The 69,291-nt window shown below is 53.2% G+C and overlaps 3 protein-coding genes across 3 annotated transcripts; 2 read left to right on the forward strand and 1 right to left on the reverse strand.

Moving 5' to 3' along the window:
- Positions 1-9,166: 9,166 nt before the first annotated feature.
- On the forward strand, positions 9,167-22,359 carry RLIM (ring finger protein, LIM domain interacting). Its single transcript, XM_084294024.1, has 4 exons — positions 9,167-9,341; positions 17,904-18,092; positions 18,948-19,031; positions 19,854-22,359. Exons 2-4 carry the CDS (start codon positions 17,924-17,926, stop codon positions 21,383-21,385), a joined length of 1,785 nt encoding a protein of 594 aa, XP_084150150.1. The 5' UTR covers positions 9,167-9,341; positions 17,904-17,923; the 3' UTR covers positions 21,386-22,359.
- A 10,833-nt stretch (positions 22,360-33,192) lies between these two features.
- Positions 33,193-55,146, reverse strand: SLC16A2 (solute carrier family 16 member 2). The gene is made up of 6 exons (XM_084294358.1): positions 54,807-55,146; positions 38,906-39,050; positions 36,019-36,481; positions 35,685-35,828; positions 34,861-35,089; positions 33,193-34,374 (listed from the first exon to the last, which is right to left on the reverse strand). The coding sequence occupies exons 1-6, from the start codon at positions 55,135-55,137 to the stop codon at positions 34,154-34,156; spliced, it is 1,533 nt and encodes a 510-aa protein (XP_084150484.1). The 5' UTR covers positions 55,138-55,146; the 3' UTR covers positions 33,193-34,153.
- Positions 55,147-62,595: 7,449 nt separating this feature from the next.
- Positions 62,596-67,116, forward strand: LOC311213738 (actin-binding protein WASF3-like; the record flags this gene model as incomplete). Its single annotated transcript, XM_084293944.1, has 8 exons — positions 62,596-62,728; positions 63,431-63,565; positions 63,685-63,838; positions 64,730-64,847; positions 64,964-65,139; positions 65,580-65,837; positions 65,917-66,302; positions 66,959-67,116. The coding sequence occupies 8 exons, from the start codon at positions 62,596-62,598 to the stop codon at positions 67,114-67,116; spliced, it is 1,518 nt and encodes a 505-aa protein (XP_084150070.1).
- Positions 67,117-69,291: the final 2,175 nt, after the last annotated feature.

The following is a 69,291-nucleotide window of genomic DNA, read 5'->3' on the forward strand; positions in this document are numbered from 1 at the left end:
AGCCTGGAGCTGGCATTTCCTAAAGACAACCCCGTAAAACATGGACACGCTGCTTGTTGTATGCATCTTGTAGGCTCACGTAGGTGGCAGCACGAGTCTTTGCCTGGCAAATTCCTCTGGCAACTCCTTTCCCTGTCCTCTCTGGCCCGGGTAAAGCCACCAGCCTGTAGGACCAACGCTCGCCTCTCGTGCAGAGATCACCGAGTTACCCTGGCAGCAGGCCCTGTCACTCCACAGTGCCAAGGGCATCAGAAGCAATTAAAGAAAAATGAGAATTGATTTGAGGAATGTAATAATCATTCAACTAGCTGGGGAAAAAAAAAAAAATGTATCATTGATATACCAGGAAGAATAACATTTACTCTCTGATAAGCATTATGGAACCTGCAGAAGCAAGCCTGAGACCTCAAGGACTTGCACCATAAATGATTTAATTCTGAAGAACAAGAAAACAATATGTTGAAAATCAATCCAAGAGGCTAAGAAAGTGAGAAGTGGGCAGGGGAAGGGTTTCTGTCTCCAGTCTCGGCCCATGCTAAGAGCCAAGTATGCCTCTGGCCCCCACGCCTGCCTTTTCATATCAGTTTTCCTTCCCAGCACATCATTCTCTGCTCATTTTTGTAGCCAGTTCCACAGCTACTCTTGGAAGCAGAGGGATGCAGCTGCAGCCTGCCCATGCCACGGCTCCAGGGGCTTGTGTCCTGGTGAAGTGGAGCACCTCATTTCCAGGTGGGTTTTCCCTACCCGTCGGCATCTGGGGTGTCGGAGCTCGTAGCTTCTGGCTTCTCCTTGGACACAGGAGCTGCTCAGCGCTGCTTCATTAGGCAAGTTATTTTTAAATTCCCAGAAAGAGCAAAACACTGGGAGAGGAATTACCATTCGCCTTTGAAACAGCTGCAGAAAGGCTGAGGCACGAGCCCTCTGTGCTTCCCCCCTGCTACTCGTGTGATTAACCAGATGGCAGAGCCGAGTCACCCACTCGCAGGACACATCAGAAATTGCACCTGAATTGTGTGAGGACTGGTGAGGAACCTCCAAAAGCACGGTTTTGATGTGGATAAAAGGGGGACCATCAACACCGAATAGGAAAATGTCTGTGAAAGATTTCTTCCCCCCCTCCCTCCCCCCCTCGACCCCACCTCGTGTTTCCGCTTCTTTCTCTCTCTCATTTTTCCCTTAAGGCCTCTGACAATGAGCACTTAAGAAAACCTCCGCCCTCGTTTATCAACACAAACGAAAAGAGAAAATAAAACCTGCCCACGGTCCTCACTCCCCTGAACAACAGCAGAACCCAGCAGGCACCCCGTGCTTTCCAAACGCCAAGGGCCAGCAGTAAGCTGATGTTCTTTGGGGGTGCCCCTGCACCACAACACGCTGAAGGTTCTCGGTGGCTGATGCTGCTCTTACAGCACGGAGTTGGAGCCAAAGGCCAGCAATAAAGCTGTTGTGTTTAATTTATTTTATTTATTTATTTGTGAATGCTGATTGCCCCACAGCTCGTGCTGCTCAGAGCAGCTACAGCTCAAGAGAAAAAAGTTACACCGGTGAAAAAAGTGTTGGAAAGCTGTAGCCAGTTACAGAGACAGCCAAAATCAAAAAAAAAGGGAGGTGAGAGGACTGGAAATGACCTTTTCCTGTAGCTGGGAGCGCTCACATATCATTAAATATTTCCAGTGGTGGACACTTGTAGCAGGAAGAGGGTGGGTGGGTTGTTTCAGTGGGCAGCCTGCCCCACTGCTGAAAATACTGCAGCGTGCAGCAACCTGGCGCTGATGTCCAGCTGAGAACCCTTTAGTGTTACATCTGCCACGTAAAGTGTCATTTAACTTTTGATTTCTTAATGAACCACCGTGCTCCTTGGGTGTTTCTCACCAAGATGTGCTGTCCAGCCCTCGGGGGAGCCTTCCTCCAGCCCTCTCCACGAAGAGGTTGCAGGATCTCAGCAGCCATGCGGCACCAGAGGTAATAAAACCTCCCTCATTTTCCATGGTGTCCCCTCCTTTTGGCTTCCAGGGAAGTGTTGGCTCCTCTTGTCACAGCATCTCATTAGGAGCTCGTGCTCAGCTGATTATTTCTCTTCTGAATCACCGTTTTCTCCGGCTTTGCCTCCCGCCCTGCAGTCCAGCTGCCGCTCTATTCTTAGGCGGATGACTTTACATCTGGTGGTGCTGGAAAACATGCTGTTTGCTCAGGCTCAGCTCGTTAAGGGATTCAGATTAGGTTCTGTAGTGGCGACCTGCCCCTAACTTTGTACATCTGCAGATCACCAGTAATGGTTTTGTATTTCCTTTGAGGTCACTGATCACACGCTAAGTGCTGCGGGGTCAGGAACCGACAGAAGGGAGCCGTGCCGTGCTCTGCGACGAGTCTGCTTCCAGCTGCACTCTGAGACCCACCGGTTGGCTTGCAGTCCAATTAATATTTGTAATATTGACTTTGATCGTTCCTCTTTCTCAACCAAAACATTATGATAAAGACGAGATCGGATGTCTTACCAACTGCAGGTTTGTCGTATCAGCACTACTACTTGACAGGCCTGATATTAAGGAAGGTATCTGGTTAACCTGACAAAGCCTGGTTTTCATAACCATACAGGAGTATCTTCTTGAAACGCTTTATTAGCGAGGCCTCTTATCAGCCCTACATTATTTGGCTTGGAATTGCTATCAGTACGACAGGGATACACCGTATGTACTTAAATAAAGGCCATCCTTCCCCCCATGGGCCTCTGCTTCATTGCAAGTGTAATATTCCCCCCCCTTGTCTTTTGCAGACTTGTTCTACCTGGCTGGGAATTAAGGAGCTGGGATGTGGCAGGATGGTACCTGAGCTAACATTTAAGCTCTCCTGAGAGTGCAGCACTGCCTGATAAAGAGGTCCCTGATCTGAATTTGTTTATGTCTAGCAAATTACTGAAAACTATTAAAAACGCCTCCCTAAGGTGCAAGGTTTTCTTCCTTCAGCACTTTAATTCTCTTTGATGCCAGATCTGCCTATTTAAACATAACCAGCTTGAATATCCTCTGCGATATGGTTTGAACGGAAAATATTTTGTTGTGTGAGACGTAAACCCAGGCTTCTCCCCCCACCAGAAGGCAACTTGTCCAACGAAGAAGATGGCCTGCTGTGAGCGCTGTAAAGCAGGCAGCACTGAAGTGGAAAATAGAAAAGTTAGACTGTCAGCAATTGTTGTAACCTTAGGTTTCCTCCCTGGGTTGTTCTGGGCTGGTCGGTTAGTGTGAAGTGGCTTCATTTGCCTGCTCAGTACCTGCCCCTGCTAATACTTTGAGTATGTAAGGATTTGAGTGTGTCAGTTTGTCAGGTCTTTCTCTCTCTTTCTTTTTTTTTTTTTTTTCTTCAGTTTAGAAGCTCCCAAGAGATTCAGATTTTTCTCACCTCACTGCATTTGGATTATTACTTATCTATATTGTGAATAAATTATTTTAATACATTTCTAGGAGGAAAAAAAAAAAAAAAGCAAACATTTTTCCTCATCTATCGCTGCATACCAAATAACCAGTTTTAAGACCCAAGAGGATTTAAAGCAAATTTATTTACCCTCATTGAAGGAAACGACATTAAACTTACCACGGAAAAGTGTTGTAATTCTCCTTTGCTGTACATACGTCACCAAACTGCAGACAGGCAGTTAAGGATGAATTACACCACGCTTTTGCTATAGATTTGGGATTTTTTCCCCATATTGAAAAGTTCTCTATGCAAATACGTTCTCCCCTACACTATCTTTGAAATGCACTGCTACACTGATCCTAATTTTTTTCAAAGCTACCAAAGAGATGTGTGTGCACAGGTCATTAATTGTTATTAATGCTAACTGGACGATAAAATCTACTATGCAGTTTTGAAAAATCAGAGCTTATTCTGCATCGGATTGACCCTGTAGGGCATTTGCAAATCATCTCACTGCAGTGGGTGGGGAGGTACTTGTCCCCAATTGTTGCTAGACCTCAGCAACAAGATTTTACTGCTGAAGTAAAGTGTACTTCAGCAGTACATCGCTGGGTTTTTCATCTGCAAGCAAACTGGCAAATATCTACCCTAACAATGTGAACTCACCCACGGAAGCAAAGTATAGCATGCTTCATTTCTCTGCTGCTTTCCACTTGATGATGCTTTAGACTTTCAGTAAGGTTATTCACTCAAAAATATTCTATTGAGAGAAAAAGAAACAGACAAACAAACAAAATTGCTTGCCAGATGTCATAAAATACTCTGAGGCTGCACCAGGAGCATAAACCATCATCCTTTGGTTCAAATAAAAGAATATGCTCCGCCTCCCACTTGCTCAATAATCCTAACATTTTGCTGCTTAGGTTACTGGTGGATAACAAAGCCACTTTTATCCCGCTCTGACCTTGCCTGGCATTCAGAAAAGACAGTGAGAAATACGGGAGTCACTTGCACGTGTAAGTCACAGTTGCACCACCGTCCAGTTCTTCAGTTCTCTGAGGTCTCTCATCGGAGCACTCTGGTGGGCATCCTGCTGATTTGCTGAGTGCCAATACTCACACTCAGTGGCTGTCTTATCAGTTGTCAGCACAACGCTTTCCGTGATAAAATGGATTTTTTGTATGCTGATCATCTGCTCCTTGAATTACTGATGTTTTACAGCAGAATTTATTTTTTTTTTTACCTATTTCAAAGATGGCTGTCAGAAAAGAAAGCTTACATGCTCAGCCACGGGATCTTTCTTTCTGCAGGGGATAGTTTCTCCAAGCAGTGGAATCTAGCTACATAAAAAAAATCTGTTCCTCATGTGTCAGGAACAGTTCCAAGAGGACTTTTCCCAATGGCAAATATTTTGGCCCATTAAAACTGCAAGATTGCTTTTTTGACATTAAATTTACCCCCCACTCCCCCACTTTTCTTTTTTTTTTATTTATTATTATTATTATTATTATTATTGTTATTTAATTTTACTCACGTTGACCACTAAAAACAGATTTGCTAGGTCACGGTTTGACCGTACAGCAAATCTAACTGTAATGAAGGATCCATAATGGAGCAATGATGCAAAGCACTGATGTGATTTAACTCACTGTCCCAGCTCCCATTTGCTTTAAAAATAAACAAACAAATAACAGCTTAACCTTCTGTAAGCAAGTTTTATTCTGGGTTAGGTATCGCCTTTTTATTACGACTGTATTGGGAATCATTGTTCCACTTGCAGCTGGAATAAACTTCCACGCTTTATGCTCCGTGTAATTCAACAAAAATACAGCGGGGAATGTACATCTGATCCATGTGGAACTGGGATTGATCCTGCTCTCCTTTAATTACGCTTTTGGCATCATGGTCTTAGTATCATTTCCATTCCTGGTCCCTTTCTGTAGCAAGAGAAACTGATGAGAAAAAGTAACTGAACGCTCCGTTCTCTCTGGCCCAAACACTGTGGTTGCCTTTTGAGTTCTCAAATCTGAAGGGGAAAATTCGAACTGTGATTATTTAAGAACACTTCATTTACATCAGTAGTTGGGCTGCTCTCTTTCTACACATTTCTACACTTTCTACACATCCTGGAAGCACAACACAGCCCTGAGAAAGCAGTCTAGGAGGTTTCTGGAGAGCGTGGAAGATAGCTTCCTGACGCAGCTGGTTAGTGAACCTACCAGGGGTGGTGCCCCGCTAGACCTTCTCTTCACAAACAGAGAAGGACTGGTGGAGGACGTGATCGTCGGGAGCTGTCTTGGGCAGAGTGACCACGCAATGGTGGAGTTCACTATTCTTGGCGAGGCCAGGAAGGGGACCAGTAAAACCGCTGTATTGGACTTTCGAAGGGCTGACTTTGAGCTGCTCAGGACACTGGTTGGTGGAGTCCCTTGGGAGGTGGTTCTGAAGGGCAGAGGGGTCCAGGAAGGCTGGGCGCTCTTCAAGAGGGAAGTCTTAATGGCGCAGGAACGGTCTGTCCCCACGTGCCCAAAGACGAGCTGGCGGGGAAGAAGACCGGCCTGGCTCAACAGAGAATTGTGGCTTGATCTTAGGAGGAAAAAGAGGGTTTATAAGCTTTGGAAAAGTGGGCAGGCCACTAAGGAGGACTTTAAAGAAGTAGCGAGGCTGTGCAGGGACAAAATTAGGAAGGCCAAAGCTCATCTGGAGCTCAATCTGGCTACTGCCGTTAAAGATAACAAAAAACGTTTCTATAAATACATCAACACAAAAAGGAGGACTAAGGAGAATCTCCATCCTTTACTGGATGCGGGGGGAAACTTAGTTACAAGAGATGAGGAAAAGGCGGAGGTGCTCAATGCCTTCTTTGCCTCAGTCTTTAGCGGCAATACCGGATGTTCTCTGGATACTCAGTACCCTGAGCTGGTGGAAGGCGATGGGGAGCAGGATGTGGCCCTCATTATCCATGAAGAACTGGTTGGTGACCTGCTACGGCACTTAGATGTGCACAAGTCGATGGGGCCGGATGGGATCCACCCAAGGGTACTGAGGGAACTGGCACAAGAGCTGGCCAAGCCGCTTTCCATCATTTATCAACAGTCCTGGCTATCAGGGGAGGTTCCAATCGACTGGCGGCTAGCAAACGTGACGCCCATCTACAAGAAGGGCCGGAGGGCAGACCCGGGAAACTACAGGCCTGTCAGTTTGACCTCAGTGCCAGGAAAGCTCATGGAGCAGATCCTCCTGAGAGTCATCATGCAGCAATTGCAGGGGAAGCAGGCGATCAGGCCCAGTCAGCATGGCTTTATGAAAGGCAGGTCCTGCTTGACGAACCTGATCTCCTTCTATGACAGAGTGACGCGCTGGGTAGATGAGGGAAAGGCTGTGGATGTGGTCTACCTTGACTTCAGCAAGGCTTTTGACACCGTCTCCCACAGCATTCTCCTCAAGAAACTGGCTGCTCTTGGCTTGGACTGGCGCACGCTTCGCTGGGTTAGAAACTGGCTGGATAGCCGGGCCCAAAGAGTCGTGGTGAATGGAGCCAAGTCCAGTTGGAGGCCAGTCACTAGTGGCGTCCCCCAGGGCTCGGTGCTGGGGCCGGTCCTCTTTAATATCTTCATTGATGATCTGGACGAGGGCATTGAGTGCACCCTCAGTAAGTTTGCAGATGACACCAAGTTAGGTGCGTGTGTCGATCTGCTCGAGGGTAGGAAAGCCCTGCAGGAGGATCTGGATAGGCTGCACCGATGGGCTGAGGTCAACTGCATGAAGTTCAACAAGGCCAAGTGCCGGGTCCTGCACCTGGGGCGCAATAACCCCAAGCAGAGCTACAGACTGGGAGAGGAATGGTTGGAGAGCTGCCAGGCAGAGAAGGACCTGGGAGTGATGGTGGATAGTCAGCTGAATATGAGCCAGCAGTGTGCTCAGGTGGCCAAGAAGGCCAACGGCATCCTGGCTTGTATCAGGAACAGCGTGACCAGCAGGGCGAGGGAGGTGATCGTCCCCCTGTACTCAGCTCTGGTGAGGCCGCACCTCGAGTACTGTGTTCAGTTTTGGGCCCCTCGCTACAAGAAGGACATCGAGGTGCTTGAGCGGGTGCAGAGAAGGGCGACGAAGCTGGTGAGGGGCCTGGAGAACAAGTCCTACGAGGAGCGGCTGAGGGAGCTGGGCTTGTTCAGCCTGGAGAAGAGGAGGCTCAGGGGTGACCTTATCGCTCTCTATAGGTACCTCAAGGGAGGCTGTAGCGAGGTGGGGGTTGGCCTGTTCTCCCACGTGCCTGGTGACAGGACGAGGGGGAATGGGCTTAAGTTGAGCCAGGGGAGTTTTAGGTTAGATGTTAGGAAGAATTTCTTCACTGAAAGGGTTGTTAGACATTGGAACAGGCTGCCCAGGGAAGTGGTGGAGTCACCATCCCTGGAAGTCTTCAAAAGACGTTTAGATGTAGAGCTTAGGGATATGGTTTAGTGGAGGGCTGTTAGCGTTAGGTTGGAGGTTGGACTCGATGACCTTGAGGTCTCTTCCAACCTAGAAATTCTGTGATTCTGTGATTCTGTGATTTAAGTTTCAACAGCCTTTGTCTGCTGCCCACCCCTCAACTTGACAGCAGTCTCACTACTGTTAGCAGTGAGGTACCAAGAGGAGAACCAAAGGTCTCCCGTGGTCCTGCTGAAACCACATCAACCCTCACAAAGATGCTCTTCCTCTGTGTTCTGGTTCTTGCTCAAAAATAAAGACCACGCTCATGGAAGTTGGTTTTACTATTCCTCATGGCCTTTTCAGGAGATACTTTTGAGTCAGTAAAACGGGATCTTATCAAACTTCTGACGGAATCCCTTCTGCTCTCTGCAAAGCCTTAACCTCTCCCTTTCCTTAAACCCGTGCTAGTACTCAGAGTGACACTCCAGCCCCTTGGGTTCCAAAATGAGCTCATAGTTTGTTTTTTTCTCTCCTATTTCTTTTCAGCTACAGTTTTCTTCCTGCTGTGTCCTATCGATTTCTGATTCTGCTGCTCCGCCAGCCTCTCACGAGGGCGATGTGCTGATCCTGGAGGAATCCAGCTTCAGCAAGTGCAACTCCGGATCTATTTAACCTAGCAGCAGGCTTACGGACCACGGGAACGCGGCGTTTGATTAATTATGTTCACATTTAGCCTTTCTGTGGCATCAGGAGCGACTTTTAACGCGTGACACCAGGCCAGCCTTTGCTTCGTGTAGCGTAGCCTGAGTGAGGTGAGGGGAAACCCTGCTACACCTACAGCGTGAGGACGGCCTTTATCAGCCCTGCTGCTCATTTTTTTTTCCTCAGAGAGTAAGAAGCAGCTTGGGAACGCCGGGCACTGCCCGCCTCAAGGGCTGGCCCCTCTGCCCTGGCGCTGTGAGGGGGCGTGAAATGGCCCCCGTGCCACCAGGCTGCTGTGGGGACACTAAAAATGCCCACCACGAACGTGAACGGCTCCGCCTGGGGCTGCACCGAGCCGGGGGGCGGCGGGCAGGGGGCAGAGGGCGGCGGGCAGGGGGCAGCCATCGCCTCACCGCCCCCCCCCCCCCAGCCTTTGCCCCTCTTCAAAATGGCGGCGCCCCCCCCTCAGCACGGGGCCGCTCTACCCTCCCGGGCGGTCCTCCGAGCTCCTCTCGTTGGTGAGCGCCCCCCTTTGCCCCGTCCCGGGAGGCGCAGTGGGCGCATGCGCGGGGCGGGATGGGGTGGGGGGGGGGCGCTCCTTCACTTCCGCCGTTCGGCGGCCGCTTCCGGTCCCCCCGTTCCTTGGTAACAATGGAGCACAAAATGGCCGCCTGAGGGGAGCGGCGGGCGGCGGCCACACGGAGCTCGGCGACGGGGCTGAGCCGCGACCGAGCCCGCGGCGGCGGCGGCGGCGGAGGGGAGGGGAGCCCGGGGAGAGCCCGGGGAGAGCAGCGCAGCGAGAGCTCGGGCGGGCGGTGAGTGCGGGAGGCCGGCGGGCGGCCGCCCAAAATGGCCCGCGGCGGGGAGCGCCTCAGGAGCCCCGCAGGGCCCGTGGCCCCCCCCCCACCCCCCAACCCTTCCCCTTCAGGCCTTTAACGGCCAAAATGGGAGAGGGGGAGGGGACGGGCGGCCCCTGGCTGGGGGGGGGCGGCTGCGGGCGCTGCTCGGGGCCTCGCTGGGCAGCCCCAGCCCGGCAGCAGCGGGGCCTGGGGCTGGGGCTGGGGCTGGGCCTGGCGTGGGCTGGGGGGAGGAGGGGGACGGGGCAGGGGGCTCCTCGTGTCCCTCCTGAGGGTCTCCAGCGGTTTGGGGGCTGCTGGGGTCTGTGGTGTTGGCGGTGCCGGCCCTGTTGGCACGTTAGCCGCCTTACCTTTGCTCTGTTGCCTTGGTTTTCTGAGCAGATTCTTCCTTCTTTTTTTTTTTTTTTTTTTTTTTTTTTTTAAACGCTGTTTGTTGACGTTCAGGGTTTCTGTTTACCACGCCTCAAAACTATTGGCAAGTGCAGTTGTGTGTTTCTTCATCCTCGGTGGCCTGCCGTAATGGAGGAGCAATGTCAAGCGGGTGTAACGTGTAGATTTTAAGGTTCATTATTTGTTTTGATTCTAGCATGTGGGAGAAGGAGCTCAACAAAGGGTTTCACAGCAAAAATACTGTGTTTTTTTTTTTTTTTTTAATATTTTTGTTTGTTTCTCAATTTGTCACAACGATAATCAGGAGGGGCTTGTAAACAGGAACTCAGACTGTGCCGTGCCCAGCAGTGCAGTCACACGGCTGAGGTGTTTCCCTGCCCAGGCTGGCAGTGGTGCCTGGTTTCAGGCTGGAAGTTGTCATCGAGATGCTAAAGGAGTCCCGATACCTACTTGTCCCTGAATGCTAACTGCAGTGACTTGACCACGTTTTTTATAAAGAATAGCTGACTGCTTCTTAGGTGGTTAATTATCTTAATTAAGAGTTTGATGCTTAGTTTTGTTGTGGTGGTCAACTAGCACTTGAATTGAGTGGATTTCCTCTACAGATTGACCATTTTGGTATTAAACAAATTATGGCTTGGGATTTTGTCTCCCCTCCTGCTAACAAGTGGAAAGCATTCCACAGATTATAAAATTCAGGGGTTATTGTTATGTTGCACGACTAAAACATGACAGTTCGTGCTACAGAAACGTTTGTCACTGAAAAAGCGCACTGGAGCTTGTTGAGCACGTAGTGGCTGACATCTGTATCGTATTTATTTCCCATCTTCCTGAATACATGGACATACCAAGGTGTGCTGGAAACAGTGCTACAAGTATCTGGTCTCTATTACGTGTCTTTTTGTCTGTTTCAGTATTTTTAGGGGAATGAGTAATGTGATCCCGCGATGGAAATATTTCCTTAAACACCCGCGTGTTAATGTACCTGGCTAGTTCATCCCTTCATTCCTCATCCCTATGGAAATGTATCAAAATAAGTTCCTTGATCTTGGTAGAATGCCTCTAATTGCAGCGGAGGTGTTGTAATTTCTTTTTTTACTGCTGTAGCTCAATGTTTTGACTTAATTTACATGAGCCTAAAGGTTCCGTTTGAGTCCAGCTTAACAGGTTACTAGGCTTTTCCATTTTTTTTATAGAGCTTTCTGTTTCCGTGTACTAAAACATCTCTGAATCCAAGCAAGATTGTTGGGTATTTATCCGAGTTCTTGAGCCCTAATCTTAGTCTTGAGGAGAGCTTATCAACTCTTTAGCCTGAGAAACTTGGTCTTCAAGAGATAAAGCAAAACTCAGGATATTTTTATGATGGTCTTGTGCATCTCAAAACCAACGCCTCTGAACAGAGCAGTAGCATAAGAACTTAGAGGCAGGGTCGTTGTGTGGTGAGTAGGGGCAGCCAGAAGTGTCACGCAGCCTCAGTTCTGCTTTTCTGCAAATTCCTGGTTGCAGATCAGGTCATAAGAACCACACAAGGCTGCACCTCCCTCGCGTTGTCATTAACGAGGGCCTTGTTAGTGTCTTGCTGCTGCTCTGCAGTGCTGGAGCCCAGCTTTTTACTGAAGGAGGTCTGCGGAGTTGTGCAGCCTCATAAAACCATCTCAGGATAATTGAATATGTCGGAGAACTCAGGGCGCGCTCACTTGCTTCTAATTTAGTAACTTAAAAGCATTTCACTTAGAGCAGCCTTAATTTCAACATGCAAGATGTATGTGCACATAATCTTGTTAGAGTGCTTGAGCTTGCCTGCCTTAGTTTGTCGTCAGAAATGGAGCTACAGTCCTAGGATAGGTATTGAAATTCGCTTAGATTTTGCTGAAATTTTCCCCTTTGATATTTGTTGGGTGCCAGGCAGCAGCAATAACAAAAAGTCCTCGCATCGGAGTCGCTGGGGGGTGTATTTGCAGCGATCGGCACTGTTTTCTTGGCCTTTTAGTAGAAGCTGCGTTGGCAGCAGCTTTGTGCAGAAAGTGAGAGTAAAAACGTAGAGCTGGGCTTCTAAGTCAGTGCGACTGCCTTGGTGCTTCCCCTGACCAGAAGTTCTCCTTCCGCAGAAATCAAAGCGTGATGGCCTTCGGTTTTGTGGGCACAACTTCCTTACTTGGCAGCCCTGCTCATGCCGCTGGCTTTCCGTGGCAGCGCTGGGTACGGGCGTGCAGCATCGCTGCTTCCTTCGAGCTTTCTGCGTGCTGAGCCAGCAGGAAGCCTGCTGCTGGGGGAGAAGAGCCTCACAACTGTCTTCTCCCAGAGCTGGAAAGTCGTGGTACCTTGTGGAGGCTGAACTTTCTCTTCTGGGGTACCCTCCGAATTTGGGCCCAAAAGGAAGTGCTGTCTGAATTTTGTTTTCAACGTCTGTGCGAAAAATGCTGTGCTGATAAGTGCAGAGGATGAAGCCTGAAGCTCTTATTTTGGTGACTGTTGCCGTGTTCCATCTTCTCACTTCCGTCTTCATTCCCCATGCTCAGTGTTCTGGAATTGCTGAGTCCCACCCTTCATACCCAGAAGGTGATCTGGAAGCCTGTAATGAATTGTTTCGTTTCTGTGCCTAGATCTCTCTGAGGTGGGAATCGATACAGTAAGATGGGCAAATGTTTGCCTCTTCCTATCAGCATGTTCTGTTGAAATGTTTTCATTGTGTTTTTTTTTTTTGTTCTGTGGAATTTTCTGCAGCTGTGCTGAATGAGCATTCATTTGCTTTCTGTTAGTTAAAATGTACGTTCAGAGTGATGTCCTGCTGTATGGACTTTGCTTTGAAACCTTCTGGGGCAGTGAATTGGCTGAATCCGTGTCCAACTCTCTGTATTAAGTCAGCACTGAATTTCATTGCGGTTTACATGATATACTTCTCAGAAGACAAGCTTCTTCCCGCTTTCCACAAGTGGGGCACGCTCCATGGTATTTTTTGAGGCCAGGAGGACGCAGAGTTCTTGTGTGTTTAGGATTTGTGGTAAGTTTAATCAGAAATCTTGAAGTTGTGGAGAGCTGTTGTTCATCAGACAATCAGAAAGCAAGAGTAGCAGGAAAAGGAGTGCGTCCAAAATTCATGCTGCAGTTTTGAAAGGTAGAAAAGTTCCTTGTTACCACTTCTGAGATGTAGATTAGGTAATTGTACCTACGCTGTCATAGCCTTCAGCCTAATCACCAAGGAAGACTTGTGTAGCTACCCAGAAAGACAAAAAAAACATTGATGCAACGAAGCTCCATGTACAATGCAAATAGCTGTTTGATTTCACTGTTTCATGGTATCTCCTTTCCTTAATGATAGGATTCACTGACAGTTTTGTGCTTCTGCTTTTGAGCTCACAGTCTGGAGAGATGAAATATTTAAGATGAATATGTAGTTCCTGTTCTTTCTGCCTTTGGTTATTGAGAAGTTGTGCGCTGACAAGCATGGAAAGGATTTCTCCACTCATGAGTCTTCTAGGAAAGCCTGGTAGTCGGATCGAACACGGGCCGGGGGAATCGGTGCTGCCCGTTAGGTCGGTCCTGTTTGTGCCCGAAGAGCCCGCAGTCACACAGCTGCCTGGGGCCCGTCCTGCCCAACGGGGCGGGATGTCAGAGCTGGGGGAAAGAGCGCTGAGCAGGCAGCTCTGCAGGAGAGCCACGCAGCTAAAACATCTCTGAGGTGTGTTCGGTGAAAGAGGGGAGAGAATAGCTAACCCGAAACGAGCCCAAACCAGAAATACCAAGTGGTGCAGCTTCCACCACTGAGTCGCTGCTTTTACTCAAAGGGTTTGACAATTCCTGCAGCCTAGGAGTAGGCAAGGTGCTCTGCTGGCTGAAGTACCTAATTAAGCTGAGGTTATGAATCATAAATGAGAAATTAGCCTTTTGCTGAGCGCATCTATGAGACACTTATTCATATTGCCATCATCCTTTCTGTGTATACCAAGGTATTAATTATGTTGCTGGGCCGTGAGGTAATTCAGGAAACGTTCGAACACTCGGGGCGCTCCGCCTTCGCACGTAACGTTGAGCCGCCAGCAGCGCCTCGATGGGGGGAGTTTGAGAGACCTTGGCTGCACAGCCGGCTCGTAAGCATCTCATTTGTTTCTGCACATCAGCTAAGTGCCTTTCTCTTCTTAAAATTTAAGGCTTGCCTCGTAAATCTGATGAAGATTATAACGTTAAGGTTTCGTGTCTTCAAGAATGCCGGCTAAGTTAGTGTTCTGGTGTTAATACAGGTAACTGATGTCAGGAAATAGGAACCATTTTTGAATTTTAGCAATTTAGCACTGGGACTTCTGTTCCATCAGTACTTTTGGGGGAAGAATTCTCTAGTCTGTCAGTGCTAAGCGCTCCGGAGACGCCCAGTGTTACTGGCAAAGATAAAGGGACAACACGAGTGTTTTATTACTGCCTGCTGTCCCACTCCTTTTCTTTTAATGACTGTAAATTCCTGACTGGCTTCTGTTTACACACTCATGAATTGGCATGTGGGAAAAGGTAAGATATTTCTGGTACTGTGTACCGTAAGGAACATCTAGGATTGGTAAATCATCCCTATCCACGAGCGCATATTACATCCTCTTGAATAAAATTAAGTATTGCTACCTGCTTGGGGCTTGCTGTTCTTGCTGCCGCAGTCTGTAGCAGCGGTGGAGAGGCAGCTAGGCAGCTGTGCTCTGAGAGCTCTGAGATCGTTGGAGCATAACTGCGGGAAGATCCTTTGCTGACTCGTCAAAGGATGGGAACACCAATTAAGAATTCACTGTGGTATTCACAGGAAAATATCTGGATCTTCAGCTGCTGAAGAATATTTCCCTTCATTTATTTATTTTTTTAAGAAAAAGTAGTTTATTCTAGCTGTGATTCAGTACAATACCTTGTTTTGGGCAGCCTTCAGGTGATTTTTTTTTTCCTGTTTCCTGTAGGGAAAAAAAAAAAAGATTTTCATTACTGGATATCCCGGCTGAAGCTGGCAGTAATTGACAGATCTGAACTTCCTACTCACAGACGTGACCTTCCCCACCCTTTGTCAACTCAGTGCTGACAGGGAAGAACACTAAATAAGGAAATTCTGAATCTTTTCACATGAGTAAGAACAAAGTCTTACTTTGAGTTGAACGAAACCACTAGGAGAAAGAGAAACAGGGTTGAAGCGCACCTGCTTATTAGATAATCAAATGTTGGGTATTCTTTTGTAACTTAATAGTATACCTGTAGCTTTTCCCTCGTCAGGTTTCCCTGTGTTGCTGCAGTCAGCTTCCTTAAGCCAGTCATAATTTGCTGCAGTGTGTGAGCTGAGAGCAGAAGCCTGAATCCCCCGAATGAGGGAAGGGTTCCCAAGTTATTTGTGTGACCCTCCACCGCATCAAAAACGGAGCAGCACTGCCACCACGGGAACCCTGCAAGTGGGATTTGTGCTGAGATCCCAGATCTGAGGCTTTTTCTTAGCCATGATGTCTTCGCAGTCTTGACCAGCAGCTGACTTCACAGTTGAAAGCTGAAAGAGGAGGAGAGGGGAGCAAGCCTGGAAATAAGTAAGACTGACTTCGCTGTAGTTTCAGCATTCCTAAAGAGTCAGCTATTGAAGCGTGCATCAGTCTGTTGGTAAAGAAGAGGTTATTTTTCTCAACTTCACTTGTTTTGCCTCTGCCTTTCTTCCTGACCAAGAGCAGTGTCCTCTACATCTTCTGAAATGACGTGGGCAAAAGTCTTGCTGTCAAGTAGGTGTTAGATAGCCAAGGTGCCCGCGAGCACTGGAGTTTGCAGTCAAAAGGAAAATTTCAAAGCATAAGCAGTAACCAAATGTCAGACTTTGTATACATAATGCACTCTTTTAAAACCTGTTGTTGAATTAGCCTAGTGCCTACAAATCTGCTAATGTTGCAGTTTGTGAAGAACATGTGTTTTAAGCTCAGTAAAAATCAAGGTAGCAACCATTCTGAGGAAAATATTTTACAAACAGCTTTATGCTGCCCCCGTCCCTTAGCGTTACTGCATTCCCTGATTTTCCTAATTGTGCTGTCAACTTTGCTTCACTGTCGTCAGTCTCATGGAAAAAAAGAAAATGCTGGTTAGAGCATTTCCCAAAGCTAATGCATCTTCCTGGGCTTTATTTTGGAATCAAGTCTTGTTCTACTTGGGATATTATTCAGGTGTCTCTTGTAAAAAGCAGCAGCTTTGTCTTTCTGGTATTTTCCTTCAATTGGATATGTCTTGAAGTTAGTTGGGGGTCATAACTGTGTTGCAGAAAGCGTGTAAAAAGCTGTCAGGTTTCAAGCAGGCTCCGTTCTCGTTGGAAGTATGTGCCTGAGGTTTGAAGGGCACACTGATTTCATAACTGAGCCCAGTCCGAGTGGGACGTACCTGCTGGAACCGTTGTGCAACTTCCCCTGTGAGTGGGTTTACTTGACAGCGTGTCACATGCGAGTCTTCAGACTGGCCATGCAGTCTTCGGGTTGCACCAGAGATGTAGCAATGCAGGGACAGCTGCTGGCCTTCCGTCTGGAGCAGTGGTAACCCCGCAGATTGCTGCTGCTTGCTGATTCTCATGGAAACAAATCCCAGTAGCCTTCCACACCTGTAACACGGAGGGCCAACAGGTCATTTGTGTTTTAACATGACTAACCTAAAACAAGTTTTACTGTGTCAGAATGAGGACTGGAGTGGCTATTTCTATCATCTGCAAGCCTGCAATAGTGGGATGTCCTATCCTGTGGAATTTCCTACTGCCACACAGAGGTTGTCAGCTCACTTTAATTTTCACAACAGCAGCCGAAATAAACTCCAGTCAGAGATCATGCAGCACTGGTGTCAACTGTGGGCAGTCCTGACTTGACAGCTGTGCTGACAAACCAAAAAAAGATGCTTTTTGCACTAGACAGATGTCTGAGTGTTGGAAACTTTCCAGCAAGAAGCAAAGAGCTTTATTCTTCCATGTCACATGCAACATGGTTTAAATGAAAGGAACATTTTTTTGATGGGGAATATTATTGCAGAGCTTTTTAGCATGCAGAGGATTAGCTTGCTAATCACCTCTCTGAGTAACTAGATTCTACCAGTTATACAGGAAAATTCTTGATGTTGTGAGTAGCAAGGCATGATGATTAAGGAAACTAGTTATTTTAACTTCATTTGATATATTTGCATGGCACAACTAGTGCCAGTATGTCTCCTGCATTTGCATGTCTTTTGTTTTAATTTTGACCAAATATAGACACTGTATTAATTAATTTTCTTTTTTTTGAGATGCTGTGAAGGATCTCTTCCAAATAAAAAACAATGTGAGGAGAAGACTTTATTTTATTTATTTATTTTTTTAATATAACCACATTATAGAAAATAGTTCTCCGAAGCAGAAGTTCTGGCAGGTATACATGGTGGAGTTTTGTCCTGGAAATGTATTAGTCATCAACATCAGCAATTCACTAATTACTGAAACTTGCAAGCAAATTCTTCTCTTGACTTACAGCTACAGAGCTGATTTTACAACTGCTTTTTCATTTTGGAGGATACTAATAGCCCCATCTCTTCTTTTTTCATATATAGTGTTCTGTAGCATCTTCAGACTCATTTATTTAAATCCCTTCATTCTGTTAAAACTCACTTGGATGTTGAAGAGGGTGTTTCTCTTAATTGGCAGTAAATTAGATTGATTTCTGCTTTCTTTACCATAGTGCAGGGAAAGAAGGAGTGATGAATGTTTAATCTCTTTTAGAGTACTCTTTTAGAGTTAGTATAATCACGTATGGTTTGTGCCTCATGCTACGCTGTTGTATGGCACTGTAAGGCATGGCTTTGGGATTCATGAGGCAGTTGCAGTATTAGGAGTATTTTACGGCAAAAAGATTGTTGTGGACACTTAGTAAACTGATACTATTCCATGGTGTTTGTACTTGCTGCTTTGAATATAAGTAGTGGTGGCTCTAGACTTTGTAGTTCTGAAAGTCGCTCGTGCTTTGAGAATGGTTTTGTTGTGATCCATGTCGTTTTGCAGCCAATCTTAACTGAAAATTCATTAGCAAAGTCTTTTTCTCCTCAACTTAATGAAGAATATACTACAGGTTAAACATCTAAATATCATGCTGTGTTTCACTAAGTTGAATGAAGAGTTTCTTTTTTCTTTTTTAGATACTCTTCCATTTGTCAAGATGGAGAGCTCAGATTCTAGTGATAAAGGAAATATCGATCAATCCGAAGCACAACGTCAGAGTCAGCTAGATCGGTTAGATCGAGAAGAAGCTTTCTATCAGTTTGTAAACAACCTGAGCGAAGAGGACTACAGGCTGATGAGAGATAACAATTTGCTAGGAACACCAGGTAGGATATGCTTATGTATATACATCATACTGGAATTGCCTGTAGTTGATCTGTGTCGTTTTCTGTTCTCCTCAATCTCCTTCACCCATTTAGTTCATGTGCTGCGGTTGTGTTCCGTGGTAGGGAGTAGCTTCTTGCTACCTTGTACATACTCAAAATTGAGGGCTCCACCGTGGAGAGGTGGTTGGGACAATGTGGATTCATCAGATACTAAAGTCTGCTGTTCGCACCACTTGATGGGAACATCCAGAGTTGACCCTGTTATGGCCCCTTAGACTTCTGGGACAGAAAAGAAATTGCCCTTAAGCATGTGTGAAAACTTTATGCTGGTATTAAGAGTTTGTAACTAGGATAATTAATCTGGTGCAAGATTCTGCATGGGTGTTTTTATGTCCATTTTTAATCGACTTATTACTTTAAATTGACTCTTTATAGGATGATGCCTAATTGAAACTAGTTATAATCTAAAACATGACTTCAACTAATTTGAACTTTTTTTCGTGCTTGTGAACACATTATCATTTTTTTTCCCCACTCTGGACAGCCATTTAATTGGAATAGGCTGAAGAAAACTGCTGATGAGTTGCAGAGGTTGCAGAACCAGAAAGCACACTTGTCTTTTTTGAGTAGGTTGAAACTGTTGGATCCTTCAGCAAAACTTATTTGGAAGAGTGGTGCTGAAGTGTCTGAACTTCCCCTTAGCAACCTGCTTGGCAGTCTCATTATGGCAGGATTTAATTAGAGGAAAAAAAAAAAGACAAAACAGTGGCTTGTACCTTCTGTAGAAGCTTTTGATAATGCTTGCCATACATATGATTTGGAAATATTTTTGGAAAATTTTGCTTATTTTCTAAGGTGAAATTACTGAAGAAGAGTTGCTGAGAAGGCTACACCAAGTTAAAGAAGGTCCGCCACAGCAAAACAGTGATGAGAATAGAGGTATATACAGTATTTGTGAAAACTCTTAACTTTAGCACCCCATACGGACCTTAACTTGAGTGCAGGAGTGGAACAAGTTAAGCCTAGGCAGGTGCAAGGTGAGCTTTGTTTCAAAACTAAGTGAACGTTATGTCTGATATCTGCTGCAGAGATCAGTTTGGGACAGATTTCACCCATAACGTGTCTGTTACTTGCATCAGAATAAAGTTCCATTTAGGTTTCTTTTTCTTTATTTTGAAGATTGTTTTCCTGTCTGCTCCCTTTGGGGATGCTTTTTGGCAATTCTTCTTTTTGTTTTTATTCACCGTTCTTCCCTTCCAAAGGTGCTCTATGGGTTTTGTTATCACCCCTCTAAAGAGGTTGGTGGAGGATTCTTGGAGCTTACCACTGGGGTTCATTCCTTAGTAAGATGGGTTTGCTGCACAGCTGATCTCCAAGTGAAGGGTCAGGACAAACATAGGTCTCAATTCAGTGAGATCCCCTAATTGTTTGGAAAGGAAAACACAGAATATTGATGTGTTTTAACACATGAAGTAAGACTTTCCATTTACAATAAATAATGCGTGTTACTTAGACTTGTTTGCTGTGTGATGGCTGCAGCCGGTCTGTGCATATTAGGAAAAAGAAGTCCACTCCTGCTCCCTTAACAGAGCTCTGGTAGATAAGAACTGTGATGCTACATGTGAAACTACAGTTGCTCTTGATGGGATTAAGCGCTTCTAAACTGTCGCTTTTTTAAATTAAGCACTTATGTTTTTGGAAAAGATCACTCCAATGTTAGCTAAGTGCTCTAATTTTGGTAGTTCACTGTCTTTTTCGCAGGTGCAGAATCCGCAGAAGATGTTTCAAATGGAGATTCTATAATAGACTGGCTTAATTCAGTCCGACAGACTGGAAATACTACACGAAGTGGGCAACGAGGAAACCAATCTTGGAGAGCAGTGAGCCGGACTAACCCAAATAGTGGTGACTTCAGATTCAGTTTGGAAATAAATGTCAACCGTAATAATGGGAACACAAATCCGGAAACTGAGAATGAGCCATCTGTAGAGCCTTCCAGTGGGGAGGATTTGGAAAACAGCCAAAGTGACTCTGAAATTCCAAGGTCTGAATCACCGTCTGTAAGGCAGCCTGGATCAGAAAGGAGCACTTCAGAGGAGCTAACGACTGAGGAAGCTTCTCCTAGAGGGCAGAGGAGAGCGAGAAGTAGGAGCCCAGAACAGCGGAGGACACGGGCTAGGACTGATAGAAGTAGGTCACCTATTAATCCAGTGAGTGAGGCTCCTCGCAGGTCTCATCACAATACATCATCTCAAACGCTTGACCATTCGTCGGTGAATGAAGCTGAGGGAAGCTCTAGAACTAGGCAGCATGTGACGTTAAGGCAGCATGCAGTGGGGACTGAGGTGCCGAGTGAAAACGCAGTTCTGTTTTCAGCCCCTGAAACAAGACCTGCTCCTCAGGCGGCAGGTTCTTCAGAAACTAATGGTGCCAGTGAGTCTGCAACTCCTGGGCAGAGGCCTCCTACCATAGTGCTCGATCTTCAGGTGAGAAGAGTTCGTCCCGGGGAGTATCGGCAAAGGGACAGCATAGCCAACAGAACTCGGTCCCGGTCCCAGACCCCTAACAACACGGTCACTTACGAGAGCGAACGGGGAGGGTTTAGGCGCACGTTTTCACGTTCAGAACGGGCTGGAGTGAGAACTTACGTCAGTACCATTAGGATTCCTATTCGTAGGATCTTAAACACAGGCTTGAGCGAGACTACATCAGTTGCTATTCAGACTATGCTGAGGCAGATAATGACAGGCTTCGGAGAGCTGAGTTACTTTATGTATAGTGATAGTGATGCAGATCCTAGTGGCCCTGCTCCAAATCAGAACGTGGATGCTTCCGAGCCGCAGAACGGAGGTGGTGGTAGTTCAGGCAATGAAAGTACGGATGTTAGCTCAGGGGAGGTGTACGAAGGTGGTAATGAAGGTGGTTCAACATCTGGTGCCAGGCGGGAAGGTCGGAATACAAGAGGATCGGTCACGTTTGAAGAAAGTGGTTCTCTCCCATTCCTTAGCCTAGCACAATTTTTCCTACTAAATGAAGATGATGATGACCAACCAAGAGGACTCACCAAAGAACAAATTGACAACCTAGCCATGAGGAATTTTGGTGAGAGCGATGCTCTGAAAACCTGTAGCGTGTGTATTACGGAATACACCGAAGGCAACAAGCTTCGGAAACTGCCTTGTTCTCACGAGTATCATGTCCACTGCATCGATCGCTGGTTATCAGAAAATTCCACTTGTCCCATTTGTCGCAGAGCAGTCTTAGCGTCTGGTAACAGAGAGAGTGTTGTCTAAATGAGATCTGAATTCATGGCCGAGCAGCTAGTGTAATAGTGATGGGCAAAGAAGTCACTTCCTTTATGGCCACTTTTTGAGTGGTACCTCATTGTATAATACTGACTTGGAGTGAATCTTTCCTCATGAGAGCATTTTATCTGAATTCCAACTTGTAAAATCCTAAAATTCCTTTAATTAGGGGTTTTGACATCTAGCCAGTTTGTGTGATTAAATTTCACTTGTCCAAAGACACCTACCAATTTAAAAATACTTTTTTCTTTATGAAGAGTAAGTTCTAGCCACTTCCTTCCCCCAGCCCCATAAACATTTTGTCCTAAAGATTGTGCTTATGAGGAGTCTGAGAAGTCATCCCAGCTTAATGTACATGAGTCGTAGATGATTTTCTGCAAGAAATCCAACTGACTGAAAAAAAAAATAACACAAATTTAATTGCACACTTGAACATGTTTTAAATTTTCATACTGGGTTAATATTGGACGTGTCTGTAAATAACACTAATGTTAGCCCTTTCCCCATCACTATGGCACGCTGTAGGATGAGCTGTTAGCTTAATTGGGATATTTATCTTGTTGTGGAAATATAAGAATTGCCTATGCTTGTTTAAATAAAAAAAAAAATCTGTTTTAAAATTGTAAAGCTTTTTTGTAGAAGCTCAGTACTTTTCCAATGCACTGTTGTACTAACGCATTAAGAATTAAAATTGTACCATGCTTAGAAATTGAGAATGCTTTTCATACAAAACCCACCACACAGAGAGCAAACTAAATACAAGAGAGCTGCTTTTGTAACTGTGTGCCTGTCAAGAGCAGTGCATATCTGTACTATTTATGTGAAAAGCTACTGTAATATAAAAACAGTTGAATTAGACATCTTAATTGCATTTAAGAAATGGAAATTAAATGTTTATAATTGCAGTGTTTTGGCTCAGTAATGTCACCCAAAAAGATGATAAAAGTTAGAAACTGTTCTAATGGCTGTTTTTTTTCTTTATACGGTTCCTAATATGTAATAATATAAACTGGTGTGCACCAGGTTATTCCGTGAGGTTTATGCCCAGTTCTTGCATTTTTTACTTTAAACTTTAACGGTAACCCTGTATGATTCTTCAGCAGACAAATAGTAACCCCTACCCCCCCCCCCCCCCCAATCAGCTTCAGCAATATCAGTTCTGTTCAGTGAACATGATCTATCCAGTGTCGGTTTGAGTGCTGCAGAAAAATAAGTGTTAAATGGAAGAGAGATTAATTACTAGAATGCTACGTTAAATTTGGAGATTATAATTGATTGCTGGAATGTAGGTAATGTTATTCTTAAGATTGGCTATGCATTCCAAAACAGACTCCTTATGCTCCCATTGGAAGGTCTGAACAATTACCTTCAGAAGTGTGTTTGTGGCACACAGAAATAGAGAACCAGAAGCTGTGTTGCTGCCTCGATGTGGTCCTGAGCAACCACATGGCCCCAGAGGTCCCTGCCGACTGCAGCCAGTCTGATCCTGTACCTTAACTCAACGGTGTCAGGGGAAAGCATCCCTGCACTTCAATGAGCTGCCTTTGCTGTATTCTCTAGTGTTGTTCTTATTTTTCCCCTAGCTTATGTCTGCAACAGGGAAAGCCTTTCACCTCCGGAGTGGTAGTTGCAACGGGATATGAACTGCTCTTGCTGGCTGTAAGGGAAATGTTGCGTGCTCCTCAGATGATAAAACCAAAGCTAGCCTTTTTTTTTTTTTGCCTAATTACAAAACATTTTTGATGTTTTCTAGTGGTGGTTGCATAAAATACAGTGTCTGCTCTAAGCCATTTTTAATGTCTCATCAGTTAAGGAGTCCACCATGTCCCAAAATTCACATTTTTTTTATACGTGTACATTTTGTGGTGTTTGGTTTAGTGGGAAGCCCTGACTGGCTATTGAGCTTGCTTTCCTCCTGGTGGGACACACTGTCATGGCACAAGGATTAAGTGTTTTGGGGGGATTTTGTTTGTTTTTAACAGAGGAATAAATAAGCTCGTGCTCTTAATTTTTTCCCTCTGTGACACGCATCACTCTGAAATCGGAGGTTAGCTATTAACTTCAGGTGCTGGACTCTCATGAATGTAGGTAACGTATTTGATGCCAAAATTTCTTCAACAAAATAACACTTCTGAATTTCTTCCAGCAGCATTCACATAGCAAATACCTGCTATCGGTTGCAGTTTCCAGTAGCTCTATTGACTTACTGGAGCGTAGAATCAGAAGGAAAAAAAAAAAAAACAACTAACCTTCTCCACATGAATGCCATTTTAGATTTTGAAAACCTGACATACTTCTCTGAAGACTAAGCACAGTGACAAGCAAGAAAGGGGCCCATTAGTGCTACTTAACGCCAGGCACGGCTGTGATGCGTGTCATCCAACATAGCTTTGTTTTTTAATGTTCTGAGTTTCCAGGAACTGGACACTTCGGTAGGCTCAACTTTACGGTTTTGTTATAGCTTAATAGTGGCATGCCTTAACATTTTATCTTTCTGTAATGATAGCAACCAATAAAATGTTGGAGGTTTCCCAAATGGTACCAAGAACAAGTACTTTAAGCTCAGTTGAGAAGCCCTTGAGTGTTCTCCATTATTTTACACGCCTTTTCCAACGCTGAGTGTACTGACGGTGCTGGGGGCTAGGTGCCCAAGGTCTGGAAGGGTTAGCAGGAATTAAATTGCTGACATGATGAAGAGCTCCTTGTGTAGCTGAGTCATCTGTTGGCCCCTGCAGTAGTGCTGGGGAAGAGCAGTGTCCTGGCTGCTGGGAGCTGCAGCCAAGAGCTCAGTGGTGGCCACCGGTGCCTTCGTATCGCACCGCATCCACAAACCCCGCACTGCTGCGGGGTGGGTGTAGGGCTGGGGTCTGGCAAGAGGAATTCCTGAGTGCTGCTGCATTTTACCCTAATATCTTGGGATAATTCCATTTTTGTACTTTTAAAGTTATGTTGCAGTTAGGAAAACTCAGTGTTTCCACGTTGGTTGTTAACAGAACGTGAAATGCACTAATTTTGAAGGCTCGCCGTTAGCCAATTTTGCATTATGGTGTCATTATGGTGTTGAGATTTTGTACACATCGCTGCCCTTGGGTTGCTCTTGGTATTACAGGTGGGATGCAGCACCTTTACTCACGCTTATAGCCACATGAAAGGTTAAAATGGCCATTTTTGTCATTTTGAAATGCCTGCTTGTACGGAAACGAGAGGTACAGAGGCAGAGGCAGCCTTGCTGCGGCAGCTGCCTGGCTCGTAGTGCCACCTTGTGGGAGCCTCTCTTACCCTTGCAGAGCCGGCATAAAATCTCCAGCCCGTCGCTTGGAGCAGCCTGGTTTCTTCTTGCTCAGAAGGATTATGCTTTGTTTTTCAAGGGGATTCCCTCTTACCGCCTGCCTCCCTAGTTAGCGTGGTGTTTTTTCCAAACGGCAAACCACCCAAGCTGCTGTTGGGAGTGCTTATCTGGTGGGTGAGCTGGATTCCTGTCCTACGGGACAGCTCTCTGACAGCAGGACCCCCATACACAGCTGCGAAAGCAGTTGTGAGGCCAAAACCTAGAAGAGCAAATGGTATTCTTTTAATTAAGAGCATGTTTGATAGTTTTAACTCAAATTGCAAACTGATACAGAGTTGTGGGTGCTTGCTTTTTTTTTTTTTTTTTTTCTTTAAATTAGGGCTTTATCCATTAAAAGACTGTGAAGACTTATTCCTGGGGTTTGTTAACTTTCCTTTTTACATGCACTTTTTTTTTTTTTATCACTTACAAGAGGTTGTTTTTTTTTTGTTTGTTTTTTGTTTTTTTTTTTTGCAAAGAACTTATAGGCAGTTAATTGACTCGTTTTAAAAACCGATTTCATTAGCGTAGCTACCGCATGCATAGAAATTACTCATTAAAAGTTTAAAGACTTTTGGTAGGAAGTATTAACGTGCATGCACAGCAGCTGCACTAACACGATACTGCACCAGTTTTGAAGGAGCCATAATTGTCCATTGTGTCAGCTTGCAAACTAATGGATTTCCCACTAATGTTGACACAATGGACCGTAATGACTGTCATCCCCGTTTCCTCTCAGTTAGCTGGATTATGCAAATACGTCGCGTCCAAAGGGCTGTTTCCCTGTCTAATTGCAGGGGATGTTTATCTTGCGAGGGTTGCCTACACAATGGGGAGGCTCCGCGCCGTGTCATGATAACGAGGGCCCGACTTGGCGAGGGAAGAGGCGGTGGCACGGCTGGCCGTGGGGCTGTGGCTCTTGGTGGCTTTTTCTGAAGCTCCCAACGCAATCTTGGCCACCACGCTGCAAGGCTCACCTGGTTGGCGTAAGCCGTGGCCTTATCTTTGGCTTGAGCTCCTTTTCGCTACCATAAAGTGTACATGTGTACGTGTCCAATATTTTGGGTTTCTCCCCATCATGCCGCAGGGACTCGTTGCTTGCTGCGATCAAGTGTTGGTGAGCGTTGGCTCAGAGCCACGTTAAGGGAATCTGTAACAAATTCAGAAATATTTCCGATCTTTGCATACTCTAGGCTTTTTTTGTTTCTTTCTTTGTCCTTGACTGGGGAGGGAAGGAGGAAGGTGAAGAGACAGGACTGATGGTAACTTCCCCAAAGTACATTAAGTCTGTGTTGTGTTAAAAAAGAAAATCAATTTGCATCTGTTATACCAGGGTTTCCCAACCTCTTCTTGAGATGTCTTTTAACCATACTTTTGGGTTTGTTTTGATTATTTTATGTGGTTTTGGTCCCTTCAGCTAAAACACCCAGCACCCCTTCCTGACTCTCCCTCTCTGCCAGTACAACAGCTCGTGGTTGGGAAGCCCTGAATTCAACTGAGAATGTAACAGTTTCCTTTTTTTTTTCTTTTTTTTCTTTTTTCTTTTTTTCTTTTTGTACAGTGCTTTACATCTGTTTATACTGGACTTGTTTAGTACAAAATGGTACTCTGAGGTCATCGGACAACAGTTCGACCAGATTTGATAGCTAATATTTAGGAGGAGTTTGTTCCCTATGTAAGATGTCATAATGCAAATTTAAATAGACTCAATAAAATGCATGAAGTGACCATTTTGTGCTTGATCATCACTCCTTGGGCTTATTCTTCTTAGGGTGGGAACGTACTGGAGTAACGATGGATGTGGCAGGAATTTATGTGCCTTTTGCCTTGAGGCCAGGCAGAAAGAAGAGACCTGGAATGGTGCAGCTTAGTTCCCTGAAGCATTTATTGCTCCTTAGTACATAAACCAGAGGCAATAAATCTTACGATGAGCCAGACGTGTAAATCTGTCCTTGGATAATGTGGGATAAAGCAGTAAGTTACCTCCTGAGTGCGAGCTGTGACTTTTACGGGTACCCATCAGTGACCGGGCGCTGGCAGGACTGAGCCCCACCAGAAATGCCCCAAACGCTTCGCAGTGCTCGTGGCTTTTGTAAGAAGCTCTCACATATGGCTAAAAGCTTCGCCCTAAATTTAGTAGCTGATGTACGTGCAAATGCTTGCTCGAGTGGGAAGGAAATTTTGTAGGGTGTGGGGAGCTGGCTTTATTACCAGCGCTTCCCTCACCTCGTCTCCGCTCCTCGGGTAGGAAGTCGGAGAAGAGGCCTGATGGCATGGAAGGAGGAGAAGGGGCAGGACAGTGATGGGCGGCTCGAAAACACGCAGCACTCGGCGTGTGGGTGCCATGGACTGCTCCTCCTGCCGGGTAGCTGCCTCAGCTGCTTGGCAGCACGGTGCTGCTCGCCTTGCTGTGGCCAGGAGGAAGGTTTGTGGGCTTCCCCAGGGACGCGTTGAGCAAGGATTCTGCTCCGCCTTCAGCCTCCCTAGGGAGACCTCTGGGAAGAGTTTTTTCCCAGCTGCCGGAGGCTTCATCTCGAGCTCCGAGGTGTCCTGCTCTGGAAGCACACCGCTTCTCCTCCAAGTCTTTACCTTAGGCCTGAATTTTCATTTTGGTGCCTTCACCTGTGAAGCAGTTCCCACTCTTTCCATACCAGGAGCCCCTCGCCAGCTCCCTGGCTTCGGCCCTGTGGGAAGTCCTTTGGGTTGTGTATCCCTGTGTTCCTTAAAAACTGCCAACTGCCCCCCCAAATTGCTTTAGAAGTCCAACTCAACCTTGGAGCATGTGTGCTCTCTGGAGAGGCTTGGGAAGGGCTCCGCAGACCTCTCCTCGATCTCGATGGGAGCTGCTGGTTGTGGTGGGGAGGGAAGCAGAGGCTTCACTGCCAGCTCATCTTCCCTGCCTGTCCCTTGGTGGGACCTCTTTGGGGGCTTTCAACATAATGAATCTAAGCTCAGCTGCATCGTGTCTCCCTAAGCCCTTACAATGAAGTTTTACGGGGAAAACTAAACCCATTTTTTTGCCTTAAAGGAGACGGCATTGTCTCTGCCACTAATGAGAAGCTGATGCTGCATGCTCCAACTGTTTCCCTGAATAAATCCCCTGCTGAGCTGAGCATGTGAAAAAGCAGGCGTCGAGCGTCCCCGACAGCAACTGCTTCATCAAACGGGGCGGTGCTGTCTGGGGAGGGTTTCTGTCATTTTGGCTGCTGTCAGGTCTGGGGTTTTTGAGAAAAAAGGTTGCTCAGAGCATGTTTCTTGTGGTAGTGTTGGGGTGTTGGTGCTTTGCAGCAGGGCTCAGCTGCAGGAACCTCGCAGAGTCCAACAAGAAGTGCGGGGTTCTGCAGGTGGAGGGGAACAGGCCCAGGCACCTGGTAGCACAAGGGCTAAGGGTATCCTGTGCTGCATTGGGAAAAGTATCGCCAGCAGGCCGAGGGAGGTGACCCTTCCCCTCCACCCAGCACTGGTGTGGCCACACCTGGGGTGCTGGGTCCAGTTCTGGGCCCCCCAGTACAAAAAGACATGGAGGAACTGGAGACAGCCCAGCACAAGATGCTGAAGGGCCTGGAGCTCCTCTGCTGGGAGGGGAGGCCGGGAGAGGTGGGACTGCTCGGCCTGGAGAGGGGGAGGCTCGGGGAGGACCTGAACAGGTCTCTGAACACCTGAAGGGAGGGTTTCACAGCGGGATGGGAAAAAGGGTTTGGGCCGCACGGATCAGGGCTGGTGAAAGCATCAACATGGGTGGGAGAAGGCTGCGGGAACAGCGGGCAGGCTGGGGGGGCGATGAGGCGCCGGCCACGTACGCCAGGGCCGAACAATGCCGCAGATGGGCCGATAACAGATTTACAACCCAGTGGCGCAGCGCCTCGGAGGAAGAGGTGCGAGCCACAACAATAGCAGCAGCCAGGAGCCAGAGCCCCGCTCACCCAGCCCACTGCCGAGCACCCACCCCACAGTGAGCTTATGGCAGCTGATCTGCCAAAAACACGAGAAAAGCACACCCCGAAGCCTCGCCACGACGAAGCAGGCAGCCTTTCTGCTCCACACGACGTGACTCTGGTCCTGCAGTGCCCTCCCCTGCGTTGTACTTGCTTTAGATCTCTGTATGTGTATATATATGTGTGTGTATATATATTTTTTCCCCTCCCTTGTTTTTCCCCGCTGCCAATATTACGTGGTTTCCAATACATTACTCTGTATTAAAGAAATTCCCCAAACCCAAGCTGAAATAAAGTGAGCATGCCCTAAACGCACGCTGTGCTCACCCTCCCAGCCACTCGCTGCGGTCCCTGTACCTCCCCTTGGCACTGGGGTGATGGAGGGGGATGGATCTTGGGTCCTGCACAGCACAGACCATGTGTGTACTACCAAAAGTATGCAGGTATATATGCCATTCACATGCTTGTCTAAAATGTACGTATTTTGCAGCTCCTAGGAAACGAATGTAAGACATCGACATGCTTAGTATTTAACATAGAAAATAATTCATTTAAAATTTAATATATAAAACACCAGCTTTGAATTTTAGAAGTGATATTTCCCAGCGGGCAGGCTCACAAGCTCACCGACGGAGCTCTACGTGTGCGCGTGCTGCCTGCCCTGTCCCTGCACGCATGGCACGCGGAGGAGGGCTGCTGCTGCCGCCTTTGAATCCCTGTTTACTGCCTCTTATCAGCTCCCACTGGGGGTTTTTTGAGTATTATTTGCAGTAAATATCCCTGACTTGAAAAAGGGTTGAGATGCATATGGAAAGAAAAATGAAAGCCTGAGCCATATCAAATTAACGTGTGTGTCAGCTTTCATCTGATGTCAATTAAGGCAGCTAGTGTAAACAATTTGTTACTTTAGAGTTTTTGTTTTTTTTTTTTTTTTTTAATTTTATTTTAGAATCCTTGCTAAAAGTCTTGTTTTTGGTTCCATTCACTCCCTTTCTTGCACACCCTCCCCAAAAATGCTCCTATTGGCAGCACAGCTTAGCTCTCCCAGCACAGTGCTAATGTCCAGGAGGCCTCACTGTGCCCTGAGCCCCTGCCAAAGGAAGAAATAATAATAATAATAATAATAATAATAATAATAATAATAATAATAATAATAATAATAATAATAATAATAATAATAAAACCCTGGTGCACTGACACTCATGAGAAGCATTTCTTTAGGAAACCACAACCCCCTTCCTTTTTAAACTGGTTTTATTCTACACAATTTTTTTTGAACAACATTCATAAAACAGTCATTACAAAAATGTGCTAATATGGGTTTGTTTTGTGTTTTTTTTTGTTGTTTTTTTTTTTGTTTTGTTTTGTTTTGTTTTGTTTTGTTTGGTTCATTTTTATGTTGTTTTTGTATACCAATGATCAGAAATTCACATTTTGAAAGGACAGCCATATTGTTAAGACACACATTCAAATACTTTACTTCCAGATACAATATTTTTAGGGGAATATAAATCGCTTACAAGGAGCAGATGTCAAAAGAAGAAGAAGAAGAAAAAAGAAAAATTTCAGTTCTACCAGTTTCTTCACCTACATCTTACAAGCTCCTACGAGGCCAGTTCTGCAAGGTGCGGCTTCTCCACCCTTTCCAGCAGCGACTTTAAATACCCATATTTAAACCCAAAATGGGGCCCTAACCACCAACGGCTCCAGGCCTGATTTCTGCACTGAATTAAGTGCCTGCTTTCAGCCGCAGCCCCCTCTGGTTCATTAACTAAATGGAAATTCAAGCCTCCACCCCAGCGCTCTCACGTGGAGTCAGCTCAGACATCCACCCATCCAAAAGCAAATATTTGGCTCCATTTGGTTTTCGTGCCGCTGGATTTCAGGGAATTAGGAGGGTTACTTGCCCCCAAAAGTCATCTCTCCTGCTGTGATTGGTGAAAGGCTGGGAAAGCCCAGGTCTGGAGAAGTGTCGTGTCCTGTTCGGAAACGTGGATGCCAAAAACCCAGCGCCACCCGCGCGGTGTGCTGGAAATCCCAAACGTCATCCTACCGACGCCACCCAGAAACGTGCTCTGGTAAACAGATCATCTCACACGCCGTGACTAAAAATGTACAAAAAAAAAAAAAAAAAAAAAACAAGAAAAAAAGCTTCGTTCCTTACTAAAATGGACTCTAAGCCTAGCTGCTAACGATGCGCCTAAGAGCCGCGCTCCTCTTGGCAGCCGGAGCTGGAAGGCGCAGTGAGGAGGAGATTTTGGGAAGGATGTTCGGGAAAGAGGAGGCACTCAGGAGAGGCACGGCCTCCCATGAGGAGGCCCGGGTGCTGCAGGCAGGACATAACCAGCTGCACAAATCTTCTTCAAACACTAGGTTCAGAGGTGAGCTTGTTTTCCAAGCACTGATTCGGGTGCTGCAGGCAAAGCTGGGAGCCACAGGGCCACATCACCGTCGGGTCAGACACCAAGGCCATGTCCTGCAGGTCACTTTTGCCAAAATGTGCCCCTGGTGAAGGTGGCTGTGGCAGCAGGGATGGGTTTTGCTCTCCTGGGGAGGGTGAGGATGGGGATGGGGGCACCTGAAGCACAGCAAGTCCTTGAAGTGGTAAGGGCATTGCAACATTTGCAGGGAAAACAAAAAAAAAAAAGGCAGTAATAAACCACAAAAGTGGTTGTGCAGGGGGAGAATGCGAAAGCACAGCGATAACCCTGGCGTGGCCAGGAGCAAAGTCCACTGTGCTTCCCGGCCAGCAAACCCACGGGCAGTGCCTCTGCGGGAGGGAGCTGGCTGGGTGCTGAGGGCCCCACTGGGCACATGGTGCTCCTGGGGGGCGAAGGGCGGCTGGGCTTGAAAAGAAAATGCCCCAGAGAGCTGCCCAAAAGGGCAGGGGGCTGGCAAGTGAGCTGGGGCTTTCTGGCATGTTCCTCATTTCCAACAGCCAGCTGACAAGAAGTGAATGGTGCCAGTGTGAGAATTACCAAAGCCGAAATAACTGAGGTAACCCCTGGACAAAGATGCTGGGCATGGCTGTGCACGAAAGCTGGGGCAGCAGAAGTGAGAAATGGAGGGATGGTGGTGCTGGATCTGTCCTCCCAGCTCTGCTTTGCACTTGTGGCTTCTGTGTGACCGCCCAGAGCCAGGCTGGAAGCCACCTGAGATGCCATGGGAGCATCCGTCCCAGCCGGAGCAAGAGGAGTTAAACCCAGAGTCTCACCCGGCCGTGAAAAAAAAAAAAAAGAAAAAAAAAAAGACAACAACTCTTTCGAACACCCCGAAGCTAAAGATTTAGGAAGGCAGCCCCAGCCAGCCCCTGCACCGTGCTGCCGGGGCATGTCCCGCGCTTGATGTGCACTTACATAAGGTGCGCGGTCGCCCGCAGCGCCAAGCGTGCCGCCGCCTCTGTCGGCAGGAGAAACGTGGGTTTTTTCATTAGAAAAAATGAGTACAAGGTCTTTTTTTTTTTTTTTTTTTTTTTTTTTGCTATGCAATCCTGCCTTCCTGCTTGGCCTCCTGTGCCCACCTCCCAGTGACCGCTCCAACCTTCGCCCTTCCAGCCACGCACGCGGGCAGAGCATGGGGTGAGCCTTGCATCGCCTTTCCTGTGGCAGAGGCTGGTGTTCTGTTGGCCAAGGGCTTGTGTTGACCAAGAGCATGACCTTGGCCAGACAACAACGATGCCAGCAGTTTTGGGAGGCTATTAAGGGGCTTTGGTCTGTGATGTGGGCTGTACTCCTTCCACCAAACCTGGGCAGCCCATGAACGCACCTCTAAGTGCCCTCAGTGATAAGAGGCTCCTCTGGGGGAAAACAAACAAACAAACAAACAACATGGAAATTTTGGGGGTGTCAAGTGAGGCAGGGCTCTGTAGGCACCTCTGCCCCTCCTGGCTGCTGGCTGATCCGGCGGTGCAGCACCAAGCCCCCACGGCCCCGAGCGCAGGCTCCTCCCGGGGCAGAGACCTTTGAGGGCAGGCTGAGGGTTTAGGGCAGGTGGAAATCAGCAAAATGTGGGGATTTAAGCTGTTAAATCGCTTTATGAGCTCGAGAGGTTTTACAGCCACAGAGTTGGCTGTGAAACCATTCACCCAGTGGGTGCAGTCACCGGGGGCTCTGCCTAGCAGCATGGGCATGGGCTAGGTTTGGGGCAGCGCTGCTTCTCCTATGGCTGGGCTGCAGAAGATATTTCTTTCATTTAACCCCCCCCATAAGCCGTCCTCATAGGGCACTAAGGTCAAAAATACAATTTGAAGAGCTTCATCGGCTTCAGCTGTGACTGCAGACCCCCAGGCTTGCACAAGGAGCCGCAAGGCAGTGGCTGCCTTCCTCCAGCCGCCTGCGGAGGAGCATCAGGGGACCCAGGGACCCAAGGCTGCTGGGTGCCACGGGCACCTTGGATCCTGCTGGCACACGTATGTGGGCTTCCTAAAATATGGGCAGGACAGCAGAGATGTGGCAGGGATGCCCTGTGGGAAAGAGACGTAGGAGACGTCCTGTAGGAGACGTCCTGGGAATGCGTGCTGAAGAAAGGGCAGGTTGAACAGACACCTCACAACACACCAGTATATTCTCCAGCTCGTACAGGGACAGAAGTAACAGAAGCACAGACCACGAGACCTTACAACGCATTAGCCAGCACAGATTAAAAAACAGAAGGGTCAGAGGGGCATGCGGGGTGCGAAGCTATGTACAAGGCTCTCGTTTCTAACGGTGGGTGATGGGGAGGAAAATCTGACACAGCCGGGATGGAAGCAGCCTTCGGTCCTTGCTCTCACCCGAGTTAATCCTGGCCCTGCGTGCCTCCATCTCTCCATCTAGCCCGAGGGTTTTGCTGCTTGGACTGCCCGGATGGCCCAGACCTCAGGCACCAGATACAGGAGTGGAGGCGAGAGGTGCCCAAGGCACCGATGGGTCTCCTCCTGTGATTTTAAGGCAGATTTTGCAGGATGCTCCTGTCCCCGTGAGCGCACATAGCCACAGCTCTCGGGGAGGGCGGTGGAAAAGGAGGAGAGAAAAAGCTGAAAGCGGGGCTCGCTGGCCATAGTCTGGCTTTGTTTTCCTCCTCTGGAGCTGCTGGCTCTGGCACAGCCTCTGGACCTGGCGCACCAAAGGGGGAGGGGAGGGGATGGGTCTCTGGAAGGGGCAACAAGCTCCGGCTGTGGCCTGCTTTAAAAAGACGTTTATTAGCTGTAAACCTCTGTTGTGACGTATAGAAAACTGGGAAAGGAGCGGGAGGTCGATCAAGTTTGAATCCTGGTGAGAGTTTTCCTTAGAAAAAATGGTTAGAGGAAAAAAAAAAAATAAAGGCGACTTTGAAATCAAAACTGTCCCAAGAAAAAGCGTTTCTGCTAGTTAAACGCCTTCAACTAGAAGAGCTTTTTCTTTTTCCTTTACAAATGTAGTGCATCTGCAATCACTGAGAATTACAGTCTGGCTAGAAAAGGGCCTGTGCTTGGGCTTGTGGAGGATGCTGGTGGCGATCGCGTGTGCCGGCGCGTCAGATGTGTGCTTCGGAGGCAGGGCAGCCCGGCAGCAGCTCGCCGTTCACCACCGCCTCGGGGGCCAGCATCTTGTCCTTGCCGGAATCCAGGCGCTGCTTCTGCAGCATCCTCTGGTGGACCAGCGGGACGACGGAGAGCACCAAGCCGCCGACGATGGGGGGCACTCCGGCGAAGTAAAAGGCCGCGTGGTAATTCCCGAAATAATCATTGAAGTATCCTGGGGGAGAAGCATAACAGCCGTTATCCGTCTTATTTTGGCAGGACAGGACAAAGTCAGACGCATGCAAACAGTCCTGGATGCAAGCTGAGCAGGCACCCTCGGAGAATAACACATTGCTATTTATTGGCACTGGAAAAAATCCTTCCGATGCAGGATGCGGGATGCAGGATGCCCTGCGCAGCCCACAATAGACTTTTTCCATTGCTTAAGAAATTCCCTAAATTCTTTTCCCTGCTCTCCTGGCCATGAGTCATTTCTGGCCAGTTTTTATCTCGGCTTCCAACAGCAATCAGTTAATGTGGTCGCTCTGCTCTTGCTGTCCCCTGCTTTCATCAGCACGGGGAAAAGCACTGAGATACTGCAGGCTGTAGCCAGCGAGTTCAAAAGCTCTTACAACAAAACATCCCCACGGGCAAAAACAGCCACAAACATCTGCTCCCTCCCAACAGCTGGGCCCAGGTCCAGCCCGGCGGTGATACCGACCTGCTATCGGCGTGCCCGCGGTCATGGGCACGGCCATCAGCCCCATCAGGTACCCGATGGCCTGGGACGCCTGCATGGGCCCCACCAGCTCAAAGGCGATGGGGGCCATGATGGTGGTGAAGAAGCCGTCGCAGAGGCCGAGGAAGAGGCAGATGACGATGACGCCCTCGAACCCTCGGCACTGTGGGACCATCATGCACATGATGCCGAACAGCATGAAGGATGCCACCTGGGGAGACAAAATGGGCACGGCACTGGGGGACAGGATGAGTGGGGAAGGGGGGCAGGAAGCCACTCTGCACCATCCCGACGGTCACTTGAGGCTGTCTCCTCCGGGCAGGAGGAGGGAAGGCTCCCGGGCACGTAGCACGAAGACTTCAGATGGGGCAAGTCCTAACCCTTGCGTTTCTGAGATCCTCAGCTCTGCAGTCTTGAATAGGAGCAGTGAAACCAGAGCCACCTGATCACTCTACAAGACCCAGGGAGAGAGGATCCACCAAATGCTTCACTAGAAGGAGCGACAAGCCCATGGCATTGAAGACGAGGCCACCCAAGGGCAGACAAGTGTCTTTGCCCAGTGCCAGCACTGGGACCATCTCCCTGCCCCATGCCAGGGTGGCTTCTGAAGGCTACTTCAGAAGTCCTCCCGTCCTCTGGGCTCCCATCCAAGATGGCCAGACCCAGATTTTGCACTTCTTGTGCTATGAGCTGCAAGGGTGTTAGCTAATGGTCTGTAAATGATGGGCGATCTGGGGCTGATGGTTCCTAGTGGTGTTAATGATGATGTGGAGATGTTATCCCCAGCTGCAGTGGCCACAACGTACCTGCAGGTAAATCTTCTTCAGCCCCGGAATGCAGTCACCAATGCGGCCTGAAACCAAGCGCCCCAGCCCGGACATGGCTCCGAGGCAAACGGGGAGAATCCAGTCCTTTTTGGTTTCTTTAAATTCCTTCTCCACGTATTTGACCTGGGATGGACAGAAGGACATAAAGATGTGAATCCTCCGTTAATTCATCTCAGCAATGGGCAGGACTTTGCCTGCAGCAATTTCTTGGTTGCGAGGCCTTTGGTGGCTCTGTCCCCGCTGCTTCCCTCCTCTTGCCCATCTCCACCTTCCCACCATCTCCTCACCCATTCTAAAAAGCAAAGGCTCTTACCAGGTGCATATAGGGCACAAAATACCCCAGGACGGCCGTAGCGATCCCAAAGGCCCAAATCCGATAGGTCTTTCTCCGGAAAACCCTCAAGTTGAAGTACTTGCGCATCTGGGACCAGCACTGCTGCCGCAGGCTCCGGCTGCCTGGCTTCTCCTGCCCATCGTGCTGAGAGTCACAAGAAGGCGGCAGGATGGGCCGGTACGTCATGGACAGGAATATCTGGATGAGCATTAAGGCACTGAGGACTTGGAAAGTGTGCGCCAGCCCGATGGCCTTCCCCACCATCTTCAGGAAGAAGGGCAGCGGCACGGAGATGAGGCAGCTGCTGCCGGCCACGATGCCGTTGGCCAAGCCAAGGCGGCGCTTGAAGTAGTGGCCGAGGATGACCAGCGAGGGCTGGAAGGCGAAGGAGCTGCCGCAGCCGAAGAGGATGCCATAGGTGAAGTAACGGACCTCCAGAGACCTGGTGGGAAGAAGACATCAAGGTGGTCACGGCACAGGGATGGAAGGAAGCCGTGCCACCCCCTGCAAGCCCTTGAGTCAAGACCGAGGGCTCGCATGCCACCAGCGCTGCACGGACAGGCTGGCCTTGAGGAGCTTATTCCCCAGCCAAAGCGAGGATTATCCTCGTTGCACAGCTGGCACATTAAAACCTCCGGGAGAATGAAGTCTGGCTGGGGAGTGCTTTCTGCACAGAGGAGAAGGCAGCAGCCAACCTGCCTGCCTCGGGAAGCTGACCTGACTTGAATGTTTTTTTAAAGTACTCCGAGCAAGATTTTCTAAGGTAGGCAGGGGGTTATTTTTAGCTACAAATCCTTTTTTTTTTTTTTTTTTTTTTCCACTGAAACAACTAATTGAAAACATTCTGCACCCAGTGTTTCAAAGCAGAAGGCACCAACCCTGGTTATTAGGCACTTAGGGAGGGAACATCACGTTTCTGCCCAGGCTCCAGGCTCCTTAATTATGTTCTTCTTCTTTAAGCTCCTCTGGGAGCTTCAATTAGGCAGTTAATAGATCTCATTTGTACCTTACAGAGGTGGCTGTGCTTGAGCAGGGAGCGACGTAGCTGCTCTGCAGAGCAGGTGGTAAGTCTGAGAGCCTTTGGAAGCAGCCGCCTCCCAGGGGCCAGCCTGGTTTTCCCAAGAGAAGCAGCAAAGAAAGGAGCCCAAAGTCAGGCAGTGGCTGCACCCCTGAGTTCCCATCAGTTTCTGGCCAGATGGAGGATTTGGTCTCATCCCTGTGCAATACATTCGGCTGCAAAAGTCTGCCATGGGAGGAGGGTGTGGGGGAGAGGTTTGGGCAAGTGATGCTGTGTGAAGGGGGTCTTCACTCTGACACCCAGGGCTGCTCATGAGAAATACAGCGTGCTGCTCCTGGAGCAAGCGAAAAGACAGCAGCCCGGATCTAACAGAGCGGTTCAAAATTGAGCAAATGTTTACAAGCACATCATTTCTTCCATGACAAGCTCGTCTCCATAGCTGGCCAAGCAGAACGGGGAACATGAAAGCTGTACCCAGCGGCTCAAAGACAAATGGCTGTCATGAAAGGCAATTTCCAGCTACTCGAGGGCAAAGCCACATCAGAAAACCCATCCCCGGAGCCAGGCAGGCAGCTGGGCTGCCTCCGACCTCCCACGCACCAGCCCTGGCCACCTCAGCTGGGTCACACCAGCTTTGGTGCTGCAGCTAAGCTGATGTGTTGGATAAGTGGAGACAAATGCTGCCGGTCCCATCTGCTCGCTGTTGATGCTGAGACACCCCTGCATGGCTGTGCCAAAGCCAGGCTCCTTCCAGCCTTGCTTCTCATCCTGGATGTCCCACCCTGCTTGCTGGGAATGGCCCCGGATGTCCCAGCTGCTCTCCGGTGGGAACGGCAGCACCATCACCCTCGGACAAAGAGGTCTCCTGTGGGTAACGAGGTCTCCTGGGATGTCTCCCATGGATAACGAGGTCTCCTTGGAAGAGTTCTCCCATGGATAAACAGGTCTCCAGGGATGAGGTCTCCCATGGATAACGAGGTTGCCTTGGAAGAGGAGGTCTCCCATGGGTAATGATGTCTTCTAGGACTATGTCTCCCATGGATAACAAGGTCCCCATGGGTAATGAGCTCTGCTGGGAGGAGGAGACCTCCCTCCAGCAGCTGCCCCTCACTGGCACTCACCAAGAAAGGTGAACCCAGCAAGATTTCTTCCCTCCCGAGGCGCAGCGGCTCTGGGGTGGCTCAAGCTGGCCCTTCATCCTCAGCCCAACAGCAGATGTACCCACAACACCCAGCCCCATGCCCCAGAGAGTCCCCAGATTTACAGGGATGTGTCCCCGCTGTCCTGCCCCTTCCCAGGGTGGCAGGGACCCCAGGCATCCCCCATGCCCAGAGCAAGGGCACCAAGCAGGGCACAAAGGAGCCGGCGTCCCAGGGTGGGAGCAGAGAGCGGGCGGCACGCCCTCTGTGAAACTAGCCTGTTTTTGCTTTGAAAACCACTTCTTGGAGCATTTTAATTAAAACAACATTGATCTGAGCTGAATTCAAACCCACGGAAACATTTTTATTCGGACAAGCTGGGGCGAACGATGCTCTGGGGGATGCCTCACGGTGCCTTTGAGGCTCCATGTAAAAAGCCACACGTAAAGGACACCGGGGGTGACCTCGTTTTGCTCTCCTGAAGATGCAAATGTGTCGGGTCAGAAAGACTATCACATCGCATCAGGTAGACCTGCCATCAAAATGCACATCAGCGAGCGCCTGCCTGGGAACATTCACGGCGAGCCCCTCGTTCGGGTAAAGCTCATTCTGTCTCATGCCAGGAGAGCTTGAAACCACAAAATCTGCCCCAAATGGCAGCAGCTAGAGGGGCTTGTGAGGAAAAGGAGCTGGGAAGGGGCTGCCTTACTTGGTGAAGGAGCTGGAGAGGAGCCCGATGAAGGCGATGGCAGCTCCCAAGGCAGCCGTGGTCCTGCAGCCGATCCGGTCGGTGAAGATGCTCACGATAGGAGAGCAGAAGAAAATCATGCCCATGGCCAAGGAGCCGACCCATGCTAGGGAGAGAGAAGAAAGCTGAGGGCTGTGCATTGAACGAGGAGGAGGAGGAAAAAAAAACAGGGCACGGAGCCCATCGGTGTCCAGTGGTGGCCATTCGGATTTGGGGTCCTGGGTCACGGCCAGGCGTCGCGGCTACCCGGCACCGCTCCCCAGCATTTTCCAACCTCCCTCCGAGCGTGCCGGGAGGCCTCCCACCTCCTTAGCGGGGTTTTCCCACCCCTCCCTGTCCCACCAGCAACAAGATGTACCCAAACACAGCAGGCAAGGCATGTCAATTAAAGGACAGTTTTATATACAGAGCAAACGAGCAGCTGGTGATGCTGGCGTTATGGGAACCGGGTGTCAACAAGAAATGAAAAGCAGAGACGTGGCGGAGGAAGAAGGAGGGCAGAGCAGGCTGGCACAGGGGGCCCACGTCTTCCAAAAGCTGCTGGAGGTGCGTGGGTCATGCCAGGTTACGTCCCCTCCCTCCCCTGGTCGGACCCAGGAGATCCCTTCCAGGAGATCCCTACCCTCCTCCAGGGAAAATCTCCATCTGTCTGCTTTAAGAAGATTTTATTATTCACAGATTATTTCAGCCCTGCCCTCCACCTTCTCTCTTTAATGGTTTCTGTGAGTGTTTTTGGGAGGAAAGGCAGGCTTTCAAGAAAAGCAATGTGGTGAGGAAAAAATCTCAGCCTGCCTGCGCCGAGGAGGAGCACGGGGAGCATCCCGCACCCGCGACGTGTTCCCTGCTGCTTTACGCCTTTTATTTTCCTTGCACCTCCACCGAGAGCTCTGCAAACCCTCTCAGCACACAACAACAGCCATGAGATCTCTGGAAAATGGCTGGGTCCCTATTAAAAGAACCCCTCCCCGCATAAGAGGCCCCCCAAGCTCAGCCTTTCAAGGGGACCACACAGAGAAGCCCTCTCCAGCCTGGGAAGAGCTGACCCTTCCGAACTAATTGCAGGGCTCTCCAGGACCCAATTTACTCAAAACACACACAAAAAAAGAAAAGCTGAGGCCGGGCAGGAGCCCTGCTGCAGTGGGGGAGAGGGGCGGGAGGGCGGCCAAGATGGGAAGGGCTCGTTAATGTGGATAATGCGCTTCCCGAAATGTTCCTTCGGCTGCAGCCAAGGCAGTAAAACGCGAGATGGCCCCGTCATGTTTGAAGTTTGTTATTTTTGGAAATTGCTTTAAGAAACACGGAAATAAAAGCATAAAGCGAGTATTAAAATTTAAAGGGGCCAGATTCAGATCTTAATAACCCCCGAGATTTACATGCAAATAAGCAGGATCAATCTCTGGCCCAAAACACGCGCACTCACCTGCGGAGATCAAAGCGAGCCCGGGCGAGAGGCTCAGCACCGGGCGCGGAACAGCCTCCACGGATTTGTGTTCGTGAAAGGAGATAGCACTCAATTAAACCCGGTAAACAAAACAGATCCCCATGGCAAATTGCTCTACCTTTAGAGAAAGGGCTTACCACAAGCAATGAATAAAAATAGGTTTTGGTAATAACAGCAAGTTAAAATTAGCAAGAACAATAGCCCGGCTTCCAGAGGAGGCTGCAGCCTCCCCGGCACAGCCAGCCCGCGGCGAGGCCGTGGCCTCGGCACCTCGGCATGGGCAGCGGGGCTCAGTGGGGCTCCCCCCGTGCTACCAGACCAGGGCTTCTTGGTGGCACCAACCCCTTTTTGGCCCTTATCTGGAGGAACTCTACGGCTACAGCAGATCCTGAAAGAAATTACGGAGCGAGTCCAGCTCAGGATGGGGCTGGGATCCCCGTGATGTCAACATGAGCCTGATCAAGGCTTGGTGGAGGCTGGAGATGCCGTGGCACGGACCTGCCTGCCACCAGCTGAAGGGGCTCTGAGGATGGTTGGGACACACAAAGAGCCCTCCGTGGGGCTGGTGGCCCGGTGCCACCTCCCTTTGCTGGAGCAGAGGTGGTCATGGCAGCAAGACGAGGGCAAGGACCCGAGACGTGGCTCCCGAATCCCCCCCCGGTGCTGAGCTCATTGTTCCAGCCTTCACAAAAACACCATTAACAACGGTGCCGCGCGGCACTTTCGGCCGAGTCTATTTGTTCCTTTAAAAATGCCTCTCCAGGGAGACGAGAGGAAGGGACGTCGCTGGCGGCCGTGCTTCCCCGCTGACCCACATACCGCAGGCTGGGGGGATCAAGGGCCAGGAGGTGACCTCAGATCCGGCGCTGGAGGAAGTGTCTTCCCTCGCTTCCCGCGGCTTCTCCCGCTCGGCCGGGGATGGGGACGGGGATGGGAATAGGGGTGGGTATGGGCATGGCATGGGATGGGCACAGGATGGGATGGGGATGGGATGGAGATGGGCATGGGATGGAGATGGGAAGGGGTGGAGATGGGGATGGGGATGGGGTAGCGATGGGATGGGATGGGATGGGATGGGATGGGATGGGATGGGATGGGATGGGATGGGATGGGATAGGATGGGGATGGGGTAGGGATGATGTTGGGGATGAGGTTGGGGATGAGGTTGGGCATGGGGATGGGCATGGGGATGGGGACATGCTGCAGAAGGTTGCCTTTCCCAGGTGCTTGGTGTTTCTTGCAGGACAGATGGGGCTACAAAGGTGATTCTGCTACCTCTCCCCACCTGCTCCATGTCTCCAATCAATAATTTCTCTGGTCGTGCTGGGCGGAGGTGCTTGCTGGGCACAGCAAGGCAAGTGGAGCCCTGCTGGCACGGCAAAGCTCACCACGAGTCCTGAAAGGCCTTCACGGCCCCACCTGGCTCGCATTTTGGGTGGCCTGGGAGCTGCAAGCCCTCACTGCACAGCTGACAAGTGCTGCCCCGAGCATCTGCAGCTGTTTGATCCCACAGACTAATCTGCGTCATCCTCACATCCTCAAAGACGAGCCTGACACGCTCCCAGCGTCCAGCCTGGAGGGTTTGGATAAAGGCAGACATGAAGCGAGGGCTGAGGAGGCCACCACCATGGGAGGAAAGGAGGGATGCTGCGCTGAGGGGCAGCAAAGCAAAGCTGACGAGCTGCTGGGCTCCTCTGGGCACGAGGCGGTAGTGCACTGGTGGCCCCACGTGCAGATAAAGCCAGATAAACTCATTAACGGTATAGCAAGCCCCGCTTGGTACCATACCAAAAGCTCCAGAACAAAGTCCTCCTTTATCGTGGTTTTTCTTTTTTCTTTTTTCTTTTTTTTTTTTCCTGGCTTCTCTCCCTCCCTCCTTCCATGTGCAACCCGCAAACAAGCTGTAACTCGGGATGCAGGGAATTGCTCGGCCCCACAGCAACGCCTCGTGCACGCCGCGCCGCATGCAGGGGACGTTTAAGCGAGGTCCCTGCCACCCCCCTGTCCTTGCCCCGGTGGCTGCTTCGATCTCCTGCGACCACAGAGTGACAGAGAGCAGCCCGTGCGAACAAAAGTCCCGGCATTGTGGCCGTGTTAAGTGGGGATGGAGGCAGAGCTGTGGTTTGGCTTGGCAAGAAGCGGACGCAGAGGGTTTTGGGCTGGGGGGTATCTCCTCAAAGTGTACCTTGCTTCTAGGAGCCGTGCCTCGTGCCGGCCCCGAGCCATAAAGCCAGCCCTGGCTGGTGCAAGCCTCGCTGCCTCCTCCCCAGCTGCAGCAGCAGCAGGACCCCGCGCTCCCCCCGGCACACGGATCCTTGTGAAACCCACCCAAAACCAACAAACAGCATGTGCTGCGCAGATGGGAACCGCCGTGTGCTCCTCTCGGCAGGCTGGGAAGGATTTTCTGCTCCGCGTCTCCTCCTGGCTTACAATTTTTGCGAGATGATTCACCTACCACACACTGAAGCCACCAAAAACCGTAGGAGCTACAGTTGTGACAATCCTGTCCCGACGAGGGGAAAGGGATGCCTGAGACCCTGCGGGACCCCACTGCCAGCAAAACCTCCCCCCCCCGGGCCTCTCTGGCCCCTTCTGCCCAGCACTTTTATGAAAACCAGACCGGCTCCATTTTAATGGGCCGAAAATGCCCTCCTCCCGCACGCGGAGCCAATCTGTAATTAGCCTTTCATGTAGGACGATGTTTATTCCTAGCGGGGTTTGTCTTGGCACGCTCGCTCCCTCTGAAAGGCGCACACATTTCAGGACTCAAACCCTGCATTTCGTTCTCTATCTGCCTGTTAATACTCATTGTTCCCAAGCCCCTTTTCAAAGCGCACCCAAGAGGAGAAAGATCCTATTTTTTTCTGAAAAAAGCCCTCTCCAGCACCAGGCACACCAGCAGTGAGTGCAGCCACGCTCACACACACACACCGCTGCTGATGCAACCCCTCAGCGAGACCCAGGACGCCTTCCTCTCTGCTTCCCATCTTTTTATTTATGGACATAATTATTTATTCCTGACTTCGGTGCCCCTTAGATGTCCCCCCAAATCAACGCAGTGCAGGGAAGCGAGCCCCTGTGTTTATTTTGCAGCTCGTGCAGGGGGAAAGCGTGGTCCGGTGGCAGGGTTAGGGTCAGGATTTAGGGTTAGGGTTCAGGTTAGGGTCAGGGTTAGGGTTAGAGTCAGGGCCAGGCTGCTCAGCTCTCCCCAGCCCCCTGCACCCTGGCAGCTTGGGGTTTCCTCCAGGCCCCCGGCTCCTCACCACGTGTTTTTGGGGAAAAGGTCCGTGTTGCTGAGCTCAGACAAGTCCCAGAGCCAACGGCAATGATTAACTCCAGCCGGACGGCGCGGGTCAGCCGTGGCCCGGACACCAGCTGCTGCACGTCCGAAATTTTAAGCCTTTGGAAAAGCCGTGACCTGACCAAACTTCACCGGGCTGTGGCTAGGATTAACCTCTTCCTGCCCAAGGCCAGCCCCAGCCCGTGCAGCTGCTGTGCACAGGGACCATCCCCAGCGGGACCCCTCCACCTGTCCCCGTCCCACAGACGCATCCTCGCCTCCGAGCCCCCCGTGGCCACTCAGGGCTGGTGCCCGGCTCCTGGGGCACAAACCGAGAGGACAGGGGTGGCGGAGCTGCAGGAATGTGCCCACTGCTTCGCCTCCAGACCACGGTGACAGGAGGGCGTTCAGCGAGAGAGGCGGCCGCCGGTCCAAGTCCTTCAGGGCTCTGAAACGCCGTGCGGCCGCGCTTCGTCCCCACGCACGCGATGTTTCCTTTGCACAATTTGTTCCCTCAAAAATGAGAGGGCTGGGAGAGGCCGGAGAACCACGCAACAACCCAGCAGGCTCCCGGCGGGTGGGGGGCAGAGGTCCCTGAGCCCCCGCCCCCGGTTTTACCCTGCGAGGGGTAAAAAAAAGACTGGGACACCTGGGGCACAACCAGTCCTTGGTGCCCTGGGGACCCCCCTGGATCACGGCCAGTGGCCCACAGCTGTTCCATCCCTGGGAAATCTCCGTGCCCTTCCCGTGCCCCCAGCCAGCCCTGCCTGTGCCACGGTCGGGAATCCTCTGCCTCCCGCTGGGAGGATGGGCTGGAGGAAGGATGCTTTTTTCCGGACTGGAAGAGACAGAAAAGCTCTCCTCCCTGCCAGATTTCTCCCGAGCCATCTTCTGTTTCCCATTAACGGTGAGAAGAAACCCTCGGCTTCGGCCCCGCGCTCCTCCCAGTGCAGCTCCCAGGGGCGCTTGTCAACATCCCAGGAAAAAAGGCGAATTCAAACCAGCCGGGCAGAGAAAAACACCCTCCCTTTTTTCAAAGGGAAAACAAAGAGGCTGGGGAGAATAAATGGGGGCAAAACACTGGGCTTTGCACAGGCTCACAAAGATCTTTTTCCCCCCTGGTCGAGTGCTTGACAGCCTTCAACCCCCTGGAGAGCTGAGGGCAGCGATGGGACAGGAACAGCCCCAGCTTGGCATCAGCCCCCCTCCAAGGAAGAAGACTCCAAAAATCTTCTCCCAAAACACCCCTCCAATCTTCCCAGATGGAAGGAGACACCTCTCCATGTGTCCCCCCGGGGAGGGGGGGGAGGCTGATGAATAATTAAAAGCCCCTTGCCCCACTCCTCCAGCAGCTCTTGCCAAACCTCACCCCGCCGGCGATGCGCCCGCACCCCTCGACTTGCCGAGGCGATTTTCGGCTCCCGTCCTGCCTCCCAAAACACTTGCAGCCCCTCGGCTCGCCCTCGGTCCACAGCAATATCTGGTGCAGAAACACTGCTCCGGGCCCCCCCCGGCGGGGGCACCCACGCGTTGGGTGCCTCCTCCCTGCACGGAGCCGCCCTCCAGAGGAGAGCGCAGCCGAAATATTTCAGCTATGTTCCTCGTTTGCCTACACCCAGCGAGGCCCCGATTTGTCCGCCCAATAAACGACGATAGACGTGGCTGTAAATATGAAAGGGAAAGTCTAGGCGGCGGCAGCAGCTGCTGCGGGTGCTTTCCAAAGGCTCTCCCCCCCCTCCCCACCATGGCTTTTAGCTCGTTTCGCCCCTGAGCTTGGCTCGTGGTGAGATGAGGCTCGGAGAGCTCCCGGTGACGCGGGACGGCGCACGGTGATGCTGGCCACATTGGGGATCCTCCATCAGGTCTCTGCTATGGGGCTAATAGGTTAAAAGAAGAGAGGTATTAAGGGAAGGTGTTTGGGAACCATGTCCATGCTGCAAAACCACTGCTGGGTGGAAGATGTGGCCTTGAGGATGCAGCTTCCTCTGCCTGTGCTGGGCGGTTTCTGCCTTGTCCCCAGCGAGGCGATGCTGACGCCTCTGGCTCGTGCTCCTACAGCCCACTGCTGGGGAAAAAAATCCCCCGAACGACGCAAAGCTGGCGTGTTATCGCTAAACCACACAGCCAGAGGCCAAGAGGGGTAAAACTTCCCCGCGATTTTAATCTCCTGGAGTTTCCTGACATTAAAGCAGGCGTTTGAGAACACCTGGGTATCTCGGAGAAATACGACTGGGCTGCAATTACGCAAATCCGATAGCTGAAGGGAACCGAAGAGCAGCAATATATAGGGATTTTATCATTATTATTATTTTCAGCAAGGAACAGGTTATACCCCTTTGCCAATGGGGTGTTACTTTTGGCTGACCCGCTCTCCTCTGGAAGTTTTCCAGATGTGGGGACGCCTGCATCGAGGTGCAGATCCATACCCCTGTGCGTCCCGGCACACATCCCCATGGATATGGCCCTGCCCAGAGCAGGAATGGGGCCGAGGGGACGTGGGGACAGCCCGGGCAAGTCCAAGTGCCTCGGCAGCAAAGTGCCTCCAGCCGGGCGGAACGCGAGCGCGCCGGCGTGGCGTTTTGCTGCATCAAGGGCTTTTTCTTCGGTGGGAATAAATAACCGAGCAGGTCAATGAAGGGTTCCGGCAGGCACCGGGGAGGTTTTGGTCCTCCTCCAGTTCGGGTTCAAAAGCTGTAGATCCTACCTCTGCGCAGGAAAATGTCATTTTGGGGTTGGTGCAAGAAACAAAGAGCAAATTCTCCTATCCCAGCAGGTGGACGTGGGGCTGACAGTGGTGGCCAGCCATTAAGCAGCCACTCAGCTTCTTTTCCAGCCATTTATCTTCCACTTCTCCCACGGAAATCACCCCTGCCCAACCCCAACCAAAGGGAAGAGCAAAGCCCAGTGGCTTCAGCTGCGCAGAGCTGATGCTCTCCAGGATTTGGGGGCAAGGAGGGATGATGCAGGGCACCGTGGGGCTTTCCCATCCCACTGATGAAAAGCTGGGAGCGGGGAGAGGCTCTGCTCACCTTGCCAAATCCACCCAGGCCACGGCGAGCCCAAGGAGAGTGCAATGGGATGGGTGATGGGGGAGCCGGTGCTCGGGAGCCCCCCGAGCTGCTGCCGGTCCCACCGGGACGAGGGCTCGGGACCGGTCGGAGCGGCTGGGAGATTACAGGAGACATTTACAGAGCCGGGGAGAGCCTCCCCCTTCTGCCTGGATTGATGATGAGACCAATACCGGCAGCTTCTCGCTTAACCTGTTCGACCATCGGGGCCGAGCCAAAACTTTACTCATTCATAAGAAAATGTGCAAGGAGATTGACTCGTCACCAGCCCTGACGAATGGGGAAAACCACCAGCAGCCCACAGCTCGCACACCGGTGCCTTTCAAGCCCTCTATCAAGTTCCTGAATTGAAATGCTCCCAACAAAGCAGGGGAGGGAGCGATGCATGGCTGGCACACCCCTGCGAGCCGCCACCCCGGCACGGCCACCAGGAGGGAAAAAGATCCCCAAAATCCAGCCTGGGGCTAATCCTATCCAAGGTGCAGGCAGAGAGGGTTAATAGCCAACCGCAGGGTTCAGATCAGGACCCGAAGTGCCTCTACTCGCGGCTGTTTGCTTTACGGTTTGCTTGATGAACTGAAGCAGGGCAGAGTTTAATAGCTTAAAAAAAAAAAAAATCCACCGTGATTTTTTAGCTTTTGGCGATACGTGTAATTTTGTGCGATTCTCTCTTAATTAAGGCCCTCTCCCAAAACACAGCACGAAGCCAAGCAGCAGAGCTGGAAAACTGGGCCGCGAGAGGCAGGTCCCAGGGGATGGGCCGCGGCGCTGTCCCTTGTCCCCAGGTGTTCCTGAATATCACCACATCACTCGTGGTGCAGAAGGCAGGCTATAGGAGCAGATCTTCTGCTCTTGGTACCCAACACAAGCCTCAAAGACAGAAAATCTGTGGGCTGGGCAATGCAGCAGGCGATGCCCATCCTGGTGCAGGGGCACCCCCAAGCGCCGGGCCCCGCCGAGTTAATTTTGAAAAAAAAAAAAATAAATAAATAAATAAATAAATAAAAATCACACAACACAGCTGATATTTACCCCTCGGCAGCACCGTATCTCGCTAGTGCTCCGCTAATATTACACGCCGCAATTAAACGATAAAGCTCTAATTGCCTTATCTGAGGGCAGCGAGGCAGTGCTGGCCGCTGCCGCGTGTGCGCAGCCGTGGCGCTGGCAGCATCCCTGGGGGGTGGCATCGCACCGGGCATCTTAAAGCCAGATAAAAGCCCCTTCTGAGCAGGGGGGCACAGCAAGGAGGGGCTGTGAACAGCCAGGGCACGGCACGTCTGGACACGGGGCTGGGACCGTGCATTTTGGCACACTTGGCTGCAGCAGCCAAATCGTGCCGCTTGGTTTAGAGGTGCCAAGCGCCAGCACCATGGCACGCAGAGAGAAGCAGCAGAAGCAAACCTTGGTGCTTCATCCCCGCCTTCATCCCCTCTGAAAGAGCCCTGCAGAGCTGCACCATCCTTTCCCTAAAGGTCATCCCCGTTTATTTAAGTTTCCAGGTTTGGTGTCACCTGAATCCTGACTTGCCATTTTTCACCCCTTTCCCCACTCGCTCCCGGCACCCACCCAGACCCCATGAGCAGCCCCAAAAGCCAGCGGGGGCCCTGTGCCCACCTCGCAGGGCTGGGTGCTGCTGGGGCCCAGCCACAAGAAAGGCCGATGCAAATCGCATCGTTAGCATTCTTTCCGTTTTAATAACCCAAGGTGTTACCAGCAACAGTGTTGCTGATTTTTATCTCCGCAGCGCCCTTTTAAGAGCTCCAATTTGTTTTTCTTGGAGATCTCGTTTTGTTTTATTAAAGCTGACACCGAGAGGGAAAGGAGACATTCTGGGCCCAGAACAAAAATATCCCGTTTAAATACCACGTATTATTTTCTTGGAAACACTTCTCCTTTGACTTTAATTAAGCTCTCCCCGGGCTGGCGAGCTTGGCGTGCCTGGCTTTACAACCAGCTTAATCCCCGGGCAGCCCCCCACCCCCTAGAGCTCCCTGCTTCCATTGTTTACATAAACCTCAAGAAATAAACGTGTTTTTGCTAAAATACACGGATTAATAGCTGGCTCGAGGTCAAGGACGCCTTGACGTGGCCTCTTCGCCACCGGCCCACCCGTGGAGCAAGCGCGCAGCCCTGGACGCCCCGCTGCCTCCTCACTCGTGGCTCTGCCGTAGCCAAAAAAGCAGCTTTTCTGGCTTTGGGATTTTTTGGGGGGGGTTCTAGGAAGGGATGGGGAGAGCTCTGCCTGGTGCCAGGCCACGATAAAGGGCGGACGGTGCCCAAGTGCGACGTGTTGCTGCCGGGCTCATGCAAGCGGCGATTGCAAAGCAAAAGCGCTCCCGAGTTGGGAAATCCCAGGAGGGAGCTTGTCCGGGCACCGTGGCGTGCATGCCCATTAGGTAATTACCGTCAATCTTTAATCACGGGCGGTTTTCTCTGCCGGACCCGAGGCTGGGGGTACAGCGGGAGCTGCCGATACGTTCGGTTTGCTCCAGCATCGTTCAGCCAGCCCCAGCGCCCGCTCGCCGCAGCCCCGCCGAGGGTTTATGGAAACCCGCCCGCCCAAACGCCCGGCAAGTACCAACATCCCCCCGGGAGGGAAGGATTTCACCTCCCTTCCACGTGCAGGAGCTGCCGGCACGGAGATTAAGGCCAAGAGCCTGAAACAAAAGCTTTGTTTTGGTGCCCGGCACGACATGTCCAGAAAATTACGAAAAAAAAAAAAAAAAAAAAAAAAAAAAAGGAGGGGATTTTGGGGACGCTGCTTGCCGGGGGCCATGTGCTTCATTCCCAGGGGACCATGGGGGTGCCCTGGCTGGGGTCCCCCTGCAGCGCTGCACCAGGCAGACCCCAGCAAGTTGGCCCATGCAAGGCTGCCGGCCCTGGGTGATGCTGTCCCCAGCAGGTCTCTGGGAAAGGAGGAAACAACCCCTCTGAGCTGCTACATCCAAACCCAGAGCCAAAATGAAACAGAAAGAGGGGAGAAACGGGGTCCCGTGACACCAAGGCGTGCTGTTGCCATCCCTTGCGACCTGCTCCGCTGTGGGTTTGCAGACCCAATGTCCCAGGGCAGCGTTTCCCAAAGCTCCAGGCACCGTCCCCATCTTGAGGTGAGGTGTCCACGCTGGGACACGGTGCCAGGAGCTGCTCTGATGGCCACCAGAGCATCACGGCGCCGTCCTCTGCCGCTCCCGTGCCCGCCCGGGTGGCTGCTGCCCAAAACGAGCCCCAGCGGGGTAAAACTCTCACCCAAACACAACCACGACCTGATGGTGTCCTGCAAAGAGAGGGCGCACGGTGAGACTTCACCCCTAAATCACGCGTGGGGGGGTCTTTGGGTTAAACCCCCAAAAACCCAGAGGCCTGACGACGAGCCAGCCTGCTCCGCGGGGAGCTGCTGCCCGCGGTCCGTGCCCGGCAGCCGGCAGGACCAGTTGTGCGAGGCGCCGGGGGAAGAAGAAGCGATCCCGAAGCGCTCGCACACGAAAAGCGTGTTGCAGCAATGCCGGGTGCACGTCACGGGCGTTTTGCAACCGCCCCGACTGCCTTTGGGCTGGATGCACGGAAATAGCCCGGCGTGAACCGAGCTGCTGCCGCGGTGCCGCTGCCCGCCGGCGATGCCCAGCCCAGTGCATGCCCCGCTGGGCAGGGATGGGTGCCAAGAGCAGCATCGCCTTCCCCGGGAGCGGGGAGCGATCAATCCTTCGAGGAAGAGGAGGAGAAAAGAGCAGCAAGCAGCGAATGCCGCGGTGGGGGCAGCTCGGCTGCAGGTGTTGCAGCAGCACGTGGCTGCTGGAGCACTCGGCTCCGAGAGAAACCCCTCTGGGCACGCTGGTTCCTGGGGGACGCCGCTTTGGGAGCCCCCCCTATGGGGTCGTGGTGAGACCCTGTGCCCCCCAGCACCCACCCCGGCCCTGCGCATCGCCTCCTCCCCAGCCGTCTGACACTCGAGCCGCTGACATTAGCTGAGCACCCGCTTTGGCAGAGCTCCCGAGGAGTCACCCGGAGGAGACAAAAAAAAAAAAAAAAAAAAAAAAAAAGCAAAAGGTTACCCGGCGCCTGGTGCTGACGGATCCCAATCCCCTGAAACAAACAGCCCCGGGTGCTGCGGCTCCCTCTGGGATTAGCTCCCCGTTAGCTGCTGCCCCCCGTGCCCCCGCAGGAATTTCCCCTTGGCTGCTGCAGGTCACAAAACCAGCCTCCAGGCGTTCCCCCAGCACAGCCGGGTGGAAATCCAGGCTTGCCCTTCGTCCCAAGCACCCTGAGGTGCCCAGGAGGGGTCCGTCAGCCCCCGTTTCATCCCCACCAGCTCTGGTGGTCTCCTTCGCACCAAGTGGGGGGGCCAGGAGCACCTCTCCTACCGGGGTGCTCAGGCTGGGGAAAAAGGGGGCTCGATGGGGTCTTATCATTGTCCCTGAGTTACAGAAGCACAACAGAGACTGGAGAACTCCCTTGGCTGGCTGCTGGAGGATGAGGGTGAGGTTTGGAGACCCGGATGAGGTTTGGAGGCCACGGGTGAGGTCTGGAGACTCGGGAAGCCCCCAGCATGTTCTGGGTGTGTGTGGCAAGTGACGGCCACCAACAGTTAATAATAAAAGTGCCAAATTGTGCAGATTTGGGTAAGGAGGCAACGGCCCAAGTGCCATCTTCAGGAGCCCTCCCAGGAGCCAGCACCCATCACGGGTCTCTGACGCATCTCCCAGTGTGTAAGCACGGGTAAGGCTGCCGGCCCTGACCCCAAAGCCCGGAGCAAACACCTGGGGAAGATGCCTTTTGCAGCAGCGGGCTAAATAAAGTGCACTTTGGTGGCGGCCGCTCCCATCCAGCCTCCTCCAGGCTGCGGAGCACTGCTAAAATTAATTAGGACCGCTTCCAAGAGCTACCTCCTGTGATTTACTCTCCCCGGGGTTTCCCTCGTGGAGGCGGCTCCAGCAGCGCTCACTGGCCCTGGGGCTCCTCGAGCCCCAGAGGAGGCCGTGCTGGTTCCTCCTCCCGCTCCCTCCTTATTTCAGCTTTATTTTGTCACGAAACGAGCTCACGCCTTCTCACCGAGCCTCCTCGCTCCACTACGGCTTCAAACCAGCCCCTTCCAGCCGGGCTCGCCCCCCCTGGGGACACAAAACGGGGCGTCCCCCAAGCAATTCCCCGTGAAACCGGTTGGGAAGCCGGGTAACGAAGATGACACCCGGCCAAACCTGGCTGGCATCGGCGAGACCGAGGAGCCGAGGGCTCCGGCAGCCTCTGCTCCCCGGCTGGGGCCGGGCTAAAGGGGGGAAAGCTGCTCCCCCCGTCCCCACGCACGCACGGGCAGGAGGAGGAGGCTGCAGGACGCACAGCCGCACGCGCAGGGGCTGCGGCCGAGCCCGAGCAGCTCCTCCGAGCGCCCGCAGCTCCCATTTTGAGCAATCGGAGCACGAAAGATTAAGCAAAAAGGGGAGTTAATCTGTAGCTCGGGTATTGACACGACGCGGAGGAGGGGAGAAAAAGGAGATCGATGAAAATGTTAGCGGGGAAAAAAAAAAATAAATCCGCGTGAGCCCATCTCAGGTGCCTGACCCCAAAATTAGCGGGGGGAAAAAAATATATAAATCAGTGTAATCCTCTCCAGACCCCAAAGCTGCCTTGGTGCCTTCAGTGCCCGGGCTGGGGCCGGCGAGCACCGCAGGGCACCCAGCAAACGCCCTCAGACATCACCCAGCACCTCTCCGCAGAGGAGAACGGGCTTTTTCCTGGCTCATGTGCAAGGTTGTTGTTGTGTTGTTTTTCAATCCCAGTGTCAGCGAGCCCTCTGCCTCCCCCCAAAAGGAAAACAAAGCCGAAAGCACAGAGTGTGCCTTGCAAAAGTCCCGGCTGGGGCTTCACGCTGCGAAGGGGCACGGCGGTGGTCGCGGCCGCTGCGTGTTTACAGACACCTCGCGGTTATACTCCTTCAAACAAAGCAGCGTATGCATTCAATGCATTGTTGGGAGAGGGTTTGTTTTCACAGCCTGACCCGAAATCTGAACTCCGTGGATCCTGCGTCTCTCAAGATCAAACGCGAGAAAACGTGACCAATGCAAACAAGGAATAAACCTTGATAATTATAGCCGTGCGCTGGGGCGGCTATTGTTTGGTTCAGACTAGTACCCGCTTCAGCATAAACATAACCCTATTTTTAAAGGGATGCTGGCTGGCCTGCGGCGGGGCTCTCCCTGAGCTCCCTCTTGGGCACAAACCCACCTGCTCGGGAGGGGAGAGGGGCTCTGGGGACGCAGCCCCCGGGGGCTGAAGGACAAAGCGAGGCGCTCGGGGCCGTGCTGGGTGTCGGGGCGGGATGGGGCCGGCGGGTCCCCATCACGTCCCCCAGTTCTGCAAGGGGGACCCCTGGAGCTCGGCCACCGCTTCCAGCCATCGGGAGCAGATGGATGCTGGGGAACAGACAGACAGACAGACAGACAGACAGCACCGGTCTTTTCAGGAAGGCCGTATCACTTCAGAGCTTGGAAAGGAGCTACAACACTTTTCCTGATTATGTTTGCACGCAAACGACCGCCGCGGGGAAATTATGCAACCCTGTGCAGGGAGGGACAGCGGCGGGGGGAGGAAGGGCTCGGGGGGCCCTGCTCCGTGCCCCCCAGCCCCACGGACCCCCCAGCCCCACAGATTTACCCCAAAACCCGCGGCACGACGAGGTGGGACCCGCCGGCCCTGCGCAGACCCCGCCGCACCGAGGTTATCAGCGGCCTCTTCGTTAGGCGCCCAGACCTGAATGCATATTCGTCACCCAGGCAATTTAATTACCGAGCCTGGGTTCACCTCGCACGCCCACACGCCTTTCTTTTTCGAGGCCTCCGTGCGGTCATAGCCATAAATAAATAGATCTCGGGAGCAGGAGGCAGATGCTGTCTCCTCCGAACCCCGTCTTGGGCATGCAGCTGTGAAACCACCAGAACTCGCAGTATTTCATTTCTTTTGTTCCAACTTCTGCAGCTCTCTGCCTCAGGCTCTCCAGATAGGATCACGGGGAGCAGGAAACAGCGCGCTGCACGATGAGCTTCCCGGGGATGGCACGCACAAGGCGCAGGCACACACACACACACACACACACACACACACACACGGACATCAATCACGGTAATTACAATCGTCCACACGTTCCCAGCTCCCTGCCACACCGCCGCTGCCCGTCGTCTCTCTGGTAACAGCACCACGGGGTTAATTCTGCATCCCCGGGGTTCATTCTGCATCCCCGGGTGCAGCCCAGCATTGCTTTCCTCCTTGTGTGCCCAAGGCTGGGGTCACCGGTGCGCGGGGCGGCTTGGGCAACGGTGGTGCCCAAAATTCAAGTTTGAGCCCCTTGACATCCCCTGGATAGCCCTAGCCTCATCCAGAGCGATGGCAAAACCCCGGGCACTTGTCCCTACCCAGCAAGCTGGGCCACGGTGCCCACCACGGGGACGGAGGTGACCTGCTCCTGGAGGATGCCGAGCCCCGGGACGAGGCAGGCGCCCCTCGGGGACCCCTGGCCTGCCGCCCTGCAGCCGGGGTCCCTCTGCCAACTCCACTGGAGCAGCAGAGACATCAAAATGAGACACATCCCCGAGCACAGCGGTAACACGAGCTGGTTTCTGGTCCCACCAAAAGGCACCGTTTGGGGACGAGGCCCCGTGGCAGCGCTTCGGGACCCGCACACAGCGGGTGGCCGCGGCTTCGAGGAAGCGTGGCTGCCGGGCAGATGCTCTCCCACCCCGATCCCGATCCCGGAGATAGGGCAGGCAGGCAGCCCAGAAAACCCACACCGAGGAGCAAGAGGCAAACCCAACAAGCGGGCGGCCGGCACACGCCGCCTGCTCCTCACCCCAAAACGTGGGGCGGGCGGGCGGGACGGGGTGCGGGCACGCTTTTCGGATGAATTACTTTTAATTGAGTACGTAGTAGCTTAGAAACACATGACAGTGCCGGAGATAAATATAGCAAGGAGGGCAGGGATGGCGGGGGCAGGGAGCAAGCACAGTTCAATGCCTCCAGCCGAGGCTCCGGGGGGGCCGGGATGGGAAAGGGGTCGGGCAGGGGGTCGGGAAGGGGGTCCCGTACCTGTTTTAAACTCCAGCGCGGGGTCGTTCTCGCCCTCGCCCAGGTCGCTCTGCAGCATGGTGTAGATGATCCCGAAGGAGTTGTGGATGCCGAAGATGGAGCCGTTGCACCAAGCGGCGGCGAAGACCACGACCCAGCCGAAGCCTCCCTCGGGGGGCTGGAAGGGCGCGGCGGCCCCGCTCCCGGCCCCGTTCCCGTTCCCGTTCCCATTCCCGGTCCTATTCCCGGTCCCGGTCCCGTTCCCTTCCCCGGTCCCGGTCCCGCTGCCGGTGCCGTTCCCGGTGCCGGTGCCCGGTTCCCCCTCTCCGCCCGCCGCCCCTCGCTGCGCCATCGCGGCCGCGCTCCGGCCGCCGCCCGCCGCCCGCCTGCCCCGCAGCCGGTCCCAAATGCCCGCCGGCCCCCCCGGCCGGCCCCCCCCGCCCGCCCCCTCCTGCCGCAGCCTCCCTCCCCGCCTCCCCTCCTCCGCCGCCTCCATCCTCCTCCTCCTCCTCCATCGCCCCAACCCCGGCCCCTACCTGCGCTCCCCCCCCCGCCCCTCTCTCTCTCTCCCCTACGCGCCCCCCGCCCGGCCCTTTTCTGCCCCCCCCGGCCCACCCCAAAACCCCCCCAGCCCTCCCCGGCCGGGGTCCCCGAGGGGCTCAGGGGTGGCCCCGGGTCCCGCCGCCGCCCCGCATCGCCCAGCGCCGCCGCCACCGCATCCTGCGGCGGGCACAGCCCCGGGGCGGGCCCCCGCCAGCGCCGCCCCCCAGCCCTCCCCTGAAGTGGGGCAGCACCGGGAGGGTGTTGTGTTGTGGGTTTTGTTGGTTTTGTTTTTTTTTGGGGTGGTGGGAGAGGAATAAAGGATCCGGGGGGGAGCCCCTCGCCCGGCAGGTGAAGGCGGCTCAGGGGGCTGGGAGATCCGGGGCGGCCTCGAGGGGCTGGGGGGGTCCCCAAAAAGCCGGCGGCTCTTTGGCTGTGCGCCCCCCAATCCCCACCCGCCGCCCTGTTTTTACGCAGGGGATTTTTCTTTCTCATTTACGCCCCCGATTTACTCCAGCGCGGCGGGATTGCGCCCCCAGCAGCGCCACCCGGCCCCGCCGCCGGAGGAATTGCAGATTTTATTCCCCTTCCTCCGCCGCAGTCTCCTCCCCGGATCCCCGGCTCGGCAGCGGCAGGATGGGAGCATCTTCCACTGCCCCCTGCCGACGCTCGCAGCCGCAGCTCCCAGGTCTCAGCCCCGCAGGGGGGCTCCGGGCTTGCCCCTTCGCCCCCCCCGGTAGATTGGGGCTGAAACCCAAGGGAAAATCGGGGAGCCCTTCCCCACCGCACGCGGCATCCCGATGGGATTTCTCCCCCACCCGTGGTCCCAGTGTCCTGCCCACCTCGTGCTGAGCCTGGGGGGAGGCCAAATGGAGCCGTGGGGGGGGGCACAGGGGTCGGTGGCTCCAATAAAAAGCAGTCGGTGGCTCCAAAAAAAAAAAAGCAGCAGGAAAGGGAATATCTCACCAAAACACCCCGGGAATCGTATCAGAGGGATGCACCTTTGGAAAAGAAGAGGAGTTAGCAGCAGGCTGAGACCTCCCCGGGCACTGCACGGTGTTGGGGGGCTCCAGCCCTGCTGCGGGGCTGTCCCAAGCCAGCATCGAAGACAAAACATTGCTGGCAGCTTCTGGTGCCCGGACAAAAAGCCCAGCTCCAGCCGGGACATTGTCATGCCTGGCACAGCCACGGCCCCACACGCCTGGCATTGGCGAGGCTTTGCTTTTTAGCTTCCAGCCCTGGCTGCGACAGCCGTGACATCTGGCCCGACAAAGGCGACACGAGGTCCTCCCGGGGGAGCAAACATTTTCGGGGCAGCGTTAAGGCAGCAGCCACCCCCTGGCAGGGAGGCTGGAACACGGAGGCCGGCGGCTGAGGCTTGTCACGGGGAGAAGCCAGCGCCCCGAGGGCTTTCCAGGCGTCGAGCCCCATTCTGGGCTTCGTTTTGGCATTCCCAACTGCGGCGCTGTGTTCCCTCCGGCTGCCCGCTCGCCTTCGCCAAGCAGGTGAGGAGGTGTGAAGGGTGGTTTCTGTGCGTGCCTCATGTCTTTCGCACCTCGCCTCTCCAAAAGCAGCGCCGTGCCGTGCCGCCCCGCAGGACGTCCCCGGGGGCTGCCCGAGGTGCTCCGCCAACCGAGAGGTGTGGGGCCAGCGCACAAAGGAGGCGAGGATCCAGCTGGAAATTAATATTTTATAGAACACCAAGAAAAAAATCAGAGAGGCTAATTACGGTGATAATCATCGCGGCCTCCGGGCATTTCCGTGGAAGTCAGGAGTTGCCCGGGATTACCTCACCCCTTGCAGCAACCTGTGCGGGAGGAGAGCGCGTGCGGTGGTGGCGTGGCACCTGGGATCTCCTCCGGGACCCAAAACTCTTGGCTTTTGGCTCTGGTTTGGCGTGGCTGCCACAGCTGGGGCCAGCAGAGAGCTGGAGTTATGGACGCTGTGGTTGGGTGCCCACCCCAACACCTCCTGTGCCACCGAAAGGAGCCAAAGCATCAGTGCAGGAGGCTGTGGGGCTGGGAGGGCTGCCCTGCCCCGTGGAGCAGAGCGGGACCACTGCGCACACACCAGATTCGGGAGCAGAGGAGCATCCTCCCACCCAGCCAGCCCCATGGATGCTCTGCAGCCCAACTCCTGGCACCGTCTGAGCCGCCCCCAGCCCAGGAATGGCCTGGGAAGGGCCGTGCACAACCCACAAGATGCACGAAAAAGGCAGAGGCGGTATGCAAAGGCCTCCCTTGGCTGGACCCTCTGCCAAAACACACGGACAGGAGCACTGTGCTGCGTTCCTCTGCCCGTCCCCATGGTGTGGAGCAGATGGCTGAGCTGTGTGGGGTCTCAGGGCACGCAGCCCGCACCCTCCAAGCCTGGCCACGTGTCACCAAATGCCAGGGGATGGGACAGAGCCTCCTGGCACAGCCTCGCCAGCTGGTGGCAACCCTGTGCCGGGGGTGCAGCAGGATTTGGAAGCCCCACGGCTTCCAAAACACCAAAAGGAGAAGCGAGCCCTGCTTCCTGCACCCACGCCTCCAGCCCGATGGGTGACACAAAATCAGACAGGGGCGGCTCCAGCACGTGGCATGGAGAGGATGGAGGCTCCACCACCCGGTGCCGAGGGGCTTCTTGCTGGGGGCACTGGGCTGATGGCAGCCCCACGGGGATGCCCAGGGTGCGGGGATGTTGTAGGGCAAGGGGGAAGCGTGAGGGAGGCGGCGGCCACAAGGTGACCACAGGGAAGCCGAGAAGATGGTGCCCGAGCCGCTGCCCATCCTCCTGGGCGCATCCTTCCAGCATCCTTCGCCTGGCCTTCTTGCAGGATTTCTGCCTGGGCACTCCGAGCCCTTAAAAAATAAATAAATAAAGAGGGAAAAAAAGAAAGGGAAAAAAAAAAAAAGAAAGGGAAAAATAAATTTAAAAAAAAAAGGAAAAGGGGGGAAAAGGAAAAAAAAAAAAAAAAGGAAAAAAAAAGGGGTGTATTTTTCATCCTAGGGAAAAAAAAAATAAATAAAAAAAAGAGGGGGGGTTTCACGCTGCCTGGAAGGGGGCGAGGGGGGGGGGGGCATCACCTCGGGCTGGGGGGGGGCCGGGGCCGCCCGTGCGGAGCGGGGCGGAGCGGGGCGGAGGCGGCGGGGGGGGGGACACATGCGCCGTGCGCGCACTGCGGAGCGGCGCGGAGCGGAGCGGAGCGGGGCGGCCCGGGCACGGCGGCGGCCGCAGCCCCGGAGCCCCCCCCCGACCCCCCCCCGGGTCCCCCCCAGCCCGGAGCCGGTGGAGGTGAGCGGGCGGCCGCGGAGGAAAGGGAGCGGGGGGTGTTTGGAGGGGGGATTTGGGGTCCCCCCCCCGTCGCTTTGCAGGTTTTTATTGGGGTGCCCCGCGCTGCTTGCAGGGGGGGCGCTGCTTTGCGTTTTTGGGTGGGGAGGGGGGGGTCCACCGGTTTGCATCCTTGTATTGCGGGGGTGCCCCCCCCCCCCCCCCCCCAGGTTTGTATGGGGGGGCTGGACTGCTCTGCATCCTTGCATGGGGGGGGGTTCCCTGTCACTTTGCAGCTTTTTTTTGGAGGGGGGGGATCCTCCGCCGTTTTTCAGCTTTTTTTTTTTTGAGGGGGGGTCCGGGCCTCTTTGCATCCTCGCATGGAGAACGGGGGAGGTGGGGAGGGGGTCAGGGCCTCTTTGCATCCTTGCCAGGTGGGGGTGGGCATGGCTTTGCATCCTTGGGGGGGGGGGGGGGTCCTGGCCGCTTTGTAGCCTTGTGTGGGGAGGGAGGGGGGGGGGGGGCTTTGCACCCACGCACGGCCTGGGGGGGGGCTGTCACCGTGCACTGCCGCATGGAGGGGGGACCTGCACGCCGGGGAGGGGCCCTCGCTTCGCATCCTCCCTCGCTTCCCATTTGTGCACCGGGGGGGCCCCGCTGCCGTGCATTGCTGCAGAGGATAACCCGGACCTGTGCATGCCCCCCCCGGGGGTCTGGAGCCCACCCCAGCAGGCTCACACCCCCCTAAGGGTGCAGAGCCCAGGCCTCAGCGCTCGGTGATTCAGCTTCTTGCAGGGAGCTTTGGTAACGGCGCTCCAAACTCCAGCTCTCGCTGCCTGGCGGTGGTGTCACGGCGATGACATGCCCACAGATGGGGAACGATGCTTTTTTTTGGGGTAGTTTGGGGCTGTTTTGGTTGTGCCGGGCATCCAGCAGCCGGCCTGGAGACAGGGAGCGCAGGACCTGGGCGCGCGGGCAGGTCAGCGATGGCAGAATTAATAATTCATCCCCAAAACTTCAGTGCGCCAGGGCACACCCCTCGATTGCTGTGCTGCCTGGATTTTAGAGAGGCTGCTGCTTTGGGTGAGAAAAAATGGGGGAAAAAAAGGTGTTTGGATGGCATTTCTGTGCCTCCGGAGCATGCCTGGTTCATGCTGGGCAGCACGGCAGGCAGGAGGTTAACGTGTGCCGTGCTCCTCTGTTGCAAGGACAGGGCACGCCGAGGGCTCTTGCACATAGCGCCTGTGATGCAACTGAGTCCCCAAATGCCCGGCTCCTTTCCCCAGGAGCTGGAGAGCCCACGGAGAAAAGCAGAGCTGAAGCGTATTCTGCTTCGAGCTGTCATCTCCCTCGGCCCAGTTCTGAACCAAAGATGCTCATCCTCCATTTTCTGGTAGATGACAAATCAGCCGGGGATGCCAAGCTCTTGACAAGTAACAAGCAACAGCCCTCGAGCCAAAAGGAGGAAAAAAAAAAAATAAGAAAAAAAAAAAAGCCAGAATGCTTTTTGCAGAGCTGCCCATCTATTGCATGGCAATGCGATTTTGCCGGCTGGAGCACGGCTGTTCCCAAGCAGCAAGCACCCGGTGCCCAGAAAGACCCCTGCTGCTTGCTGAAGCTGCCCCACGTTTATCAAAGCGCCTTCTATTTCGGGGAGAAAAAGGCCGGTTTGTTGAGCAGCGAGCGTCCCGTTCACACAGCCTGCCGGCGTGAGAGGGAGAGAGCCAGCCTTCCTTTAATGAGCTGGGCACAGAAAGGGAGAAATGGCACTGAAAGATTTTTCTTTGGTGATGGGGAATCATTAAAAACAAGGCGTGATTCCCGGGCCAGCCGGGATTTTTCCAGCCAAAAAGCACACGGGGTCGGTGCTGCCCTTCCCCTGCCCCATCCCCAGCCCTCCTGCAGACCATGGAGAGTGACAGAGGAGGCTCCCACGTAGCTTCACCCACCCCTTTTCCTCTCCCATTTGCTGTTAGGGTACCCATTATTTTAGCATAGATCCAGAAAGCCCACATCAGCTAAAAACCAAGGAAATCGTCCCTGTGAAAACCTACTTGCCAATTACTTTCTGGCATGCGCTGGTGGCATAGCTGTAAAGAGACAGTTTAGGTAAAAACATGGAGCCTGCTCGTTTCAAAGCAGCAGGACCAGCTCTTTATTCCAACCACAAGGTAAGGAGGCAGGCGCATTTACAGCATCCTCCTAAGGAGGCTTTTTGGCTAAGGTTTGCACTGCAGAGCCCGGCCTCACGAGGGGTTTGTGATTTAGAGGCAATTTAGCCAAGCGCCGTTCCTCGAGCTGGAGCGCTTTGCAGCAGAAGGGGGAGGAAAAGGAAAAAAAAAAAAAAAACACCGTGGCATTTACTAATAAAACTCTTCAGGAATATTTTTAGCCGTGTTATGTCGCACTTCGCAGCAAAGCGCTCGCTTGTGAAGCCTCCTGGCGGAGGCAGAGGGCTGGGGGAGAGGCGCAGGCGGTGCTCCCGGTGGGATGTGCTGGGGCTCGGGGCAGCCCATGCAGATCTGGCCGGGCAGCCAGCTTCTCCTCCGCTTGGCAGGAGGGCCTGACCCTTCCCCTGGCCGTGAAAATGGGAAATGAGCTTGTTAGAGATGGGCTCGGCGGGGGCTGGTGGGCACAGCTCAGCCCTATGGTTGCTGTGTCAGCTGCAGCTGGTCCTCGCTGCCCCAAAGGATTGGGGCTGAGACCGCCCCACTCATCGCATGTGTGAGCCTCCAGCACCCCCAAGGGGAGGGATCAGTGGCCCAGGAGCAGCCCCCTGTGGCCTTTCAGGTCTGTCCCCGTGGCAGGAGCTACTTACAGCACTGAGATCCACCAAGGCACAGCCACAGCAGCACTCAGGGAGCACCCACAGCCCTTGGCCAACCTTAAATAACCTGGCCCGGGGGTGTGGCGGGCCCCAGGTGAGGCTGCTGAGAACAATTATGGGCTGGCAGAGCCCACCTGAGGATGGCAATGTGGCCCTTCACGGCCTGCAGCTGCCCAGGTTTAGTGTCACCGGGGGGTGGCTCTGCCTGGCTGGTGGTGCTGGTGCACCCCTGGCCACCTGCAGCGCTTCCAGGAGCGGGGGGGTCTGCTTTTCAGCCCACACTGGACACGTAGAAGAAATAACGAGTTAGTCTTGGCCAAATTCCACCTGTGCTCAAGGCTCCCCCTTTGCCCCTTTCCCATCGCTGGGCACAAGCGGCTCATTAACAGCTTTCTCCCTCGCTTTGGGAAGCGCCGGAGGGAATAAGCTCGGCAGGCAGAATAGCATCTGCCATTGTGCTGCAGGAGCACAATCGGCCCTTTCGGAAGCTCGGTATTAATGATTTAGACACAAGTTTTGTGCTGTTTGGTCGGGGCAGCTTGCATTTGCATTAGAAAAATCCCGCCGAGCTGGGGAGCCCGGCCGGGCGCTATCAATGGGAAACTGTTCTGCGCAGCGCCGCCGAGGCCAAAAAATGCGAGCTCGGCACATTTCTGGCTCCTGCCGTGGTCGGCATTACCGCGTTGATGCCTGGCTGCCCTGCTCCCAGCTGTTAGCATCGCTGCTGGGAAGCTTCTCCCTCCGCTGCCAAAGCGTTTTACGGGATGTTGATGGAGATGGGGGGGTCCCAGGATGCACAGGGATGGCTAACGTGGGGCTGGCAGCGCGTGGGGGCACGCAGGGATGCTGCAGGGGGGGGGAGCAGGGCAGGACACGGTGGCCTGGTCGGCGTGGTGTGAGCACAGATAAAAAGAAAACCTCGGGGAGCTTTGCAGTCAGCTGGAAATGATGGAATTACAGGCGCTCGCTCGCTCCTCTTTGGGTCAGGGTGTTGTGGGGCCGTCACAGGGGCTGCAGCACATGGGGGTTTGCTTCTGCTCTGAGCCCAGCTCCGTCACCGCCGTGTCCCAGATAAGTCCCCTGGGGAGAAAGGGGAGAGAAGGGAGGGAATGCAAATGGAAAAAGCTGTTTTGGGGTCGTTTCTTCCTCTTTTTTTCCTCGCCCAGGAGAGCGTGAGCGCTCGCCGGCAGCATGCCGCTGGTGAAGAGGAACATCGAGCCCCGGCACCTGTGCCGGGGGGCTCTGCCCGAGGGGGTGACGAGCGAGCTGGAGTGTGTCACCAACAGCACGCTGGCTGCCATCATCAAGCAGCTGGGCAGCCTCAGTAAGTCACAGCTCAGTGTCCCCCGGGGACATCCCCCTAGGGGCTGCTGCCACCCTGCATTGGGACTGGGGACGGCCAGGGTGCTTGGATGCTGCGGTCGCTCGTCCCAGTTTGATACTGGTCAAAGAGCCCCTGACTGGGTGGGAATTATCCAGAGAATAAAGAAAGGAGGATGCTCAGGTCCAAAGGGAGGATGTGAGGGTGTTTTAAGACCCGCTTCCCTCCCATCGCTGCTCTCTTTGAGTACTCCTCATTTCTTGACTTGTCTGGAAATAGGACAGTCGGGCTACTTATTCAGGTTTTTAAAACCCTCTTCTTTTAATGCAGAGCACTCTTGGAGCCACTTGAATACTCCAGGTGAAAGATAGCTCTGTATAAAAGGTCCAAGTCTCCACCTGCCTTCCTGCCCCATCTCTGATTCCTGCAGCAAAGGGAAGGACGAGAGCACTGCAGATGCAAGCGGGGACATGTAATAGGGGAAACCTATTTTGCTCCTGAATATTGAATTAAAATAGAAAGAGTGGCACAGGCTCTCCCTCTAGTGCCTTTTTCGCCCCTCCAGAATTAGATAACTTTCTAAAATATGCCCAGAAAGAGGAACGATGTACTTAGGGAGCTGCTGGCATGCAAAAAGTGGGGGGAGGATTTGGTGTCCCCATGGGTAACGCAGTGCCAGGTCACAGCTCATGTCCCCCCTGACAGGCCGGCATGCTGAGGACATCTTTGGGGAGCTGTTCAATGAGGCCAACAGCTTCTACATGCGGATGAACTCGCTGCAGGAGCGGGTGGACCTGCTGGTCATCAAGGTGACGCAGCTGGACTCCACCGTGGAGGAAGGTGAGGACCACGGGGCGGGTAGCACCGTGCCCGGGGCGGTTTTGGGGCTGGAAGGCACGTGCCTGGTGCCGGCTGCGAGGCCACCCCACATCCATCCCCTCCCCACCCCGTGTCCCCAGTTTCTCTGCAGGACATCAACATGCGGAAGGCGTTCAAGAGCTCCACGGTGCAGAACCAGCAGGTGGTTTCCCGCAACTCCATCCCCAACCCGGTGATGGAGATGTACCAGCGCTGCGACAAGCCCCCGCCGCTCAACATCCTGACGCCGTACAGGTGGGGCAGCCCCTCCGACGCTCCTCAGAGTGTGGGGAACCCGTGGGGACCCTTCCGGGAGAGGTGCCAGGGTGTGCAGCCACTTTGCTGCTTGGTGAGGGCTGGAAATGCTGTTTTCCCCATGGCTGTGCCACCACAGGGCACCTGGAACATGTGGCCCTGCACCACAGAATCACCTAGGTTGGAAAGGACCTTTGAGATCACCGAGTCCAACCATCAGTCTTGCATGTGCTATAGCCCTGGTGCTAATTTGCGATGCCTGTTTTCAGTTGTGGTGCCTAGAGAGGTTGTGGACTTCCTTGGAAGTCTTCAAAAGCATCGGGACATGGTCCTGGGCAACCCGCTCTGCATGGCCCTGCTGGAGCAGGGGTTGGACCAGGTGTGCCCAGCGGTCCCGTCCAACCTCACTCATTCTGTGGTTCTGTGAACCTGACCTCCCAAATCCCACCACTTAATCATGTCCCTTAGTGCCATGCCCGCGGGATCCTGATGTGGTGAGGTAACCACAGCGCAGGTAATCACAGCTCCGTGTTGGACATGCTCATGGAGGTCCACCAGCTTACAGCTGTGATCATGCCAAACTTCCCTATGGGGGGAAAGGGGTCTTCTCCAGAAGAATGATGGGGTCTCATTTGGGAGAACGAATGCCCAAGGCAGCTGCCCCACTGTCCCTGCTCGCAGTGGAGCCCTTGGGCTGCATGGAAAACCTGTGTGGAAAGCCCCAAAAGGGGCATGAGGTGGGACAGGGTAGGGACCAGGGGATGCTGGTGGAACTGGTGACGGTGGGCAGGGCTGCGGGGGGCATCTCCATCCATGCACTGCCATTGCTAGCACTGAAATGTTTTTGGGATTCCCTCCCCCGTGCCTCATAGCCTCTTCTTTTCCCCCCAGGGATGACAAGAAGGACGGCCTCAAGTTCTACACCGACCCCTCTTACTTCTTCAACCTGTGGAAGGAGAAGATGCTGCAGGCGACAGAGGACAAGAGGAAGGAGAAGCGCAGGCAGAAGGTAGCGGGCACAGAGTGGGCACCGCGGTGGGTGCAGCGGGGCGATGCCCCCCCAGGCGTCACCCAAGGGCTGCAGGACGTGGGGTGGAGGTGGATCTGTGGCTCGTGTGCCCCCAGGAGCAGCGGCTGGTGGAGGACTCCACCCGGGAGGTGAAGAAAGTGCGGAAAGCCCGCAACCGGCGCCTGGAGTGGAACATGATGGCATACGATAAAGAGTTTCGGCCCGATAACAGGTTCTCACCATCCCCATATCACATGGCGTCATCGGAAGGATCACTGTCCCCAGACAATAGGCAGGTTTTACCTATTACGCCTTCAGCTCACTGGGTTTCCTTTGCTTTTCGGCATTTCTGGTTGTCTTCTTCTTCGTCCTTGGGGGAACGCACTTCTGGTTGTCCTCTGTCCATGGGGGAAGGCACCGCCCGCAGCAGGAAGGGTTTGGGGGCAAGGAGGGGGTGATGAGCCCGTGCCCTTGTAGCTTCAGGCACAGCACCATCCCGGTGCCCAGCGGGGTCGCATCCTGGACCTTGGTGTTGGGATAAAGTCAGAGAGCTCTAGGAGCCAAGGGAGGAGACTGGTCCAGCTCCGTTGCATCCCCTCCTCCCGTCCCTGCCTCCTTGTCCATCTCTGCTTTCTGTCTGCTTTCCTCAACCCCCCAACACCCCAAAACCCCCTCCTTACCCACCCCGACCCCTCCCGCCCGCACAACCCTTGGCTTTTCCCCTCGCCGTAGGTCCTATGCCTCGGATGCCGCCGACCACTCATACCCGGCGAGCCCCAACCACCCGGCGCAGCTGCTGGCCCCCGCCGCCCACCTGCCGGCCGAGCACAAGGAGGGGGTCCTGGCGGCCGTGCCCCCCCAGGAGCACGTCTACCGCCCGCCGGCAGGCAGCCGCCAGAACAGCCTCAACCGTGCCCAGCCGCCCCACGCGCCACAGCCCCCCGAGGCCGTGCTGAACGGGCCAAGGCCGCACTTGGTCAAGGATTTTGGGTAAGTCCCTAGGGTTTGGGGCAAAAAGGGGCATCCGGCGTTGTTCCTCGTGTTGCTGACGCCTCTTCCTCCCTCACAGCCCACAACCGGTGCCAATGGCGGAGTACTTCGTGCCGCCCGCCCCGCCGCCCCCGCCGCCCGTCATCCCCTCAGCGCAGACCGCCTTCGACAGCCCCATGGCGGCCCCCGCAGCGCTGCCCCCCGGTGCGGCTGCCCCCCCGTCCTACGCGCCCTCGCCGCCGCCCCCCGCGCCGCCCGGCCCCTATTCTGCTTCCCCGCCGCAGGCCGGCCCCATGGGCCCCCCCGTGGCCCCGCCGCCACCACCACCGGGGCCCCCTGCACTCGCTGCCTCGCCGGCACACTCGGTGTCACCGCCGGCCCCCGCCGCCGAGCCGCGGAAGCCGGCCATCCCGCTGATGCCCATGAGCGACGCCCGGAGCGACCTGCTGGCAGCCATCCGCAGGGGTGAGGCGGGGTGGGGGGCTCTGATACCGAAAGGGGGCTATGGGACAGCTGGGAAGGGACTCTTTGTTGGAGGGTGTAGGGATAGGGTAAGGGGTGATGGCTTAAAACCAAAAGAGGGTAGGGTTAGAGGAGGTACAAGGAAGAGATTCTTTAGCTGTGGGTGCCCCATCCCTGGCAGTGCCCAAGGCCAGGCTAGATGGGGCTGGGGGCAGCCTGGGCTGGTGGGAGGGGTCCTTGCCCATGGCAGGGGGCTGGAATTAGATGGGTTTTAAGGTCCCTTCCAACCCAAACCCTTCTGTGATGTTTCTTTGACTTGGAGCATCACTGCCAGGGAGGTGGGACCCGTCTCTGGAGGTGACCTGGGGCACCACGGCAGCACTCCTGGGCCCTTGGCCTCCTTTCAGACTGCAGCTGATGCAATTCTCCAGGGTCGTTCCCATTCCTCCTTCCTGCTCAGTGCAAATCTTCAGGTCGAACGGAAGATTTGGCCCCCAGGAAGCTCCAACACCCTCAAGGTTGGGTGGAAGCCAAGGAGGACGGCTATAGCTTAGTGATCACACACAACTGCCCCCCTTCCAGCCAGCGCATGTAACTGGGGGTGGTCACACGCATTTATGGGTGATGCTGCCCCTAAAGCCCTTCCTTTCCTAACGCAGGGATCCAGCTGCGGAAAGTCCAGGAGCAGTGGGAGCAAGAGGCCAAGAAAGAGCCCGTGGGCAATGACGTGGCCACCATCCTGTCCCGCCGGATCGCGGTGGAGTACAGCGAGTCGGACGACGACTCGGAGCTGGACGATAACGAGTGGTCAGACTGAGGGGGCCGGGACCGGGCTGGCGGGGAGCTGCTCCACTCCAGGTGCGTACCTGGGTGCCCACACCCGCCATCAGCCCCGCTAATTCAGGAGCTTTTGCTTTTTACACCATGTCGAAAACCATGTCGGGCAGCGCTGGAGGCTGTGCACGGGTAGGACGCGCCTCCGGGGCGGTGAGGCCAGGAATTAGCAGCACCTCCGCGTTTAATGATGCTGGAAATGCTCTGGCACTGGTAATGCATGGCCACAGGGTGGCTTTGTTAGGGAAACGACACCACGAGGCAGTAGGGCTTTTGCAGCTAGATGTTAAACGCGTAACGGGGAGACCGAGGTGTTCGCAACCTCTGAGCCCGTTCCCATCCTCGGGACCAGATTTTTGGGAGAAAAGCGTGAAGGCAAGGCTCGTGCAGCTGGCACACGTGTGTCCTGGGGGCAAGGGGCTGGGGGCCACGTCCCAAAAGCCCTGCAACCCTTGGCCTGACTGCTAAAACACTGCAGTTTTATCTGACAAAAAAAAAAAAGAAAAAAAAAAAAAGAAAAAATGCTGCTCTTAGGTAAACCCAAACCACTAAAACAGAGCGATGCTCGGTCTCGCTCTCTTGATTTGCACTTTGTAGCCCCACTAATGCCACTAGTACAGTCAAGGACAATCCCGTCCCGGGGCACTGGCCTGATGCCGCCTGCTCCTCGTCCCCAAAGCACGGCACTGGTGGGGAGTGCAGGAATGGGGCCCCGCCACCGTGCCAAAAATACCAGTTTGCTCATCAAAATAGAGCATGATTCATAGCTGCCTTTTCACGCAGCTATTAAGGGAGGATTCGCAGGGCTGGGGGTGCAGAACAAATGGGTGTGAAATACTGAAAATATCGCAGCCAGGGGTGAGGATCTGCAGAGGGCTGGAAGAGGCTCCCCACCAGCAGAGAACGGGCCAGGAACAGGCGCAGAGCCATCTGACACAGCCACCTGGCCCTCTCTCGTATTCCCATATTCTGTGAGCCCCAAAATGGGGGAGAAACCTGAATCCTACCCATTGCATCGCTTTTGGGGACTTTGTGCCCACCTCCCCAGCAGCTGGGTAGGTGAGCACATCGATAATGTTCCCAGTCCCTGGGAGTGAATCGACCTGTAAAGCAGATGGGAGGATTTGGCTGGGACCCAAAAGGCTCAGGGAGGCTGATGCTTCCTTATATCTACCTTGAGAACTGCTGGTCTTGAACCCTGACTATGTGCTCGTTTCTCCTCAGGAGAAAAAGGGAGACCCTCTGTGGTGAGACACAATGAGCATAGCCCCCAGCTTAGCTACTAAGAAACATCGCCGTGAACCCTTGCCTGTGCTGAGCGACACAAAATAGCCTATCAGTTTTGTTTAATGCGACACTTCCCATTTCTCTGCACCCCACTGACTCCTCCAGATGGGACTCCAGCAGCATGGCAGGCTCCTCTCCCCCCACCACCACAAATTCGGCCACAGTGTCTGGCCCAACAGGCATCAATGCAGTGCTGAGCAGGGCTTGGGCCAGGTGCAGGAGAGGGCCAGAGTGTCTGGGGAAGGATTTAAGGTTGGAAGCGAAGTCTATTGGTGCTGGCAGTGGTTCTGCACCCATTTCTGCCCTGTCACGGGCCATAGACCTGCATTTGGTTCCCTGTTTCCTCCAGGGAAATGCCCCTTGGCATCAGCATGGCTGGAGGAGCTACACAGAAAGTCCGTGGGGTTTTGGTCTGGTCCTGGTGCCCATCCCACTGGACCCACCACCATGTCACAGCGGGGGTCCCTTTGCAGAGCAGCTGGGATGTGACCTGGAGAGAGATCAGAAGGAAGCCTTGTTTAAAAACAAAAACAAAAAACAATCCAGAGTAACATTTAAGCAGCCAGCTATTGGTACTTAGTGTGGAACAGTGTTAATACAGAGGCAAGCACTGTGCTGTTTGCATGTACAAAGAGAATGGTTATTGGGGTAATTCAGCAAGAGATGAATTACCCTGGAGGGAACAGCAAGGGGCTGCCCTGAGCCATTGGGGTGCTTGTGGGGACCCCGTGCAGTGCTGGGATGCTGCCAGGACATCTTGTTGTCACACGGGGACAGGGAAGGGCCTTGGGGACGTGTGGGGCTGGCTCATCCCTCAGGTCTGTGGGCATCCCCATTCTGGGGAGCAGAGCTGTTGTGGCAGGGGCTGGAG

Source organism: Netta rufina, assembly GCF_964035555.1.
Source record: "Netta rufina genome assembly, chromosome: 12".
Taxonomy (NCBI): Eukaryota; Metazoa; Chordata; class Aves; order Anseriformes; family Anatidae; genus Netta; species Netta rufina.

Coding starts and splice junctions, on each gene's coding strand:
- SLC16A2 (XM_084294358.1), bottom strand. CDS start 55,137: ATGGCGCAGCGAGGGGCGGCGGGCGGAGAGGGGGAACCGGGCACCGGC. Junction 39,051..54,806: donor CGCGCTGGAGTTTAAAACAG/GTACGGGACCCC, acceptor CTCTCTCCCTAG/CATGGGTCGGCTCCTTGGCC. Junction 34,375..34,860: donor CGCGGGCACGCCGATAGCAG/GTCGGTATCACC, acceptor CTTCTCCCCCAG/GATACTTCAATGATTATTTC.
- RLIM (XM_084294024.1), top strand. CDS start 17,924: ATGGAGAGCTCAGATTCTAGTGATAAAGGAAATATCGATCAATCCGAA. Junction 18,093..18,947: donor CAATTTGCTAGGAACACCAG/GTAGGATATGCT, acceptor TTATTTTCTAAG/GTGAAATTACTGAAGAAGAG. Junction 19,032..19,853: donor AAACAGTGATGAGAATAGAG/GTATATACAGTA, acceptor TCTTTTTCGCAG/GTGCAGAATCCGCAGAAGAT.